The sequence below is a fragment of the Lucilia cuprina genome, chromosome 4 (genome assembly GCF_022045245.1).
Source record: "Lucilia cuprina isolate Lc7/37 chromosome 4, ASM2204524v1, whole genome shotgun sequence".
Lineage (NCBI taxonomy): Eukaryota > Metazoa > Arthropoda > Insecta > Diptera > Calliphoridae > Lucilia > Lucilia cuprina.
This window is the reverse complement of record NC_060952.1, coordinates 4645551-4717639: the sequence shown is the minus strand read 5'-3', so window position 1 is coordinate 4717639 and position 72089 is coordinate 4645551. Positions and strand designations below refer to the sequence as shown.

At 25.6% G+C, this 72089-nt stretch overlaps 1 protein-coding gene and 1 long non-coding RNA gene across 3 annotated transcripts; one reads left to right on the top strand and one right to left on the bottom strand.

The window, feature by feature from the left end:
* Window positions 1-16029: 16029 nt before the first annotated feature.
* Window positions 16030-19408, top strand: LOC124419606. Its single transcript, XR_006940727.1, has 2 exons — window positions 16030-18037; window positions 18122-19408. It is a non-coding gene; the product is annotated as an uncharacterized LOC124419606 (long non-coding RNA).
* A 10892-nt stretch (window positions 19409-30300) lies between these two features.
* Window positions 30301-68990, bottom strand: LOC111690903. Of its 2 annotated transcripts, none has more exons than XM_023453496.2 (12): window positions 68609-68990; window positions 33980-34102; window positions 33769-33906; window positions 33569-33706; window positions 33401-33504; window positions 33184-33311; window positions 32995-33114; window positions 32782-32927; window positions 32547-32721; window positions 32129-32469; window positions 30761-30958; window positions 30301-30678 (listed from the first exon to the last, which is right to left on the bottom strand). In XM_023453496.2, exons 1-12 carry the CDS (start codon window positions 68781-68783, stop codon window positions 30563-30565), a joined length of 1902 nt encoding a protein of 633 aa, XP_023309264.2. In that variant the 5' UTR covers window positions 68784-68990; the 3' UTR covers window positions 30301-30562. The 2 variants fall into 2 exon arrangements, with proteins under 2 accessions (XP_023309264.2, XP_046804165.1); XM_046948209.1 differs by having other exon boundaries at window positions 33980-34093.
* Window positions 68991-72089: the final 3099 nt, after the last annotated feature.

Here is a 72089-nt window from a genome sequence, read left to right as displayed (position 1 = left end):
AAAACTAATATCTCTTCTATAATGCTGTATAGTTTATCGAAAGTCATTTATACTTCCCATGAAAAAACTTCATTCTATGAATGTAATAAAATCTTTTGGATTTCCTACAATTTTAATTGAAAAACATATAGATTGTAATGTACGTATTTTAAGTCTTTAGCTAAGAGCTTATGAATCAAGTCTTTATACTAAAATATTAAATTTTAAGAATTTATCATTCTCATTCATTTTGATATATCAAATCTAATGTCGAGTTCTGAAAAGTATAAATTAAAATGCAAATTTTGTTAAAATGTAAAATTTTCTCTAGGTTCATTCAACTAAACTTCCCAAGTTTTTATGTATGCAACAATTTTAAAAAATCTGTCATTAGGTCATAACAAATTTTATGTATTTCACGATCATCCAAAAATATTTTACAACTTTTTAAACCCCTTAATATTCTAGAACTAAATTACTGGAAATTTATTAAAATATATGATTTGTAAAAAATATTCTAAAATATTTAACAAAAAAAGTTATAAAAACAATCTTCAAACCTGCTTCCTAAATGTACCAGAAAACTTTTTTATAATCTAATAAATATAACCGATCTGAAAGCCATTATTATAAATATATATAAAAATACTACAAATGTTTTTTAGAATGTTTAGTCCAGTTTTAATTTTTTTAGTTATAATTTAATTACAATAATACAATATGAAATTTATTAATCATTTAAAAAATTATATTTACATATAAATATTTTTTTCAAACCACCCTAGATTAGGTACTAATTTGTATTTTTTTCTTAAAATTCACCGAAATATTTTATAAAAATTCTTATTTAAAAATATATTTTACAATTTTTAAAAACTTATAACCAAACATAAATAAATTTATTATTTTTTTTAACAACACACATACTTATTTTTGTTGTTTTTTTATTTAAACAAAATATAAAATATTTTCATTAAACAAAAAATACTCTATACATATATTTTTGCAAAATTCCTAAAAAAAATGGGTTCGATACCAGGTCCTTAGAAATATAACTATCGATATGCTACGATGTTGTTAAAAATTAATAAACACGTTTGATAAGGAATCAAGAAATTTTTTATAAAAACTCAATATAACGAGTAAATTATGTAAGACCAAATGTCTATAATAGTGAAAAGGGATTACAATCTTTAAACAGAATGAAAACCACTCGTATTCAAATTAAAATAGCCTTTTTTTAATATCATTAAATTGATGTATTTTTATATAAAACTCATATCATGGAGTACATTATTAAAACAAAGTTTAAATGCAACAATTAAACTACGATTAACTCGAAAGTTTATAAAAAATTATCATTACTTCATATTTAGAGATTTAAGAAAAGCGTTAAAGCGTTTATATAAAAAGCATAACAAGGGTTCAAACTAAGCTTTTAATGCGAATGTTTAAACTACGATTAACTACGAGTTTATAATATAAAATATTAATCGCAATAAAAATGATTATTAAAACAAAAACTATAAATATATTAAAAGGGTTATAAAGGGTTTAAAACAATTAATGACTAACAAAAGCATTTTAAGAAATTTCGCAAAAAATTTATTAAAATTACCGTTAAACTACGATTAATCCAAATATTAAAGTATAATCTAACAATCCATATATTAACGAACACAAAATGTTTGAAAAGGTTTATTAAAAGGTTTATAAAGAGTAAAAAATAAAAAAATTTAAAACCGTTTAAAGAAATTCGATATTTTTACAGTCCCCTATTAAGCGATAAAAAAAATGTTTAAGTTATTTTAAATATAAACAACGGAAGCGTTAAAACTATAACTAAATAAGATCAGTAAAAGCTATATAAAACTCGATTATGAAAAAAAAAGGTCAATTTCAAAAATATTGCGTAATCTAAAGGCCTCAAAATATATGGGTTTAGCAATAAAAAATTTCGTCAAGAAAATTGAAATATTGAACTTAGTTCCTAAGCAAGATCTGCGTTTAATTGAAACTATGTAATTGCGTTAGTTAAAAAATTCACTCTGTTATTTAAAGAAATGTATGGGTTTTACAATTTTTAAATATTAAAAAAATATCGCCAAGATAATTGAAATATTAAATTAAGTTTCTAACCAACATCTACGTTTAATTGAAACAATCAATTTGCGTTAGTTTAAAGATGAAAATTCACTCTAAAAGAAAAAGTAATTTAAATAAATAAAACTTTAAATATTTAACAGATTTTCTAAGAAACGAATGCGTTTAACTAACAGATTCCACTGAGTATATTTAAAGATCTGAGAAAACTATAATAAATATTAATAAGTATATTAAATTACACTATATTGATGAACTAAGTCTCGAAATTGAAAAACAAGTCTCTACGATATAACAAATCAAATTTATTAAAAATTAAAAAAAAACAAAAAATTTTATTATAAAATTAAATGGCCCAATAAAGCAAATATTACATGTTTATTACAAAAATTCTCTAAAATATTAAGAAATCAATAAAATATAGTTTAAAATAAACTAGAAAATACAAAAAAATAGTTTATCTTTTATGAAAAATTAAAACCTAATTAAAATAAAATTTAATTAAGTATTACTCTCTGTATTAAAAACAATTAACTGAAAAATATTTATGTCTGATATCTTAAAATAGGAATTCCAACGTCTTTTTATATAAAACTTTCCACTTTAAATAAATTTTGCAAAAAAATCTTTATAACTCCATAAAATTTTAGAAAATATCTTCAATTCTGTTTCAACACTTCGATTCCTCAAATTTTCGCAAATCTTTTCAATCAATATATAACAACTTTAAATATCATCTTAGAACGAGCCTGATATATACATAAAAATTATAATAAAATCACTTTTTCCCATTAATATACTTTGAATAAATCTTAAAAAAAAAAAAAAACTTTATAACTCTATAAAATTACAGAAAATATCTTCAATTCTGTTTCAATACTTCGATTCATCAAATTCTCACAAATCTTCTCAATCAATAAATAACAACTTTAAAAATTATCCTCTTAGAACGAGTCTGTAATCTATAAATTATAATTAAAAACCATATACTAAAATATTGCAATAATGTCTAAATAATCTTAAATTAATTATGTGTCTTATTCTAATATCTGAAAAATATCTACAAAAAAAATTTACAAATCGAATATACTAAAATATATAAATACTTTATAACCAATCCTAGAAATTTAAACGAAATCTTAATCTAATGGATGAAGTCGTTATAATCCAAAAATTAACAAATTTATATACAGATTATAAATTGAAAAATTTAAAACGAAATTTCAATCTAAGTCTTTGTACTAAAACAAAATTCTTAAAAATATATCAAGTCTTCGTACTTAAATATTAAATCTTACGAATTTATCATTCATTATCATTATTGTAATAGTAATTTTCACTAGGTTTATTAAACAAAGCTGAAGTCTTTGTAGTAATATATTGAAATAATGTTTAAACAATTTCAAATTTTGTATATCTGAATATAATATCTGAAAAAATATCTGCAAAAAAATTTACAAATCGAATGTACTAAAATATATAAAACATCGTACCCGATCTTCTGGTTATATATACATTTTTTTTTAATTCTAATAATTCTAATTAATTTCTATATCATTAGAAATATAACTTACAAAATGGCCATGCTGCGATATTGTTTAAAAATTTATAAACAAGTTTGATAAAGAATTTAAAATATCAAGATTTTTTTTAATAACTTAATATAACGACTAAAATAACTAATTCTCTAATAGTGAAAAAGGTCTTTTTACGATCTTTAAACAGAATCAAAACCACTCGATTTAAAATAGAATGAGTACTGAAATGTTTAAAAGTTATCATGATAAATAAACTAAGCTCAAGTCTTTGTACCAAAATCTTGAAATAATTTTTTGAGAATCTTAAAATATTTATGTCTGAATCTAATATCTGAAAAAAAAAATTACAAATCGAATGTATTTAAATATATAAAAACTTCGTATCCGATCTTCTGATTAGAAATCGAAAATTTTTAAACAAAATCTTAATCTAATGGATTAAGTTGTTGTATCCTAAAATTAATGTAATCGAATAAGTAATGAAGTGTTTATATTAATACAATTTGAATTAAAAATTGTCACGATAAACGAGAAAAATCTTAAACTATTCCTTACGATATTAGTAAGAAGTTATATATTGCTAAAGAATGATTTACGATTAATAATTTCAAAATATATTGTGTATTAAACAAATTTGTTTATTAATCAATATCGAAAAATATGTTAAAAATTCTACGATTTAATTTTTAAATTTAAACGAAAATGTAATGAAAGTATATATCATCAGATAGATGAGAATCAAATCTACGATCCCCTTATAATAAAATCCAAATATTTACATTTCAAGCACCATGCATAATCCCTTTATGAGGTTATAGTTTTCAGTGCACTAAATAAAAAAAATATATAAATGGTTTTTATATTGAATATTATTTATATTTTGACACTCGACCTTAAACCTGATTTAAGTTAAACCAATCACATTGTAGCACGAATCGTACCGTACTGATAACTTTACTAATAGGTTACTGGGTCACTAAAAATTTCTGCGAATGTTTTTTATATTTCTTTTATTTTTTTTTTTTTTTTTTTTTTGAAAATCTATGATTATTTCAATACTCTTGATTATGCTACTATAAATTTCCAAAACTCTAGCCATTAGCAACACATAATTTCAACACAGCATTTGATATCCGCATAACTATAAAAAAATCTGCTGCATTTCAACCTGGAAAAACTGCTACACATCTTTGCAACTTATCACTTATATAAATTTATAAGAAGAAACGACACGAATTTCAATATTCCTAGCTTTAACAACACAACTCTAAAATCATCAATTTCCCACCCCAAGAAATTTACAACACCACAGCACATACCATGCAACAACTGCTCTCTTTCAAATCCCTCCCTCCAGAACTGGCTTTATTTCAGCACAAATTATCAAAAAAAAAAATCTACATTCAACATCAAAGGCATTTTCTATCTCTCCTAAAAAGTCTAATTCTATTACACCAATAATCCTTATAAAATTACATCACAACGTATTACTTTATTGCTACTACTATTATTACAACACTTTGAGCATTAATTTTTGTTTATAATTTCAACCAATTTTTAATTTTGTTTAAACAAAAACGTCCCGTTTTGAACAGCCTTTTTACATCAACTGCAAAAGATCCCAAAACCAACATAAACATCCCTGCAAAATATCTCTACTAATCTTAATTCTACACCACAAGACTACAACATTAAGAACAACATTTATTGAACTCACATCTCGAACTATTCATACTCAACGTAACCTTAAAATTTACTATTTTTTTATAATGAAATCGTCATGTCAAGCAACATTATCGAAAAATTTTCAAAACAAAGATCTACCTAACACCAAGTTAACAACACAACTCTAAGACAACGAAATCATCAGATATAGATAGCTACAGCTTTAAACATCTCGTAAATCGTAAATCTTATACAACAAAATGTCTTTACATCTTACAAAACAAACTAAACTAAGAATAAGCAAGTCATCAACAACAACAACGAAATGATCTCCATATCATCTACTACCCAACTCTAATCAACAAATATTTACAACTGCACCATTTAGTTATACATATGTCACCAAAATTTCCCGAAATTCTCATCACTTGAACAACTACTTCTGTAATAACCCTTACAACTTAATTATCTTTTTTTATAATTTCAAATTTTATATGCCATCTTTACTCAACAACCTGGACCCACCCGATTTCTACAAAATATCTTCACACTAACATAAACTCTACTTCACAACTTCAAAATCAACAAAAATAACATCACACAACTTTCTCAATAACATCTTTTTTTGAACTCAAGTCCAAAGATCCAAAGCTCTCCAAAATAAACTGTACCTTGTTATAGCATTATACTTCTTTAATTGTAACTTAAACTTCAATTGTATACAACTCTCAAAATAATGAATATGTACCGGAATATTCTCAAAAATTAAAAGTCTTCAAACTTCCTCAATTCAAACTCCAACTAAAAGTCTCTACATTTGCAACAAAATTTGCACTGCAAATTTGCACAGTCTTCAAACATCAATTGACATTGACATTTATAAGTTCTACATAATGTCTCAAAATTTCTCATTTAAATATCGTAACATTCGGAATATGTTCCGGAATTATACTCAAAAATGAAAACTCTTCAAACTTCCTTAATTTAAACTAGCAACTTAAAGTCTCTATATCTGCAACAAAATTTGCCCAACACTTGTTCCCGAAATGAGGAGTCTTCAAACATCATTTTGACATTTCAAAGCTCTTCATGTCTCACAACTTCTCATATAAATAAAGTTCTTTCAAATTTCCCATATTTAAAGACGTATACTAAAATTACGGAACCATGGACACATCATTTAAATTTTTTAAGCGATTTTCAACAAAACTCAAAACCCAAAGCATTTTCAATTACAAACAACTTTAAAAATGCTCTTAATAACAAAACTTTGGCAGAAATCATCGAATTTTGAAACTATTACGCTATAAACTACTACTAATACTCTTATAGCTGGCGTATAAGTTTAGATCCATAATCCCTTAATCATGGGCATCATGACAACTTTAAGAAGTTAACTACTCAAAAAGTAAAACTTTGCGCTACTAAGGCCTCTAGATCAACAAATTTCTTTATGATTCACATTCCTGCCAATCGCTTCAAATGTATTGTCTCCAAATACAAATAACATTTTAAAGTAAAACCTTAAAATATACAAAGAGAATCTGACAAATCATACATAAAAATGTTTTTAAATCGATTCTCAGCTACAAGAATCGTAAATTGCACTCCCTAAGATTACAACTATAGAACTAAATCCAAATATGATTTCAATAAATCCATGTATTAAATCTAGAAAAAGTTCTGCTATATGTGCCATAAATATAATAAAGTCCAAAGTATAGAAAAAATCAATAAAAATTTAATAGAAGTATAAAATCCCACAGTAAAAAGGTTACGATAATAATATCCATGTGAAATGAAATTAAAAAGTGTCCTAAGATCAAAGTTATGAAAGCAAATTCTGCTTAAAATCATAAATAAAAAGTAAATCCTTTATAGTTCTCAAAAATGAGTGTATTATTCTTTAAGAAAAATCTTGAAAATATGAAATATCTCTGATTTCAATGTGAATGAAAAAATCTAAATGCCTTAAGAAAAAAATCATTAAAAATTTTTTTGAAAAAATGTTCAGAAAGCAAATATTGCTTAAATTAATGAATGAAATAAAAATCTACTATAAATCTCAAAAATTTGATTATATTTGAGTATAAATGAAGAGAAAAATCTCAAAAAATATTATGAAATTCCCAAGTTAATGAAATATCCAAGCAAAGTGTAAATATTCTGAAAAAATCATCAAAATAATTCAATTATTCAATGCTAATGAAAAATTTCCAAAATTATAATTTTGATTAAAATTCATCAAGTGTACAAAAATAAGAAAAGTATTCTTAAATGAAATATTTCAAAAATACATAATAAATAAAATTTTTTTTAAAAAAGGTCCCGTTCTGAAAAAGCTTGCAAATTGTGAAATCTTAAAAGTTCAACAAAAAAGTTTTCTGATAATAATTACCCAAAATAAATGTATTATATAAAAGCATCCTAAAAGTGTCTGGAAAAGGTCTCAATGTCAAATATCTCACCATAAGTGTCTAAAATTCTGTTTATTCCTTTTAAAAAGTATTGAATACAAAATTATTCAAATAAGTGTCCTAAATCCACTACATTAAATGAAAGAAAGAAAAATCCAAAAAGTGTTATGAAAAAGTCCTTCAGTTTTCTGTGAAAAATAAAAAGAAAGAGTTCTCAAATCAATCCCGAAGTGTCCCGAAAAATATTAAAATTATCATAAGAAATTTACTACTTTTAGAAAATTTTACGAGAAAAATTATCTATTTAGACTCGTGTTTTTAGAATATGAAAAACTAAAGTCGATCCTAATCTAAATTCAGAAATATATATTACAAATCTCAAAATAAAAATCACGAATATACTTTCTACATTAAACACACACACTTATAATGATATGCAACATCTATGTCACCATTTATCTCAGAATAGGTTCAACAAAATATTCGTTCAACAATTCTTGCTAAAATTCAACAACTTTTAAAGTGCAACCTCTATTCAAATCTCAACAACATCTCAACATACCAATATATTTCAACTGAAACTACTGCAATTCAACAATCAACATAACGAACATTAAATCGAATCAGATCATAGAACAAAACTTACAATTATCCATCAAACATATATAAAAACATTCATCAAGTGTAAAACTTAATTCAAGTTATCAAACCTCTAATTACAAACAACAAATAGTGTATTTTTAAAAACACTTCTAAAATTTGATTATTTCAATAACAACAATGCGCCCTCTTTTATTAAGGATCAGTCGTACCTATCAATTTTTATATAAAGTACCCAAAGATTATGCGAAAACTCTAAACTTTTAAGAATATGCACCAGGTTTTTTTAAACTTCTGCATGATATAGGAACCTAAATAAGTCCAAATACAAGTATTTTTTACATATACATTACCGCTGATTCCACAGAGTTCTCTGTGTTGTCAATCATGCTTTATGAAGTTTTATATCTTTGTCGTTACTACTGGATCGTATTGGTGATATTCACTAAAACTCAGAGGAATCGTTTAAACGCAACACAAAACAAGCTTTTAAATTGAAGGTATCAATGATGCCAATACATGGATTCGATTAACAAATGGTTTAGACAATATTTTACTCAAGGCTCTTAAAAGTTTCTGAATTATATCAAGTTCTTTAAAATTGCCCACAAAAGAAATTGAATGGATTCATATAACAGCTGTGAGGTGTGGTCCATAAACATTGCAATGATGGCGTACGATTATATAAATGACAAAAATATCATTTGATGGAGACGAAATATAGATTTTATGTTTTAAAATTGCAACCACAAAGCGCAAATTGACAAAAATGCTATTACAAGATCATATTCTCTTATGATCGTAAGTGTAGTCCACAGCATACTCCATAAAGTCATAGCTGGTCCAAGATTTCTAGTGTTATGAAGATTATTATTTTCAAAAATAATTTCGTAACTTATTGAATGGATTCAAGATCATACTCTAAGTGATGTTCCAAGCGTTCTGCATGGTGATTATGAGTGATTTTTCAGGATTCTCTAACAAAGTTTTCAATAAATCCATACATGGATCAATGCTGCTTGCATAATATGAGTTTGCAATCTACCACAAGGTTATATAATCGAGCGGATTAATGATACTGACTTATTAGTCAAGCGTTTAAGTGGGAAAAAAGGCGAAGTCAATATTTTAATATGTAATACTAAAATACTTGCATTTGGACTTTTTTAGAACTTCAAAACGCCGATTCAAATGATTCTTTCAATTCGAATCCAAGATTCACATAGCACCAAAATGACAATTTAGATTATTTTAACAATCCAGGAAAATAAAGATTGTCCAACGATAGTTTTAGTCATTGCACAAAATCTATCACAAAACTCGAATCAAATCTACCAAAATGAACATACAAAGTCGAATATTTTTCTTTTCTTCAGTAGTATACTTTTCAACATTGTTTTACTAACATCAGAAAGTTCCTCATCAACCTACTTCAAGCAGACTTTCATATATCCTTAAATACGATATTAAGATTTTCCTTCACCTATAAAATTGTATTTTCCCCAGCAACCTCAAAACATCATACAACATTATCAACTTGTTTATTTTTCGATTTTATTTCAACATTCTCAATATAGCAACATCAAAATCTAGGATCTCTACTGTTCAGATAGCAATTACAACAAAAGATATAGGAGTTCAACAAACTGTACGTTTATTCTTATTTTATAAAACAATACAATCACACATGAAATTCCCGAGCAGGGCAACGATGTAAAATTGATTAGAGGGTTTGATGGAAATCGACCTCAAGACCGTTAGATTTATATAACTAACAAAATAAGCGAATAAAAAAATATGAATACTTATGTATTTTAGGCCGCAATGCCATTAAAGCTACAATTTATCAAACAGAGCTACTAAGACTCCAATCAAGCCCATTGTTCAAATATCAACCGATAGCCTAAACATCAATCAAGCCCACAGTTTGAATCGCAATCGATAAATAAAAACACCAAACAACCAGACTGATATATAACACACTACCAACTAATCTACCGAGTTATACAAATACGATTTAAATTTTATAAATCTTAATATTAACTTTTAAACAGATCAAAATAGTTTATATCTACAATATTATATAGGTCTCAACACAAATTCAAGACCGTTAACTAATAAAACTCAATTTACTCAACAGAGTTACATCTCAAACGATAATCTAATCGCCAAAAAAACCAGACTGAGAGTTAACACACTCTTAACTGATTTATCGAGACATATATATACTCTTAAATGATTATTTCACGTTTCCCATTTTAAAATGTAAACAAAATATCGTTTCAAGTCTTACCATTTGATAATGAACTAAAAGTATTTAAACTGAAATCAATTACGATGTAGGAAATACATTACTACAAAATCCACAAAATTAAAAAATAATTTTAATCATACTGAATCCACTATTAATTATAACTATGCTATGATTTATAATAAATTTAACTAATATTCTCTTTTACGAAAATTTAAATGCGTTTGCTTTAATTTTATGATATAAGTAATTACTAAATGTTATTACAATTACAAATTTATATATAAACTACATGATTTTACCGATCCTAAAAACCAATCCTATTTAAAGCAGAACATGTCAAATCCTTAGACAACTCAATTTTTTAATTATTTTATTATAATTTGAAATAATACATTTTCAACATTTAAATACAATTTAAAAATAACTCAACATTACAAATTCTTAACACCAACGACGAAATCTTCAAACTTCTAGAAAATTCAACTTTAACCTAGAACGATCAACAGAAATTCACTTATAAATTGCAATACAATTATAAATATATATTCTTAAATAATATAAAGTATACCAAAACCTAATCATAATTGCTATCATAAGTCTACTAAATTCTGAAATACTTTGAAATACTTTACGATTTTAATTAAATAATGCATCAAATTAAACAAAATATTACATCAATATAGCAAATACTATAATGAATGAAGTCTATTATAATACAATTTAAAATTATTATATAATATAATTAACTGAGTAGGGTAACGACGACCCGTTGTAGTGTAACAGACTAGAGTCTTAAAGAATCAAAACCATGAAACCCGATTTATAGAACTAGCACACACTACCAATAGAGTACTAACGGGATACCCGAAATTTAAAAACAAGAAATGTAATTAAATATCAAGAAACTTTTAATTCAATTTAAACATTCAGATTATATTTCCACACACTAGCTTCAGCTACAACAAAATCCAACAATTTTTATAATATGCATTTTACAAAAACATACGTAGCCTAACGGGGCACCCCAATTAAGAATATTTTATAAAAATATTTACAACAAATTGAATAATCTATGATAAAGAAATAATAATTTAAAGTTATTCACATAAAAATTACATTTACTCGCCAGTAAATTGCTATAACAAATTTTTGTTGATAATATTTCAAAATATGTTAACAATTGTAACAAGCCAAATATGAAAAGTTACCGTTTTACAAATACATCAAATTAAACAAAATTTTACATCAATATAGCAAAAATGTTTATAACTGAAATATATTAAATTACAATTTGAAATTATCTTAAGTAATTGTTTGAGAAGGTTAAATATGATCCTGGGTCGTGAAACAGACTAGAGATCTTTGTTTAAAAACAAACTACGACATCCACATTGAAAGAAGACTAGACTAACAATGATAAAAATAAAAAGTATTATCAAATTTAGATAATATTTATACAAACACACTAGCAAATAGCCTACTGTGACATTTATTTAATTACCATAAGTCTGTACTTAATGCGGAAAAGATCGAAAAAGAAATCTGACAATATTTACGTCATATTAAAGAATATCTTACATCAAATACTATAATAAATAATAGTTTAATAAACTAGAGTCTTTGTAGGAAATCGAACATACTACAATAAGACTGATAAAACTAGTACACTACCAACTAGTCTAACGTAATAGCCCAGTGATATAAATGACTAATCAAATATTAAAACTTCAGCAAATCAAACAAAATATTGCATCAGTATAGCAAAAACTGTAATCAATGAAGTATATTACATTTTAAAATTATATAAAATAATTAACTGAGCAGGTTAACTATGACTATATGCCCATTGTTGAGATACCGACTAGAGTCTCTAGAAGGGAAATGAACTCTGTGAATCTCTAGATCTAGTACACTACCAACAAGCTTAGTGTGGCATATTTGTAATAAATGTATCAAATTAAACAAAATATTACATTAATATAACAATTACAATACAAAATGAAACAATATTAAATTTACTCAATATAATTTAATGAGTTACTATGACTATATAGCCGTTGTAGTGAAACAGACTAGAGTCTTTGTAGGGAATCGTATCGATGACCCTTAGACTGATAGAACTAGCACACTACCAACAAGTCTAGCCAGGCAAACCAACAATAAATACTTATGTTATAATAAATTACAGTTGAATTGAAACTGAAGCCTTTGAAAATACAAAGAGTAAAATAACAAAACATAATTAAAATGTTAATTAAAATTATTAATTTAATCATGATCTTAAGAAAAGATTAATTATTCAGCTTATGTTTTATAACTGATTTAAATAATGAAATTTAATAAATTACAAGTCTACAATGAAAGTCATAAATATATATAAAATATTATTTAAAGGAAAAAAAATTTCCACTTACACTAATTCTATCTCTGATACAAAAATTCTATAAAAATTCTCTCAAATGAAATCAACAATTACATAAAAAAAAATTTCTTAAAATCTACGAAAACAATGAGTATAAGCAGCATTTATAAATGTAAAATATCAAAATCTTATAAGAAACTTCGTAATCTATATCAACACTAAATTTTCAACTTATTATAAAATCTCCCAAATATTTCCTGACATCTTATATAAAATATCTAACAAATATCTTTATTTTTTAAATAAAACAATATGCATATAAATTTTAAAAATTCTACAATATTTATTTAAATAATTATTACAACAAAATTACAAAATTTTCAGAAAGTCCTTACATAATACTTATTCTTAATATATTAATCGAAAAGTCCTTCTTATTCTCAATAAACCGCCGTTAAAATTAAAAAAGTCATGAATAAAAATTGAGTAAATTTTCAATTAAAAATTCTACAATTCCTTTAAAAACCATATAAATGAATACAACTTTTAAAATTTAAATTAAAAATTACATTGATTTTAATACATCTGATAGACACTACAACGCTACCACAAAACAAAATATTTAATTAAATATTTCATTATAACAAACAACATGAATTCACAAACAATTAAATAAATTAATTGGCTAATAATTTCAAAATTAAAACCAAACTAAATAATATAAACAATTATTAATATTGAAAAATAAATCTTTAACCAATATGTATTTGCTAAAATATAAAATCTTAAACCATCAAATGAAATTTTGAATTAAAAAAACTTCTATAATTTTGAAACCTAAATATGACAAAAAAAAATCTCAAAATAAAAATACTTAAATTCAAATAAATTTCAATAAAATTTAAATAATTACATTTTAAGTAAATACTTTATGAAAAATTCCTAAAAAAAATCAAACTGAAAATGTTATTTAAATAAATCTATAAAACTACATAATTTTTCTCAAAATATATAAATATTAAATTTAACAATTTGTTCATTTAATAATACCAAAAATCAAAAAATCAATATAAATATTAAGAAATTTTAATCTAAAATATATATAACCACTTGATTTGAAGATCTAGCATAACAATTTCAAATAATATTGATCACCTAATAAAAATTATTAAAGTTAAAAGTAAATATTGAGTAATTAGGGCCAATAATGAAAAAAAAAGTTTAAAATATAAAAAAGATTTTAAAAGCGTAATACATTTTACTCACAAAAATCATATATAAATTAATCAATTAATTAACAAATTATTTTAATTAAACTAATAATTACGGTTCTAAGTTCCTCGCAGTAGACTAGAGCTTAATAAAATTATGTTCCAAATTGTTTTAACGTATATATAGGTAAGAAAATCGACCAAAAATCTTAGGCAGGAATCGAACCAATAAATTATATATAATTTTTTATAAGAAATAAATTAAAAAACTAAAAATCAAATTATATAAAATATAAATAAAATTTGAAAAGAGAGAGCAAAATTAATGCCAATAAAACATATTTATAATAAACATAAACTAATTTAAAGAAAAAATCTATAAAAGTAACGATATACATTTAAAACCAATTATTGAAAATAATTTTCAGAATAGAAAAGAATAAAACTATAGCTATATCATTAGATATGAAAGGTTATCTATCAATATAAAAGCGAAATAGCTTTAAAAAGGAAAACCTGAATACAATACAATTACATTATATTTAAACTTAATTTACACAATCTCCGAAGTATGTAATAGAATAATAAAACAAATCTTTCGACATAAGTGTTATGAGATGAAGAGCTTTTAAAACTTCTGAATGATTTTCTTTTACAGAAAGGTGTTAAAGCGTTTAAATATTTCAAATATGAGTTAATATTTAAAATTTTTGATTATAAAATATATAATTTTGACAAAGAGTTTCAAAGTCGTAAAATTATTCCCACAGAGACAAAAATGCGTTTAAAGTAAAAAATAAAATATGTAAGTCTTTTTAAAATATTTTTTTATATAAATTTTTGAAATTGAGTAAAAACGTTTAAAATAAAATTTAAAACAGAGGTTTAAAAGCGTTAAAACAGATGTAAGAGAGAGCTTTACCTAGAGAATAAACTGCGTTAAAGTAAACAATTTTCGCTAAAGCAAGAAATGGTCCTTCGATAAAAGTTGTTTCAGAACAAAGAGTATTGAAAGTGCTATTAAAAGAAGAATGTTTTCAATTTAATATAAAAGTTTAAAAGCGTTTCGACTAACTTAGAGAGTAAAAATGCGTTAAAGTGGAAATATTTTTGATTTTAAGAAATGGTCCTTCGACAAAGACAAACACTGAAATTTGATTTATATTTGTTATAACAAATTAATTAAGAAAAAAACAATAAAAATGTTAAAAGGCATTAAAGGTTTTAATAAAGAGAACACGTATTAAGAATTTTTTAAGAAAAAAACTTAAAATTTATTAGAAAGCAGCGTTATAAATTCTAAATAAAAAGAGAAAAAATTATTTTATAAAAAATATATAGAGAGTAAAAAAATCTTAAAAATTTCTAAAATATCGCCAAAATAAGAGTGTATATATTATAACACAACTTAGAAAGCTTTTCAAAAAGCTTAAAAGCCAAAATGCTTGAATTTTTTTTCTAAACTTTCTTTTTTAGGACTTGAGTATATTTGAAAATAAAGCAAGTAATAAATATATATTATTTTTTCTTAAATGTAGAATGATTTCATAATATTTTTTTGTACTTGTATGCTAAAACTGCATTTCTTATTTTTTATTTATTTCTGTTAAATAATTTTATTTATTTTTAAAAACAATTTTTTGATTTTGGTGTTGGGTATTTATTTTGTTTGTTTTAAAGTAAACAATTTAAAAAATAAAAAATGGCGCCTAAGCAGCTGAGTAAATTATATAAAAAAATATAAATTTAAAATAACCATAAAACAAAAACATTACAAAAAATGTTTGTATGTAGCATGTGAACAAGTTCTATAAAAAGAGCACGTAATGATTAAAAAAAAAACCCTAAAAATAAACAAAAATATTTTATTTAACAATTCTTATCAAAAAAATATTTTATTATTTTTTCTTAATAACAATTTATTTCTTTTTTTTTTAATATAAAATAATATTATTAAATGTTAAAGGCGTGTTTAGTATTCCATCAAAAAAAAAAAACTAATAACAAATATATTTATTATAAACTAAAGGAGTCAAAAACATCTTGTACAAGTATGTGTTTTAGCTAAAATTTAACCCTTAAACGGCTTTTTTGTACATCATCATCAACATGTTTATATAAAGGTTCCCCCTGTGTTTTAGCTAAATAGTCATTATTTCTCTATCTGCTGTTTTATTATTATTAATTTATAATTACTGTACTTTGACGTTAAACTTAAAAATAAAAAAAAATTCTTAAAATTTTTAATAACACCGAACACCATCTTTCTTTTCTAGACCTATTTTCTTTCCACTTTGTTGCTTTTAAAATCTGTTTTATTGTATTATTTTGAATTTAAAACTCATATTATTCTAAGCGTTACATTAAATTGTTAAACACCAACACGCCCTCACCGCCCATTTGGTTTCAGAAATGTTTGTTTTGTTATAACTGTGTGTTTTTTTCTATTGACCATAACTATACTTTTCAGCCCCTTTTTGTCACAACTAAATATTTATGTTTAATGCATTAAACTTTTAGTTTTCAAGGGTGAGGTTTGCCTTTTATGTAGGCTTTAAAAGAAATAAAAATAAAATAATAAAAAGATTGGTCTTTGTAAAAAGTACCACCAATAAAAAACCTCACCCGCCAAATATTTTTAAAAAGAGATCGAATAATTGTTTCAAACTAAAAAAAAGAGAAAATAAAATCAAAATCTTTAAGAGAGATTTTGATTAGCAGCAGCAAATCCAAGGAAGCAGTATGGAAGCAACTGAAATTAAAGGAATGTTAAATCTTTAAGAGAGACTTTTTGGGTAGCAGCAGCAAATTCAATGAAGCAGCTTGGGCGTTACTGGAATAAAATGGAAAGTTCGGTGAATTTAAAGCAGTCAGGTCTGTTAAACTTAACATCCGAAAATGGAACCTGGATTCCCTTATTACCGACTGAATTAAGAAGGATGGTATTCGAAGTAAATTGGACTGATTGGTAATTGGTATGAATACATTTAATTGCTTTATTTTGCAGCATGGGTGAGGTTTTGACTTTTGTAGGATTTCCAAATAAAAATTGCTTTAAACAATTGTTTAGTTTTTACAAAAACCTCACCCACCAAATGTTTTAAAAAAAGAGATCTATAGATACATATGTTTTTGCAATCTCAAAGACGAGATTGGAACATGTTTTCAACAATATGTTAAAAAAATGACGGTGAACTTTAACCGATCACTGCACTCAACATTGAAAAAATCAAGATTAATAAGAAATAATTGTTTTTATTTTGCAGTAAGCTTTAAGGTAAGGTTTTCAAGAACCTTACCCGCCAAATTTTTTTTTAAAAGAGATCGAGTATTGCTTTTAAACTAAAAAGAAAATATATAATCAAAATCATTAAGAGACCAGCAAATCCAAGGAAATAGAAAAATCGGCGAAGAAAGTTTATCACTGGTCGATGAAGATTTTGTACTCCGGTGAATGGTAAACAACATTATTGAGAATAAACTTAATTACTTTAAAGGGTGAGGTTTAACGTTTGTAAGAATTTAAAATAAAAATTAAAAAAAAATGTTCAGTATTTATAAAAACCTCACCCACCAAATGTTTTAAAAGAGAGATCGATAAATTTGTTTCAAACTAAAATTTAACGACGATATGCGAAGAAAATGATAAATATCAGAAAAAGTAAAAATTGATAGAAAAAAAGGCGCTTTTTTGCAGTTAATTTCAATTTATCACCCGATAACTGAACTCTCAAGGAATAAAAAAATCGAGACTTGAAACTTCAAACTTTTGCTATAATCAATTGGCGAACTTCATGTAGAAAGAATAGCCAAAATCATTAACTACTTATCTCTTCACGTGACATGGAAGAAAACCTCCATTAAAGCGTAGAATAGTGATGTCGAGTAACCAGTTTAAAGGATTGAAGGTAATATATGTAATTGATATTAATAATATTAAATACAAATAAACAAAAAACCAGAAATTAATTATATTATTCTTTTTTAACTAGTTCTTAACTGTGAAATTAAGAAAGAACCTTTTCCAGCGAATTATTTTCCAGCACGATTTTGAGACAATTAAATGCCGACTTTTGGTGAATAAGAATTTGGAAATTAAAGTTTAAAATCACATCCATAAAAAAAATGTTTATAAATATCTTAGCTAATAAATTATTTGTATTATAATGTATTGATAATGAAATCGAACAGTTTTGAAAATCATGTTCTTAACAGTTATAAAAAAAAAATTACTTACACATTGATGAGACTGCTTTCATCAGCCGATTCTGATTAGATTATTAACAACTTTCCTCCTTTTTTAATTGAAATTATTTCCACAATTTTTAAATTAATTTTTTATATAACATATAAAATTTTTATATATTTTTTTCTATTTAAAAATATCGAATTTTTTTATAGTATTTTAACTTTTTCTTTTTTTTCAATTACACATGACATACACATTATTTTATAACACTTTCTGACTATATTTCATTTATTATTTACTTACTTTCCTACCAATAGCTTCATCTTTAAGTAAATTATAACAATTTATTCCTATTTTCTTAAGACTTTTTCTTCCCCTACTAAACTTTCATAAATCAAATCAACCAAACAACAACACACGCACTCTTTATAATTTTGAGGAACACACAACGAACGGTCCGAGCAAAAGAAAATTAACGACCGGCCACGAAATTTAACTTTAAATGCCATTTTTCCTCATTTCTATATAACTTTTTAAGGAAAATTTTATTGACATATCTTTAATAACACTTAATTTAATATTTTATAACAAAATATTGAATTATATTTAATTATTTTTTTAAAATATTTAATTTATTCCAACACTTTACCGAAAAAAACAAACAAACCGAGCAAAATTTCCGTCTGAACTAAAAAACGAAATATATGAACAAGAGAAGCTAAAACAAATAAATAAGTATGTTTTTGTTGTTACTACTACTACTCTTATTTAGAAATAGAAATTTGCAAGAGTACATGTAAGTTGTTATTGTAATGCTCCTACATTACTACATTAGTAGTAATTTCTAATAAGTGTTGCCATTTTATGTTTTTTGTTTTAAGTTCTTCCATAAGAAAATAATATTATTGTGGCAACACTACTTTAATAAAGCAAAACAATAACAACAACTACACTGCACTCTTATTCATTAATTTTTGTTTTGTTTACATTTCTTGTATTTGTGTGTCAGTTTATGCAAATTTTTGCAACGTTTCACTTAATGTGTTATTAGTTCTAAAGAAAATTATAAATTTAATAAAGAAATTCGAAAGTTATTTAAAATATTTTTGCATAATAATATAAAAAAAGTGTTATTTAATATTTTTTTATTAAAATTCATATCAAAAAGTGTAGTAGAAATATAGTAAAATGTGTTTAAAGTTGAGGAAATTGTTAGTGAAGGCAGCCGGTTAGTGATTTTCTTTTCTTGGAGCCGTTCGTTAATTGTTTTTTTTTTTTAAGTTATGCCAAGAAAATAAGTAATTGTAAGAAAAATAAAATAATGTTCAAAATGCAATTAAATTATTTAAAAAAGTAATAAAATAATGTAAATTATTAAATACTGAAGGAAATCAAAATATCGTAAATGTGTATGAATTATTGTTACAAAGTAAGTATGTAAAAAATTTTCATGTAATATTTTAAGTCCCAATGTAAAATTAACCAGATTCTTTAATTTTGAACAAAATAAAATCTAGTTAATAGATTATTCTTAGAATAATAGATTATTAGGCGTGTCACAGAATTCCATTCCGATCGAAAGTGGAATTATCTTTCCTAATTTTCTTCTTCAAACATGAAAAATTACAACATTTCAAAATGAAATCACTTCAGATTTTCAATATGAAATTGACAATAGTTTAAAGTTATTATTTCTATAAGTTTTTATCGATTTATTTACAAGTCATAATTCCACTTTCGATCGGAATGGAATTTTGTGACAGGGTTGTATATTAGAAACCCTTTTAAGATAAAGGTTTATCTCACCTACGATCTAGTATGTAGATCCGTTTATAATCTAGTTAAGTCTATGTAAAATTTGTATATGCTGTTCGTAGGAAATATATTGATCTAGTCTATGATCTAATTTGAAGTAGTTTATTATATTGTTTGCAAAATTGCCTTTGATTTAGTTTATAGAATAGTCTATAATCTAAACTAGTTTATATGATAATCCTATAGACATTAGTCTAGTCCATACTATGATACTATTAACTAGTGTTTTATCTAGTCGATATACATACTATCCCATTGGATCGTCTATTGTCCACTCAATAAAATAGGGTCTAATCTATGGAGTAGTTAATGATTTGGTTTGTAGTCTATTATATAGTCTATAAATTAAACTGTAGTATGGACTACCATGATATAAACTATAGCCTAGATTATAATTTAGTTTACAGAATTTAATGACTTTGTAATGTGATTAATTTATGGCTTTTGATCCAGTCTATGTTTACGTCAATATGATCAAGTCTCTACTCTATAGACTTTTTTAGTCTAGCCAAGTTATTATCTATATAGTCTATAAAATGGTTTATTATCTAGTCTATATAAGTACAAGTATAAGTATAGAATATCTATTGTCTAACCTATAAAAAAAGTTGGTGATCTAGTCCACAAAATAGTCTAGTATCTAGAATAATCTATGATCTAGTCCCTAAACTAGTCTATATATAATTTATGATCTATATATACAGTCTATGATCTAGTCCATAGAATAGTCTTTGAACTAATCTGTTGTCTAGTTTATAATCATTGTCATTTAATTTACAGATCTACCTTACATATCTATCGTCTTATCTGATCCAAGCTGTGTATTTTTCAAGTCTTTTATGTACTCTATAGTTTCTAACTAGTCTAATCTACCTTCTTGCCAACAAGCAAGTAAATGATCAAGTCTTCAGATATATTATAGGCTATAGTCTAGTTTAGTTATATATTCTATATTAGTACTAGATCGTTGTATGTACTAAGGATTATTCAGTTATCTACTCCAACAACTAGCATATTGTTTTTTATAGACTAGTTTTTGTCAAGCATATAGTATAGAATTATATATAATGTCTAATGTTTAGGCAATGATTTAGTCCACAAAATAATCAATAATCCAGTCCCTAGAAATGTGTATGATCAAGTTCCTAAAATAGTCTACTCATAAAATAGTCTATGATCTAGTTCATTGAATACCCCATGATCTAGACCATATACCGGCGGATAGAGAGGCAGATAAAAAAATCACCACTACACACACAATATTGGCATTTTTTCATTGAAATTGCACTGAAAAACATATTTGGTTATTTTTAATTTTGAAGATTAAATTGCATTACTGTAAAATGCGAATATTTATAAACAATGTGTAATCAATGTACTTAGGAATGATAATTTCTTTACATAGAAACAACATTTCTAATTAAAATGTACAAAAAAAGTATGAAACAAGACTAACTTATTTACTTTCATTGTTATGCATTCTAGAAAATTATTTAGAGTGTACGTTGGTTTTTTAAATTATGCTCTTGCTTTTGCAAGTTGTTTTTGTTTTTTCAAGTTGTGTTTGCAATTTCTTTAACAAGGCGACATCAACCTGCTTTGTTGAATGCTGTCAAGCAACTAAATAAAATATTTGTATTTTTTATTCTCTTGTTTAGGGGTTCGTATGCGATCGTGTTGTGTACATGTAATTTGCCGAAAATCTTCGTTGTCAGAACAATACTAGCGCCGACGTCTGATCTAGGCCATACTACAGGCTATGAAGAAAGCTTATGATTTAGTCTATAAACTAGTTTATTATCTAGTAAATATTGCATAGGGATATTTTTAAATAAAATTTCACCGTCAAAATATATTGAATTAAAATTTCACCTAATTTTTACAAATAATCTTTATAAACTAACACAAACAAAGTATAATATTTAAATTTTTAATTTCCATAATTTTATTACATTTGCAATATAATTATAATAAAAAAAATATTTTAAATAAACAATTTAAAGCAATAAGATGAGGATGATAATGAGTTTAATATAAAAATTGAATTCAATTAAAAAATATACATCAATTTGTTTATAAGTATTGGTTTTAGTACATAAATAATTTGTTTTAATTGCTGTATACATCAATAAATAAATCGTAATTATAATTATGAATAAAAATAAATTATGCCATTTATTTTATTTAGTTGTCCTTAATTAAATTACATTTGATTTTTTATAAAAAAAACACACACACAGATACAAAAAAATCAAAATTCGATTAAAATATTAGTTTTTTTTTAATTAAATTTATGTCTAAATATTTAAAAGCAGTTGTTTATTACATTATTTTATATACAAAATGAAATAAATAAAATTATAGATGATTATTGTTTTTAAACGAAAAAACGTTTTTTAATTTATTTAGAATTTAAAAGATTTTTTCTGTAAAGCTTTAGAAATGTTTCGTTGGTAGTGTTTTAATTTAATAATAAATTCACAATTTGTTGCATTTATTGGAAAAATTAAAAATTGCTTTTAACTTACCATAGAGATTAGTTTATTGATACTGATTTTCAAAATTATAAGAATTTACCAAAATAGTTGCCTACACAATATTACGAAGTGATCATTATAAAATCACAAGCAAAGACCTTTATTAAATCAAAACTTTATAATTAAAATTAAATTGTCAATTGACAACAAAAATCTAATTAAAAGTTGTATACAAATTCTCTAATCTTCAAATCTATTGCCTAAAAGTCACATTTAATCCTTAAAATTTGTATCAAATCTTCTAGAACCTGCAAAAGGAATGAATATGTTTACATACCTCAAAACTAATAGATTTCCAGTTTAATTAAGAACAAACATTAATAAATCCTTTTTTACATTACACAATTTTGCAAGTTTATTTTTTTATTCATACTATTTACACAGGATTCAAATAAGAAACGTTAATTGTGTTTCTCATAATATTTTCTTATAAAAGACAGAATTTTTATGAAAACTTTAGTGATATTAATGGAAATTATGCATAAATATGAATAAGAATGAATGATTGTGAAGATAATAATATTAATGGCATAAGTAAAGGCAGTAGAGATCAATAAAATAGGGAAAGCAAAATATAGAAATCGAAAGTTCACTTCAGAATATTTGATTTACATTTTGTCTGAGAATAAACTCTCCAGTATTCAATTTGCCACTTAATAAGGTTGCGATCCCTTCTATTTACCCTGAGAAAATGTGAGATCACGCTTATATACAGTCCTATAATATGTGATAATTAGCCCACTGTATAGTCTATGAACTAGTTTATTGTCTAGTATAGACCAGTAACTAGTATCATAAGGAGTGCATATATTCTAGTCTATAAAATAGTTGATGATTAAGTCCACAAAATGGTCAATAATTATCTAGAATATTCTCTAATCTAGTCTCTAGACTATATTATAATGTAGTCCATATAATGGTCTATGATATAGCCTGTAATCATCTTTTTAGTTCATTATATAAACTATAGGCAATCTTTTAATCTGGCCTAGGCTATGTACTTGTCAAAAGACAAGACTTTGATCAAGTCTCTAGACTAGTCTATAAACTAGTTTATTATATAGTAAGTATTCCAAGGGGCAAAATCCTATAATATGTTATCACTCATATTTTCCACCAAAAATTAAAAGTCCAACCTAGATCCTATAAAAAATCTATTTTTATATCGATAACTGAAAATCGGTATTAGATCTTTAAATAGCTAAGATACGTGATTGTTCAATACTTCAATCAAAAATTTTTGTATGGGGGCTAGGCGAAATAATGGACCGATCTTATCCATTTTCAATTCGTCTTTGGGCCAAAAAAAGAGTGTGTGCCAAATTTCATCCAATTATCTCGAAAATTGCGACCTGTACCTTGCGCACAAGGTTTACATGGACGGACATAACTTAATCGACTCAGAAAACGATTCTAAGCCGAAAGGTATACTTTCAGGTTGGTATAGGACAAATATTTTTATATGTTACAAACATAAGCATAAACCCAATATGCCCTCCCCACTAAAGTGGTGTAGTGTAGCTTGCATAATAAAGTGCAACTTCACTTGATTGTGGTTCATTGTGATTCTTTTTAACAGGAGTAGATTATAGTTTCAACTGAAAATAAAAAATAGAGGAGAAAGGAACAGAACAATACTGAGGACATGTTACTATGCTTGGTTGCTAAATTATTTTAACTCAGATTTCGAAAGGAATGGGCCTTATACTATATATATTATAAAATCTCTAACTGAACAATGTCCCGTTTATGTCAGAGTCCTTAAACTGTATCTTTACAGTCAAATTAGTGTTTCGGTTACTTCTACATAATGTCCGGGAATTTTGTCAGATATCTTCTGGTATGGTACTTTCCTATTTTCTAAATGCTATAAATGAACGATGTCCCGTTAACACACCTGCCGGTGTCCTTAAACTGTATTTCGGTTACTTCAGTGTAATTTAGCGGAATCTCTAAATGCTCTAAATGAACTGTATCTGTAAAGTAAAATTAGTACAAATTACTAGGTTTGGTTGCTAAATTATTTTAACTCAGATTCTGAAAGGAATGGCCCTGAAGCTATATAAATACCCCGTTTATGTCAGAGTCCTTAAACTGTATCTATGCAGTCAAATTAGTGTTTCGGTTACTTATGCATAATGTCTGGGAATTTGTCAGATATCTTCTGGTATGGTACTTTCCTATTTCCTAAATGCTCTGAATGATCGATGTCCCGTTAACACAACTGTCCTTAAACTGTATTTCGATTACTTCAGTGTAATGTAGCGGAATCAGCCAGACAGTAAGTATTTCGGTTATTTCTGCATAATGAATCGGAATCTGTCAGATATCTTTCGGAATGGTTTTGACCTATTTTTACTTTAAAAGGCCTAAAAGAACAAAGTCCCGTAAAAACGCCTGTTAAAGTCCTTAAATTGTTTTTTTTACAGTCCAATTAGTATTGCTGTTACTTCTGCATAATATCTCTGAAACTGTCAGATATCTTTTGGTATCGTTTTGTCCTATTTACTATAAAGGACCTAAATGAACAATGCCCCGTTCACACGCCTGTCTTAGTCCTTAAACTGTATCTATACAGTCCAATAAGTATCTCGTTTGGTTTTGCATATTGTCCCGGAATCTCTCAGATATCGTTCTATAATAGTGAAAACTGGGCGCTTTTAGGTCAAAGGCCGAGTCATGTTCTCTTCATTTCTCTGTACATTGCAATATCAGTGGAAAGAAAAACTTTGCTGTCCCCATTTAATGGCTCTCTACTGTACTTCATTATATGCTATTCGAAAGCTGAATGCAAAAACTGCACTACTTGACCTTAATTTTTTTGTGAGGCGTTTTCTCGAAAGTATAAGCAATATAAAAGAAAAATCTTCAACACAAATGGGGTTTTTGTGACTATGAGGTGATGCCAAAATGAGGGGAGTTGTTGGTTTTTTTTTCTTCTTTTCAAAGAGTTCATTCTCAAGAGTTTTTTTATTTGGTTTTCTTCTCTGCTTTATTTTTCATTAAATTTAAGTATATTTTTTTCATCATCGTCATCTATATAAATATCATTAAATAATTTCAATAATTAATGCATTCATAAGCGTTTAATGTGGTATGAAATATGATGAGGATTTTCTATAGTTTTCTTTTTCATTTTATAGGCTTAAGGAGCTGGGCAGGGGAATGTAATATGTATAAGGAGTAATGGTTGTATGTATATGTATAAATGTTTTATCTGTAGATTTGTGTACGATTAAGTTGTGATTTATAATTTAAACAAGTTTCTCTAGATCTATATCACCTCTTAATTGCCTTAAACATTCTAAAAAAACATTTAAATAATTTTTTTGTTTTTGTTTTTCTTCTTTAGAATTTTTCTTTATTTTGTTTGTTTAAACTATTTTTTTTTTTATAATTTTGTTTAAACAACTTGTTTTTTCTTAATGTTGTCTGTTTGTCTATGGAATTTTTAAGTTTTTGTTTAATTTTTATTTTTAATTCAATTTCTATTTTTGTGGTAATTGAAAAAATGTCAATGAGTTGTTGTTGTTTTTTTTTTGTATTTTTCTTGCTTTTATTTATATTTATTATATAATTAAAAAAATTGTTTATAATGATACCTTTTTGTTGTTTTTTTTTTATTTTAATTAATTTTTTATTATTTATTAATGTTTTTGTTTTATTTAAGTGCTACTTAATTAGGGTTTTTATATTTATTATTATATATAGATTTATTTATTAGTTTATTTTATGTTTATAAATACATTTATTTCTATAATTAATTAGATTAATTATAACTACATTAAGTTGTTTTTTCTTACTTTTTCTGTTTGTCTTTATTTTTATTTACTTTTCAAGTTAATTTTTAATTTATTAAATTACTAGTTCTTTTTTTTGTATTTTAATTTATACTTAATATTTTTTGTTTGTTTTAATTTGTTGTGTTTTTATGTTGTTGTTGTTTTTTTTTTTGTTATATGAAACCAATGAATGCAATTTTTCTATGCAAAATATTATTTATTTATTATTTTATGTTTAATTTTGTTTAAATTTTTAAACTTATTTGTTGTCTTGTTTTTTGTACATTTAATTATAAAAAAGTGTTTATTTTTTAATGATTTCTTTTTTTTCAATTTATTAATATTTTTAAACTTATTTTATAAACATTTTCAAAATAATTACATAATTTTTTGTTTAGTGCCATTCTTTTTTTTAAATATATATTTTTGTTGCAATTCAATTAAAGTGCTGTTTTGTTTTTTTTTTTATTAAAAATTAGGGAGAAAAAAAAACATAAATATATTTGTAAAAAAATATTTATTTTATATTCTTAATTATAAAAACTAAATGCATACATACTAATATCGTGTTGTTAGTATTTGTTAGAAACTCAATTGTAATTGTAAAGTAACTTTTAATTTTACATATTTCTATTTTTAATTATTTGTTTTTCTTTATTTGTTTAGTATTGTCTTTGCATTTAAATTTTGTAAAATGCCAAATGTTGTGAAATTGAATTGGAAATTAAATGAAATAATTGTAACTTAATTTTCAATACTTTAAAATTGTTAATCCAGAATTAGAAAACGAACTTCTCTTCAAACGAATATTCTAAATCAGCTATTGGCAAAGATCACACTTAGCTCTCACTCTCTCTTGTTGTTATTTGCCGTTACCTGATTTAAATATTAAAACTGTAAATGTCATTCCTTATGTTATTTTTGAACTATATTCTGTGTTAGAACTGGTTATTGAAGTAATTATGATATTGATTCAGAAGAGATAGTTTGGTGACTAGTCCAAAAGCTTAAATCTCACATTTACCTTTTTAGCTACCTAACTGGTTACCTAATTAGCATTTTAACTTACTATTTTGATTCCTATGAGTTCTATCCCCGATAATTGGATCATTGCTCCATAACGAACCTAGTCTAAAGAACCTAGCAAAAGAATGTCAATTCAGCCATCGAAAAACATTATTGGAGTACATGATCCGTTTTGTAGTCCTATGTAAACACCATCCTGCATTACATGGAACCATGTTGCGGATCACGTAACCCCATAATTTAAACAAGGAAATAGTATTAGCTTTACGTCGTAGTCCTCACCTAGGACTTCACAAGATTAAATAGAGTATGTTTTTTCCATATATTTGGATAAGTTTTTAATCAGACCTAGTCTTTTGAGAAGTACTATTATCACGCTAGTGCAGAGTAGTCTCGATTTTTGTAGGCAAAACTGATTACACATTTGTTAACATGGGGACACTAAATTCACTTTTAAAACCACCTTGAATTCTGTGGAATGTGAAAAGTATCCTTATATTTTTTTTCTTTTTTTACAATAAATATATCAATGTTAAATTATTAAAAAGTAAATGAAATTGAGTTGGAAAGTCATTAACTTTAAATAACTGAATAATATGGTCGGAATAATAAGTTATGGGATTCTTGTTATTCCAAAATTGATAGGATGTGTGTCTGGCCATAATATATTTTAAGATCTGTAAATGCTTTTTAAAAGTATAGCAGTACCTAATTTAATTTTAAAATACTTATTGAAAAGTTGGATTTCTTGAACTATAGAAATCAAGTCAAAGATATAATAACAAAAAATTTAAAAGACCGAGGGCTTTTTTTGAAAATATAAAGAAATACCATTCAGCTTAAGATTTATTGCTTAAGTAAGTTAGAGAATTTACTCGGAGACCTTGTGGCCCATTGTAATACCCTTAGAATCGCCACAACCTTAGTTGAAATGTTTCCCAAACTTCTTTGTCTACTTGGTTCTTGAGTTCTCCGTAAAAACCAGCCGGTAAGTAAAGTTTAGAACGTTAGTATCCCAAAATCATCGATTGAAGTGAAGTTAAATATTACAGAATACAAACTTTAGACTGATTCACACAATTTGGAGAAAAACTTATGAAAATTTCTGAGAAATATTAATCAAAATAATAAAGTAATAGAGAAAAAGTTAGAATGATATAAATAGCAACATTAATCTTCTTCTGATTGGAATTTAAGATTTGCAAAACTAGAAACGTAAAACCTATGGCGAGGCAAATCGCCATAGGTTTTGAGCCAGTGCTAATTGGTTTAAGGAATACACAACTACAAAAATGAGTTATAAATTTGAAGGACCATAAGAAGTACGTAGTGTTTAAAAGTTTAGTTACAAAGTTTGAAGGACCATATTTTTGAAAATATATTTCTATAGTATTTTGAAAAAAAAAACTAAGAGTCGGAAAAATACAGCGATTCGTTATGAATTCTACTTTTGTATTATTCCAAAGATCGAAATCTAAGGTATAGTCTGGCTTACACTCGATTGATTGTTGTCAAGGTTAGAACTCGATTATTCGAATTGTTTCTATCTTTATCTGTGTGAAATTCTATAAAAATAAAAAATAACTACAACTTACAGGGACCATTTTTAATAAATGTTTTACAAACTTTAAGAAAAATTCAGAATTAAATTAATCAAAGAATTGAGAACAGCTTTATACTTAATAAAGGAAAATTGTGCCAAAAATAGTGGAAGAAAGTTGTATTTGTGTAAAATTGTGACCATTTTTAATGAAGGTTTTACAAACTTAAAGAAAAATTTAGAACTCAAATGGTCCTTCGAACCAAAGTGGGAAAAACTTTTAGATAAACAATTAATAAAAAAAAAGTAAAAACAAGCAACTTGCTAAAACCTTATAAATTCAATTTCAACTCTTTTCATCTCTTTCGTTTTTTTAATTTAAATAGACATTAATAAGCTTAAAGCTTCTTACAAATCGTATAACAATGCAATGTAGTTTGTGTTTTTTTTTTGTTTTATTTATTTTGTTTTTAATTAAATATTTGTTTTTTTATGTTTCCATTGAAATAATAATGTAATAATAGAAAATAATTTGTTATGTTAATAATTAGTAATAGAAAAGAAATTAAATAAGTTTAGCATACAGTTTTGTGTTATTTTAATAATTTTTCTGTTTTTAATATATATATATAAAGCTTATGAATATATATAAAAAATGTTAGTTACATAATTTTTCTTTTATAAAAAAATTAAACAAAAAATTTATAATTATAATCTTATAAATATTTTTTTATATATGTATATAAAAAACAAACTTAAAACCGAAATTATAATAATGGTAATACACACAGCAAAGTTTTTTATTTATTTTTTATTTTTTTTTTATAATTTTTAATTAAATTTATTTTAATGTTTTGTGCAAAACCATTTTGTTTTTTTTTTCTGTTTCTTTATTTTTAGTTTATTTAACAAAAACACACAATTTATTTACAAAATAGCAGAAATTGTTTATTTTTTTTATTAATTATTTAATATTTACAATTACTTGGTTTTTAAGGGGCAAAGGAGTATACAACATTTAGTTTGGTTTTAAATTTATAATTAATTTTTATAATTATTGACATTTATTATTTATAAAAAAATCATAAATCAGTGTTTTTTTAACTTAATTTTATTTTTTTAATTAATAACACAATTTTTTGTTGTTTTATTTTTTAATGCAAAATTTTTTTTTTTAGTTATTTACATTTATTTAACTGTTTTTTATTATTAATATTTCTTTTTTTTTAATTATTTAGTCTCATTTTAAAATTTTAAATTTTTTAAATTTTAATTTCTTTAAATTTTATTTTTTTATTAAAAAAACATTTTGGAGGTGCATTTTCTGTTTTAGAATACTTAAATTAAAAGAAAATTATTTTTTCTGGTTTGTTGTGTTTTTAACATGTGAGTTCTTTTTTATTTGCAATTACATAATTTTTTTCGGTTTTTATTTAATTTTGTAAAGAATGAAAATTTTTTTCTTTCTTTTCTATATATCAGCTTATTTCGTTAAATGCTTAGTTCTAGTTTCTGTTGAAGCTTAGAGTTTCTTAGTTACGAAATCATCTTTGTATGGGCAATTGACTGAATAATGTTATTAATATGGTGGCCAGTAGTAAATTAAACCAACTGATAATGGGCATGGTGGGAGAGTTGGAACCGGTTTCACCGCATTTACCTTGAGAATTAGAAATATTAAAATAAATTAGTATTTTTAATGTTTATTTAAAAAAGAGGATAAATTATGTTGCACTACTTACCAAATATAGATAAATTGGCCACCAAATGATGTTCCGGTGGTTTTTGTGTACCTCGATAGCAGGCATCTCCTACTACTAGTTTCGCTGAAGTGCCCTCTGTCGGTCGGTAGCTGATACAAACACCATGTTTAGTACCTTTATGTCTGGCAATTATATAGACAGTACCATTCTCGGACCAAGAACCATGACAGGAATATTCTGTGTAGTGAAATAAGAAAGATAACTATTAGAAAACAGATTAAATATAAAGTTCAACTATTCGAAGGACCATTTTTTCGGCAACTGCATGAATTAATCTTCTAAATTGTTAAAAAACACGAGTTATTTATAATTAACGTTATATGGTTCGTAAGACCATATACCGAAAGAACGATAAATAAAATCTTTATATTGAGCGACCTGATCTATACAGAATCCAACTGAAACTCTTCGTAATATTGTCCAAAGATTAAGATTTTAGTTATTATTCATAAATAAGGTCAGAAAACATAGGAAACTTTAAAAAATAATAATTTTGATAGGTTCGAAGGACCAAATTGATTATAAGAAAACTATTTACACTTTTGATGAGTAGACCACATAGAATTCAATAGACCATTCTCTATTGTACTTAGTTTTAAGTATATTCTAAAGTCTAACCTATAGCCTAGTCTTCAAAACTTTTAGCTATAGTCTAATCTTTATCTTAGTCTATTCTAATGTCTTGTTTAGTCTATACTATTTTCTATAGTGTGGACTATAGGCTAGTCTATATTATAATCTATTTTATATTCTTAAGTCTACACTCTACTCTAGTGGCAAGTGCATAGTTCTGTTTATAGTCAAGTTTATAGTCTTGTCTAGTATATAGTCTACTCTATAGTAAGTATAGACTAGACTTTCATCTGGAGTCTATTCTATTGAACAGACTTTTATCCGTAGACTATTCTTTAGTCTAGTATTTAGTCTATTCTTTAGTCTAGTATTTAGTCTATACTTTAGTCTAGTATTTAGTCTATATTCATGCTAATGTCTGTAGTCTATAGTCAGGTCTATAATCTTATCTATCGCTTTGCTTATATATTCTGCAGTCGTTGTTACAGTCAATTGTAGATTGTAGCCTATACACTAGTCTGCAGTATAGTATTTAGTCTGGTCTATACTCTAGTCAATAGTCTAAAGCACAGTATAGTATATGGTCTAATTTAATAATATAAATCATAAAAAATATTGGTTCAAACTTGTCCATGACTGGTTAAGATAGAGTCAGTCAAAGTAAACGCATCGAAGAGCCAAGGACTATTTAAATTTTAAAAGTAGAGCCATAAAACTGGATATAAATTTTTTTTCATAACCTTAATATAACTACTATTAAATTCCTCTACATACCTTCATCACCCTCATCATTACACAACGGTCGTACATCAATAACATTTGCCTCCGTACAGCCCACCCACAATTGACGTTGAGCCTTATAGTTTGTAACACATTCAGGAACATTACGTCTACTCCTAAGGCGAGTATCACTAATAGGATTCTGAACGAAACCAACATTTGTATTATTGCCCACCACCAAAATTTTTTGGGTAGTTTGATTCGTGTTTAAGGTGGCCAAAGGGGTAACTGTGCTAGAAGCATCACGGCGAGAACGTATAGGAAGACCACGAGTATTTGAATGCCAGGCATTCTTTTCATCATGCTGAGAATTGCGGAAACTAAGGGAACTGTGTCTGTAGATGGGGGGAGTTAAAAAGAAAAAAGAAATTACTAAACACAACAAAAAGAATAATTAATTAAAAATTCTTACCTTTTATGTAAATATTCCCTGCCGTTATTGCCTTCATACTGATGATGATGATTGTGTAGGCCATGTACCTTGTTGTGATTACGTTTGTGTCTGGTGGCCAAGTAAGGGGGTCCTATGGCACCTCTTAAAGTATATAAACCTTCCATGGGACAAATTTGAGGATCTGGATTGGAGGCTGTTAAAAAAAGAAAAATTAATTTTAAATGTAATTGTAACAAGCTTAATAAAAACCTACCCAGTAATGTAATATAGGGAGTTTTATTGATATCAAAATGATCTGGAGCACAAGCATCTTCTAATCTAGAGGCTGGTTTACCCGTTTGTATTTCAATGACATGAGTATCACGACGATAGAACATCATGCACATAAAACCAGATTGACTGAAACAAATTTGAAGAAAATTAATAATTTGTTTTGAAATTTATTTTTGCGAGTAAAATAACTCACCAGCCTGTGGTATAATGTACTACCGACATCATTTCCGTTGAGGTTTGCTTATTGATTTGTTCACACAATGCTCGAGTTTCCATATAGCCATTGGGTTTGATTATATGAATGGAACCATCACTATTTGTTTTGGAAATTTTTAGAAATTATTAAGTGAATCAAGATAAATTTTGTAATTTAAAAACTTACTTTGTATGGTAATTATAGACCGCATTTCCCATTAATACATGCCAATGTCGGGGACCTTTAAACCACACGGGAAAATCACATCTTTCGGTGATCGGCGGTTTACGCAAAGACATTATACGAGAACCGACCTGAAATGTTAAAAAATTCGTAGAAACTTTACTCCATTTTGGACTTTTTTGGAATAAGTTCCATGATATTGTTGAATTTTTCAACTTACCTCTGCACTATCCAGTCCATTACATGTAGCATCTCCCGATTGTGCCAATTTGTATTCGGCATCTTTTGACGTCGATACACTGGGTCCAGCATAGTGCCCTAGATCTATTATACAAACATTTTATTAGAATAAACAGAGCTTTTGGTATAAACATTTTTTATTACTAACCCATTAAGGAGGATATTTTCTCATAGACAAAGCAACGATAACGCTCCTCATTTGATATGGCATGATGGTGAGATACTAAACCCACCAGATAACGTGAATTACCATCTTTCCAAGTGGCCAGACAAGTGAGTTCCTCCACTAGAAAACAATAAAAAAATTATAAATTTTTGGAACTTAATATAAAAAAGGTCTTAACCTACCTGTACTTTCTGTCCCCACCACATCTGGACAGGCCTGAAAACTTAATAACAAACGACTGTCTTCGGTGCAGCTTTCAATATTAGAAACAGGACTTTTACATTCGCCATTGCCTCGATTATAAGTGAAGATAAAGGGACCTAAAATTTGAACATAAGAAAATTTGTTGAAAACTTTATTTCAAGGCGAAGTCAATGAAAGATTAATGTTTACCTTTGAGAGGACATTTAACTGGTTCAGCACTTTCTCTAAATAAAGAGTAAAGTAAAGCATCTCCCGGTATTTGATCACACAGATTCTGTAACGTTTCACGACCCTTGCAAAAGTCTGGGGGACATAAAGATTTTTAAGCAAACACGAAGAAATAAATGAAAATAGATTAATGCACATTTTTCAAAGTAAGATTTTATTTGAATAAATTCAAATTAATAATAAAAAACTAATAAAAAAATAACGATTTTTCATTTATTTTTATATAATTATTTTATGATTCACTTCCTTTCTAGTTATTAAAGAGTTCATTGAAATTTAATATTAAAAAAAACTTCCCCTTTTTTTTCTTTTCATTGATTGATGGTTAAAACTAAATAGTTTTTTTTCAACTTTTATCAAAAAGGGCAACAAACTTCAGTTTTCTTCTTGTTTAATTAAGATAAGGAAACTAGAAACTCTTTCACTTTTACTTTGAATCATAAATATCTGATAAATATTTATATAAATGAAAAATAGTTGAGAAAAAAAAACATTAAAATAATAAAGAACTAATAACTAAAACAAATAAACAGAAATATAATAATAAAAAAATGTTATTAAAAATAGAAACTAATAAATAAATCAAACAACAATTTCTGTTTATTATTTATTTTTCTGTAAAAAGTTTTGTAGTAAAAATGAAATTATGTATATTTTTGAAATTTATACTTTTGTGTTCTCGCATAACGAGTATTGAACGAAAAAAAATTTAAATAAATACATAAGTTACAACAGAAATAAATATAACAATTTTGTTTTTTTTTATATTTTACTTTTACATATTTTGTTTAATCAAAATATAATTTAAATAAACAATAAATGAATGAACTGGATTGAACTGAAGCCAAACACGATTTTGTTTAGTTTGAGTGATGGAGTAAGGGGGTTACATAGAGTTTTTAATAAGGGAAGGCTGCCTAAGGAACGTATTTAAAGATTTTTGAATTTGCTTGGAGAATGAGAGAGTAATATATAGAACTGAAGTAGAACTAAACTAGAACTGAACTAGAACTGAACTAGAACTGAACTAGAACTGAACTAGAACTGAACTAGAACTGAACTAGAACTGAACTAGAACTGAACTAGAACTGAACTAGAACTGAACTAGAACTGAACTAGAACTGAACTAGAACTGAACTAGAACTGAACTAGAACTGAACTAGAACTGAACTAGAACTGAACTAGAACTAAACTAGATCTGAACTAGAACTGAACTAGAACTAAACTAGAACTGAACTAGAACGGAACTAGAACTGAACTAGAAAAAAAAACTATAACTGAAGTAGTTATATTATGACTTCTCAGGGCATTCATGCAATCTCCAGAAACTCCTAAGCGGATACTTCCTCCAATGTAAAATATCTTTCAACATGAATAAACACGAATTTTTAAAATAAATACACCAACAACCAACAAAACAAAACCAAGCGACCGACTAAACCGTCCGACCACGCATTTTGTAAAACGAGCGTATAAAATCATTATTGAACATAAAATCCAATAATCGTATCAAATTTATCGATATTTATCACTGTGTTGAACGCTGGCTACTCAACTCATGACGCCAAATGTCATTGGCATTTTATTTACACTATTGATTTAGATTTGTTTTTCTGTACATTTTTAATTATTTTTATTTTATATTATTTTACAACGACAAGTACCAAAAACTTACGCCATAAAAATGTAAAACATTTAAATAATTTGTTTAAAGCTGAAAGATATTGTTTGCTTTGAAGTGTTATAAACAATTTATTTGTTAAATTTTTTTATGGTTGTGGCTAATTTTTTTTTCATTTTTATTATTGTTTTCATTTGTCTTTGATTCATATTTCATTCGTTTATTGTTTGATTTAATTAATTTGTAGAAATTTTTGTCATGAAATTCTACAGATTTATTTATGTTTTTGTTTTTAATTTCAATATAAATTTTTAATTAATTTTAAAATGAAAATAAAAAAAAAACTTAAAAAACACGTTCATTTTCTAAATAAAATTTATTGGTTTTTTGATAAGTATTTGTTTTTGTGTTAAATATTTAAACAACAATAAAAGAATTAAAGTAATTAATTAATTGTTATTTTAATGCAAAATTTTGTATAAATTATAGAAATTCTAAAGCTAAAAAATGCAGTTAAAATTTAAAATAAAAAAATAATAACAAAATGGAAAATTACTTGAAATTTAGAAGATAAAAATGTTTGTAGAGTTGTAGGGTATTATAACAAATAAATTAGGAAATAATTTATTAATAAATTGTTTTATTCATGTTTCTTAATAGAAAAAGCTTTCTTAAAAGCTTCAGTGTTACATTCAGTTTAAAAAAGTTTTAGGCGAAAGCTTTTAATATGAAAAAGCTTAAAATTTAAGTCGTAATATAATTTAGTTTCAGTAGTTTTTGCAGTCTTTTTTAAACTTGAATCTAATATTAAAAATATTCTTCAAATTTAAATTTAATTTAATGTTGAAATTTTACAGTTTTCGAATGCTTAAACATTAACAGCTTTTTCAAAAAGCTTAGCAAACTTGTTATTTCTTTAACTGTAATAGATTTTGTAAGCTGTTTATATTTAAAGGTTTAAATAGCAGTTTTTAAATGCATAAACATAACTTTCGTTGAATGCTTTTTTAAAGCTCCCTTTAGCTGCAAAATATTTCGGAAGGTATTTATATGTAAAGCTTTAAATTGCAGCATTTTTAAAGCTCTCTTTAGCTGTAATATATTTTATAAATTGCAGCTTTTAAATTTTTTGAAATTTTTTTACAAAAAAGTTAAACAAATTTGTTCTTTTTTAGCTGTAATAGATTATGAAAGCTTTTTCATATTTATAGCTTTAAATTGCAGTTTTTCATTGAATGCTTTTTTCCGCATTAAATTGTAGTTTTGAAATGCTTAAACATAATTTTCATTGAAAGTTAAAAACAGATATTTTTAATTTCTTAACTTGAAATAGATTAGTAAAATATGTATTATACAAAAAGCCAAATTAAGCTTTTTATGGGATACTAAAAAATTTTGCCATTGAAAGCTTTAAAATAGATTAACAAAACTTTATATAATGACAATTTTTAATTAAAATAATTATTGCTAATGGAGTCTTTCTTGTATATGAGTTTTGAAAAGCTTTGTTGTATTGAAAAATTTGTTGTATTGAAAGCTTTTATTAAAGGAATCTTTCAATATTGATTATTTCTTTAAATTAACTAGCTGTTTTTTTAAAAGCTAAATTAAAGCTGTTAATAAAGATAGTAACGTATTTTTTGTAATAAAAGCTTTTTTTTAAGAATTTTTACATACAAATATTGTAAACTTTTTTATATTAAATGTTAAATCTTCCAATATATAGCAAGCTTTTTGTATTTTTTTCGTCTTCAACATTTTATAGTTTTAAAAATTATTTTAATTAAATTTAATATAAAAATTTTAATTAACTACAAACATTTTTACGTTTTCCTTTTTTTTGACAATAAAATAGAAATTATAAAATTGCATTATTTGTTCCACAAAAGAAATGACAATAACAACGTTGAAATTAAAACATTTTTATGACAAAAAGGGTCCTCTCCTTTTTTGAAGAAATAAATTTAGCATTTTTTTCTTTGTCATTAGAAAATATAAATCTTAAATATATTTAATGATAAAAATTTATTACATTTTCATTTAATAAAGTTAGAGAAAATTAAAACACATTGAATTTAATTACACAACACTGCAAGCATTCTTAGAGAGAGAGAAAGAAGAAAACGAAAATAAAAATTACAACATTAAATGATAAGATTTTTTGTATTTCAAATAAAATACAATATGTTTTTCCCCAAAAAAGGCTTTTATTAATATAAATATACAAGAAAACATATAAACACTAAATAAAATACACACACAGAGACACAAATGTAAAAAAAAGAAGTAGAAAATAAAACGGAAACTTCAAGGTATGCTCAAGCTCATTTGTAAATTGAAAAATTTTCTTTTATTTACGGCGAAAATGAAAGGAATATTTACTCTTTCAAACACACACATACACACACAAACATAAACACTTAGGCACTCAGAAGGAGTAAGTTAGAGTTAGTGGTGTATAGAAAGAGATAGAAAAGAAAAGAGTAGGAAAACAAATGTAAAAAAGTAACTACTAAATTAAGCAATGAATTTACAATACCAACAACAAATATACAAACAAACAAAAAAACTAGAAGATGAAAAAATATAACAGTATTAATATGTGTATGTATGTGTATAAATGTAAAGGACTACGTGTGTGAGCATAAATATTCACATTCTTTATTCTAAGCCAAAACACCATCTCTCCACCAACCACCCAGTTTTTTTATTCTTATAGGAAACACATAAAAAGCAAATAAAAGTCTCAAGTAAAAAATAGTGCTGAGTCGAACAAAAAAAAAAAAAAAATAGAAAGAACAAAATAATTTAACAAACTAAATGAAAAATGATGAAGGATTCTGTTGTTGTATACACTTACAACAACAAACAAAAAAGCACAACACAAACAGCCTGAACTGAAGACGAACAATAATTTAGTAAAATAGAATGGCACAAAAATGAATTACAACACAGAGAAATAGAAATAATATAGAAAATAAAAAATGATTATAATGAAAATGTTTTTCATTTTTTGCTATTAAAGCAACACTATGCCAACAACAGCAGAAGCAGCAACAGCGACAGGAACAACACAACAAAAAAAGGCAACTCGTCAAAAGGTTAAAAGCAATAACAATAATAACAACAACATCACTAGCAGAAAAAAGACATTAACATTAAAAAGGAATTTTTAAAAGAATGTCATCAATAATGCTGCAAGGTTTTCAAAACTATACAGAAATAATTTACTATTTTTTTAAAGAAATTACGTTTTGAAAAGAATATTCTACGTTTTATGAAATCAGACTAAAACTTTTAATTTTTATTTTTTTAAATTGCAGCTTTTAATTAATCAAAATTTTAATTTAAATGGTTTCCAATTTATAACGATTATCACATTCGTTATAAATCGATAACTTCGTTATTGGTCGATTGATTTAAGCTATTTTTTAAACGATTTATGATTTATTTAGCTTTAACTGAGGACTTGATTTAAAACTAAAAATTATGTTTTTCTTGAAAAATTTTAAATCATCTCGGAATTGTATGTAATACGTTATAAATTTTTATTCAGCGGACATTGAAAACTAGGTCTTTTATATAAACATATAAGAATTTGTTTTTTCTTGATCTAACATTTCGGATTTAATTTATCTACTTCCCATTCATTGAAGTTTAAAGTTGTAGTGTATTCTCAGATTAGATATTCTGACAATGTCATAAGATAACGAGATTAAAACTAAAATAAGCTTCAGGATTGATTCAAAACCAATCCAAATATATATTTGAGAAAATAAAAACGACGCGATATCTTAAGTGAGAATCATGTTATCTACACATACATTACATTTAACTAATTCCAAAACTACTCCTTTGCCAAAAAATAAGGCTCTATATGATCCATCATGGTTCCTTGATGAATGCCCCACATCTTGGTGTATTGCGATCCCGAGGTAAAGAAGTGCTACCAATACCTCTGGTATTCCGGGTCTAAAAACTAATAATGTCAAATGTATCCTCGGTCTTAAATTGGAATGATTTGACATGGGGTCGAACCTCCTATTCTGGTACTACGTGTGACCATTTGTTTAAGGTGCCTTCGGGAACCACGTAGTGGCTTATGTTTAAACCTTAATTCGCAGGAAGGCCGTGCTTCGTTCAATGATTGATGGACGGTGAAATATACATTTTCGGAATAAGTTTCTTCAAGGGGCGGTACAGGGCAGGGCTGTAAATTAATATAATGTTGGCATTGAGCTGATAATGCAAAGATTGGGTATGTGTTGGTTATCGGATACTAGTGTCTGATTGATGGACGAACGGGATCGGAAGCATTGAGGAGTCATTTTGCATTAATCTTAATCTTATGTTGCCGAAACAACAAAAGCCATCTCAGTAGTGTGATTGGACAATAGGTCCAGTGGATCTAGACTAGTGATTACCTTATCCTTTGTTGGGATTAGATTGAGCTTGTCTCATGACGCCTGTTATTGTAAAACGGGGCTACAATGGCAATAGCATAGATAGCTCGAGCTAAGTATACGTTTACTGGACCGAAAATAGACGTTAAGTATTTGGTCCTAAGTAATGCAAAATATGGAACATGTTGTTACACAACAAATTATCATAATCCATGCTTTCATTAGACAAAACTACTAAACGGATCATGTACTTTAATAATGTTTTCCGGGAGTAGATTTTTGTTTACCTAAGAAGAATAATTTTTAACTTTTCAAGAAACTCTTTGATTTTAACGAGATATAAAAACTTCGTTAACCCGAAAATTTTACAGGAACCTGAGACAGATTGAGGCAAGTTTATGTACTAACTAGTCTATATATATTTTGGTCTATTGAACATTTAATTAGTGTATGGCCTAGACTATGAACTTATCTATGGTTCAGTCTATAATTTTTGGACTAGGCTATGTACTAGCTTACTGATAAGCCTATTGACAATTACAGCGACTAGTCTATTAACTATGAAATAGTATATTGACTAGTACATAGACTAAACTATTAACCAGTCAGAGTAAGTGTTTAATGATTAGTTTATAAACTAATCTGTGCCCTAGTTTATGGACTTGACTTGTCTATTGTGTAGTTCTTTGACTAGTGTAAAATAAAAGTTTAAATTCCAAAACTATAACATTTTTAAATAAAATTTTAAGTGAGTTAAATGAACCCATTCTTTTAAACTTCTGTTACAAATACAAATCTTTGATTTTACTTTAAAAATCTATAATTATGTTCCGGGAAAAAAATATTTCCCAAAACTTAAAATGTATTCTCCCAAGAGCTGTAACGTAACGCAAAAAAGTGTTTAGTTTTTTCTCTCTATAAATTAAACAAAATTAATGGAAATGGGCAAAAAAGTAGGAACCCATACAGGGAAGAGGAGCGTAGTGCTTTCGATAAAAACGGAAGAAAGTATTTTAAATATAAAATAAATTCTTAAAATAATAGTGAAAAATATTTTTATGAGAAAAAAAAAAATAAAATAAAAAACATTAACTAAAGGGAATAAAATAAGTGACAAGGGAGAGTAAAACATGAGAAGGGAAATGCTCTTATTAAAGTGCTTAATGTTACTACTCATGATGAACATGTTGATGATGATGACGGTGATGTTGATGATGATGTTGATGGAGATGAAGAGCAGTTATAGTGATGTTTTTTCATATATTTATATGTATATCTAAGTGTAATTGTGTGTATGTATAAAAAGGTGGGGGTTCTATATATGTATGTGTGTAAATGTGTGTGTTTGGTTTGTTTGTGTTTTTAAGAGTAAAGTTGAGCTTTAAATGGGGTTTGGTTGGGTGGGTGGTTGAGCTGTCTGGTTGTTGGCAGGGCTTGAATGTTGTTTAGGTTTTGTTAGAAGATTATTGTGGCTGCTGATGTTGTTGTAAAAGGATTTTTTGCTGGCTTTCCATTTTACATTGAGAATGAAAAAAAAAAACAACAAGAAAATGAGGAAAAACTACATTTCAATCAGTAGAAATAATATAAATATATACAAATACATATATTTACTAGATGTTGTTTTTATTTCAATGAATAGCAGCAGCAGCAACAACAGCAACAACATTAAAATAAAATATATAGAAATAAAAATACAATTGAAATGAAAATATAATATAAAAAAAGAATATCGTATGATTGCTAAATGAAAGTTTTCTCAAGTATAAAACACTACTAATACACTAATACACACACACACAGCAAACTACTACAACGATAAAGCTTTTACAGGATAAAAAATAAAACAACAAAACCAGGAGGAAAACAACAACATTTAATGTAAAACATTTTACATCAAACCACAACGCATTGAGAATTAGAAGAGTAAAAATAATAAACAATTGTAACAAAAAAAGTTTTTAAAAGATTTTTTTATAAAAAGAAAATAAATAATTTAAATTTGTGTTTTATTTTTAATTTTAACGCACACACATAAAGACACACTTTAATTAAACAATAACTACCACATTTACATTACAAGTATAAGAATCAAAGAGAGAAAGTTAAAGAGAGTTAAAGTAAACAATTGGAATAAACTACAAAAAAATAAATAAATTACAGAAATTGTTGTTTCACACATCAATAATAATGATTAACAAAATAATTAATTAACTAAAAAAATAAAACAAAAACATATTTAGACAACACAATAAGTGAAAAAAATAAAATAAAATAAAACATAAATTTTGTTAATACATTTAAAAATGGTTACAAAAATGAGACAAATATTAATAATTAATTAATTAATTTTTTTTTGGTTTTTTAATATTTTATACAATACTAGCGGTCACCGGGCAGCCCATCCCAACATTTCGTGTTCTTTTTTTTATAGATTTATTTAAAACTTGAATTGTTACTGGATTTTTCGGGTTTTTCTTGCTAGAAAACGCCTTTTTAGGTTTAAAACGTTTTTTCTGCATTTTTTTGGGTTAAGTTTTTTTTTTACTTAAAAAAAACGTCTATATTTTTTATAAAAAGTTTAAGGTTTAGTTTTAGTTTTAAATAATATTTATATATTAAAATTTAATAAAAAGAAAAATAAACAATTATTAGAAAATTATAACTCAAAAATTTATTTTTCAATATAAATATATTTACAATAAATAATTAAAGAAAAAGAAAAGCATTTTTATTTTATTTATAATTATTTGCAGTGTATTTTCAAACATAAAAATATATATTTTTTAAAATATTTACAAAAATTAAATTTAATTAAAAAAGTAGAAAAAACAAATCAACAATTTTTTTTAAAAAACCAAATAAAATTTTGTACAATTACTTTGTTTATTATATTACAAGTGAGTGAGAGTTTTGTTGTTTTATTTAAGAGTATAATTAAATGAGTAGAAATGGTTTATAATCCCCTCCGAATTGGTATCAAAGATTGAAATTTAAATTCTAAAATTTCCTTCCAAGTTACCTTAACAGAGGATTATTTTATTTTTTTCTTTATTTAAAAACTACTTTAAGAATTTAATAATTAATAATGAAAACAACAACATAAATATTTAACAAAAAAGAAATTACCAACTAATAAATGCAATTTTTTTAAATTTACCTTTAAAGTTATAGGACAGTTTTTTGCTTAAAAGTATAATGAGTTTTTTTTAAAAAAAGGACATTTACAGTTACAAAGTGCTTTAATAATGAAATCTAAAGGTGAGATTTATTTTAATTTAACTACTTCTCCACCAACATTTCTTAAGAGCTAAAGTTGTAAAGGATATTTAGAGATAGTTTTAGAGCAGCAAACCAAACGGTTTTAATAATCAACTAAATTTTTAATATTTATTTTGCAAATTCAGTTTATATTAAAAAAGATTTTTAGATAAAAAATTTGACAATTATATTTATTATCATAAATTGAGCGAGTCCTAACCTAAAGGAATTATTTCCCTTTTCTTTTTAGTATAGGAAAGCCACAACCATGGAACTAGTTAGCATCAGCTTCTTTTCGTCTAATTTAGTCTAAAGTACAGTCTATACTCCTTTCTATAGTGTAGCCTACAGTCTAATCGAATGTCTAAACTACAGTCTAGTCTATAGATTAGACTATCAATACTCTAGTCTAAAGTCTAGTTTATCCTGTAGGCTATTTTATAGTCTACATAGTCAACAGTAATTCAGAAAAACTCTATTGTAAATGAGATTTTCCACTTGAAATTTAGAAAATTCCAATTAAAAATGGGATTTTTCATTTAACATTTAGAAAGGATCAATTGAAAATGAGAATTTTCATTTAAAATTTAGAAAATATCAATTGAAATTGAGATATTCCTTTTGAAATTCTAGTGTATAGTCTGGTCTATAGTCTAGTCTATAGTCTAGTCTGTAGTCTAGTCTATAGTCTAGTCTATAGTCTGGTCTATAGTCTAGTCTATAGTCTAGTCTATAGTCTAGTATATAGTCTAGTTTATAGTGCAGTCTATAGTCTAGTCTATAGTCTAGTCTATAGTCTAGTCTATAGTCTAGTCTATAGTCTAGTCTATAGTCTAATCTATAGTCTAGTCTATAGTCTAGTCTATAGTCTAGTCTATAGTCTAGTCTATCCTATAATCTATTATGTAGTCTATATTCTAGTCTATAGTCTAGTCTTCAATCGTGTATATAGTCTAGTCTATAGCCCAGTTTTTAATCATGTCTATAGTCTAGTCTATAGCCCAGTCTATAGTCTAGTTCATAGTCTAATCTATAGTCTATCCTATAATCTATTATGTAGTCTATAGTCTAGTCTATTGTATGTTCTATAGTCCAGTCTGTAGTCTAGTCCGCAGTCTAGTCGATAGTCTATCCTATAATATATTATGTAGTCTATGGTCTAGTCTATTGCCTTGTCCATTGCCTAGCCTATAGTGTAGTCTATAGTCTAGTCCATAGTCAACTATAGTTTAGTTTAAAGTCTGGTCTACAGTCTAGTACATAGTCTAGTTTATAGAATAGTCTATAATCTAGTATTAATCTAATTTGTAATGTTGGGTTTAAACAAGACGATAATATTATTAAACCAAGACGATAATATTCTTAAATATTAGTTTAATAGTTCTGTGTAAAGTAGTCTAAACTATAGTTCAATCTGTAGTATCTAGTATTCTGTCTTTTACATTTTATATTTCCCATAAAATATATAATTAAGTAATTATTTCCAAAAAAAATTAAAGCTATTATTTCATTTTGAAATTGTATATAAAATTAAAGTTAAATATAAAAAATGTTTCACTCATTTAAATATTCTCTCATCATTAAACAAAAATAAAAAAAAAAATTGTGTGTACTCCTTTATATTCCTCTAATAATCAAAAATCAAAAACCCTTAAAACAAAAGAAATCATAAAATTCCAAAGAAATTACCACCAGTCATCATCATTCTAAACACAAATCAACATAATTATATAATAAACAAAATAAACATCATAATGTAATGTAATAATAATTACATAATTATACAATAACAAAGATAATATAGATTAAAATGAATAGATGACAAAATGAGAAGGAAAAAACAAAAATAACAACAACAAGAAATAACCAAAAGAGATTAAAATAATTAAATTGTATTTATTAACAGAGATTTTTTTTGCTCAAAAGTAAATGAAATGAAATCGAAAGTAAAATAATGTCATAAAAACGATATATGTTTCAATATATACACTGAAAGAAAAATATATTTAATACAACTGATAAATTTTCCATTAACCTGTGTGTTGTATTTACAATGTATATTTGTTTTCGCTTTTTTTATATTTTATTAAAAAACACTGTACATTTTTTTACAATATATTTTGCATAAAAAATAAATAAACAATAAATAATTAATTAATAAAAAAAGACTGTAGGTTATAATAAAAACCAAAAACAATATGAAAAACTACAATTATTTACAAAGTGAATGAAATTGTTGAATAAATAAACAAATAAAAATATTTATGAAAAAAAACGTTTTTAATAAATTAAATATTTTTTTTTTTTTGGTATTTTTGTTTATTTACATTTCGTTTTTTAATGAATTTCGTTATAAATATTGTATTTTTGCCATAAATAATTTATTTATTAACTCAAAAAGTTAAAAAAAATTAAGAATTTAAATATGTATGTAAAGTTCTCAATATGGTTTTGAAACAGATATTATTTTACTAATAAAACGACACAAAATATATGTGTTTTCCAAAAAATATGTTGAAAAGTATTAAACTGTTATTAAGTTTTAATATTTTTCTATTTCTAATGACGACAATACAACGTTTATCAAGCAGATCTCAAAAACTCTCAATGTTAAAAGATCTCAACACATAAATATAAATTGTGTAACAACCACCTTTATGTCAAAAAATATACATTTTGTATTTATTTAATAGAATATGTGATTTTATTCATCATATTTATGTTTAATTTTTTCCATAAATACATAAATATATGTATAGATACATATACATAGATATAAATTCAAACAAACACTTGTAAATATTATCGCAATAAATCGCCTTGACTCTCCTCTACATCAAATATTATGAAAAAGTAACGCTTCGCCTTCTTATCATCATAAAAATTCACATACTCCTTGTTACTACCCACCCGGCCATTATGTCCTTAAACCACCCCACCCCTGACTCTCTATCGAACTGTCAGCTAAATCAAATATATATGTATATGAGTAGCCTGAGTCAAGTGTATTGTTGCAAGGGGTTGGGGGATGGTTGTTGCAGGAAGTTGTATGAATATTATTTTTATGATTTTTATTATACTTTTACAATTTTTTTTTTTTTGGTTTTTGCAAAATTGTAGTTTTTTTTTTGGTTATTGTACTATTTGTATATCTTTAGAATTTAATACTATAAATATGTAAAAACTTTATTTTATTATCTAATGTTGTTGTTATTTTATTCTCACTCACTCCGGGTTTTTGTTTCGGTTATATTTATCGATTTTCTGTTTAGTGTCTTAAGAGAACTAGCAGTTAGATAAAAAGGATTTTAAAATAATGTTTTCATTAAATAAACTATTCTACGGTCTGTTAGTTTGTAGGAAGGATGTATGTGACAGCAAATACGAGGAAATGTTAATAGGCCTTTGTCGGATCTTCTATAGCCTATATATTGTAATAGAATTCAGTAGTAGTTCTGACAGTTTTTATTCCGATTAATGTCTTGGTTATAGTATATATATAGTTATAATTTTGACTGTATTTTAGTCGAGAGTCTAGATAATTTTCTCATTTTTAGTTTTGACTATAAACTAGTCTAAAGTATTGCCCGGCGTCGAGTCATAGTACTGAGTATCCGTCTGCTTTATAGTCCATAACTTCAACAATATTCCATAGTTTTGACTATTGTCTAGGTTATAGTACATATACTTGAATAAAGTTCATAGTCCATAGTCTTGACTACAATTAAGTCCATAGTCAAGACAACTGTCAAGTCTTGATATATAGTCTATTGTCATGACAAGTGTTTTAGTTTCATTGTGTTTTTTGCGGTTTTTAAATCTAAACTATAGCCTATAGCCTTAACTAAAGTTGAGTCTTGAGTAAAGTCTGATCCATTGTCTAGACTATAGCTATGTTTGTAGTCTGGACCATTATCGTATCTATAGTTTTGATTATAATCTAAAAGTATTGACTATCGTCCAGTAATAGTATTTTTTATACTTTAGTCATTAAACTTGGCTTTAGTCTATAACTTTGAATATATTCTATAGACTTCACCAATATTTAGTTTATAGTACATAGTATGGACTAAAGTCAAGGCTATATTCTTGACTTTAGTCTAGTCCATTGTCAAAACAACTATCAAGTCTTGATTACTTTCTATGTTCTTCCCTATACTTTGTAGTCTCTGTAGTTTTAATTAAACTTTAGTCTATAGTTTAAACTATAGTGTAGACCATTGCCTAAACTAAAGTTTAACCTTGACTAAGTTTAGTCCATAGTCAAGGCAAATATCAGATCTTGATTATTTTCTTTTTTATTGACTATATTTCATAGTCTCTGTAGTTTTGACTACGTATAGTCTGTAGTCTAAAGTATAGTTTTATAGTCTTGACTATAGTTTAGCTTAAAATCTAGTCAAAAGTTTTGACTATATCATCATATTGACTATTTTTCATAGTCTCTATAGTTTTGAGTAAACTTATAGTCTTTAGTATAAAGTATAGTTTTATAGTCTTGACCATAATTTAGCCTAAAGACTATATCATGGTATTGACTAGCCTAGTCCATTATAACTAATAGTGTGGCTTATAGTCTTGTCCAATATGATCTTACTATAATCTTGAATAATGTTTTTGTTATAAACTGTATTCTTTACGAAATTATTTTGGTCTAGTTTATTGGCTATAGTTTAGTTCATCTTGACTAAAGTCAAGTATATAGTTGTGACGAAAGTAGTTGTAGTATATTTTATTCATAATTAAAGTCTAGTTCATATTATTGACTATAGTCAAAGCTTTAGCCTTTGTCTAGTTTTTAGTCTTGACTATAAGTCATGTATTAGTTTTTTCGTCGATAGTCTAGTCCAGTTTCTGGTTTATAGTCTAAACTATAATCTTTACTATATACTTGACTAAAGTAATGATAATAGTTTTATCTTAAGTAATTTTTGATAATTCAAGTAAAAGAATGATTTGAAATCCTCAATGCTCTGTTTAGTTCTCCATTTTGTTTAAATATATACATTTATTTATACTTAATACTCCCATATTTGTATAAAAATATTATAAAACCAACAGCAAAATACAAAAAAAAAAAAACTAACTTTAGCTTCTATTATTATTTATACACGTCCTTATAGTATTTGTTTGTTATTTTACTATCTCCACCATTTTGTTAAAGATCTATATTTTATTGACAAGAATACAAAAGTTTATTTTGTTTACTAACCAAAAAAAAAAAAAAAAAACAAAATATGAAACCTAAATTATGAATTTATTTTTTGGTTTTGGCTGTTTGTCTATTTGTTTGTTTATTTCGACTGGCTGTCGTAATAATGATTGTTATTTTCACTAAAATAGTTATTTGTATTTATGTCTATAAAAGTGTATATGTATGTGAATAGAACTACTATAAATGTAAATATATTAATGTTGGCTAAATAATGTAAATAGGAATATGTATTAATGTGTATGTGTGTTTGTGTGCATTTAAAGAAATAACGTACAATAAATAAATATAAAAAGTTTGCTCTCACTTGATAAACAAGTTTAATAACAATAATAAATAGTTATGACATGTTCCCAAAAAACCACACACACACACACAATACCACACTCATATGGAAACACACCCACATTTACTTGAATATTTTGTTTTGAAGTAACATTCACATACCTATTTAGAAAAGTTCATAGTATTTTTCCTAAATTTAACCCTACAAGGATAAAGCCACTGTGTGAATGTGTGGGTGAGAGTGGGTTGTACGATGTGTTAGTTCGGTTTGGTTTGGTTTGGTTTTTCTATTAGGGGGTGGTATTTTAACTATTTTGGTTTATTGTTTACAAGTCCTTGTAAAGATTAAGACTCTTATCAGTTTGAAAAAATAAAAATAGAAATAAAACACAAACACTTAAACACACTCTACTCACACCACGACGCATAACTACTAACCGAACAAACCATCCAACCAACACTTTTGCTTTTAGTTTCTGAACTTTCAATTATTAGAAGCAATAATAATAATTTTAAGCAGCACTTTAGATTATGTGGGGTAATTTGTTATATGTAGACTTTAGCTTTTGAGTTTGCCCAAAAAAAGGGTCTTCTACAAGGATTTTTTCATTGTGTTGTTAAGCGAGTGCAAGTTTTTCGAAAAGAAAACACAAAAACAAAGTAATTTTTTTTTAACAAAAATGTCCTTCAGTATAAAAGTGTAGGTTTTAAATTGAGTTTTTGAAATTCTCACTTTTAAAAAATTCACAAATATTTGTGTTGCCTAGGAATTTTATTTCTTTTATTTTTAAGGAGATTTAATGATGATTAAGGTTGTCATAACTTTTGATTTAACTCAACTAAAATAGACTTAGTGTTATGTTTGTCAAAAAAGTGGGGGATTGTATGCACAGGTTACTGTTAAGGTTTCAAGTTTAAAAGTTTTCGAAGTTCTTTTAAGTAGTTTAAAACTAAAACAAAATATTTTTTAATAAACAGTTTCTAATTGTTAGAGAGTTTTAAGTTAATAATTTAATCTTTGACATTTGATATCTTTCAAATACTAAGGACAGAAATTTTAATATTTTATAAAGCGTTTCCGCCTTAAATATGTAAATGAGTTAAATTCTTTAGTCGAATGTTTAGTAAATTTATTACTAAGTCTCTCAATGCGATGACGAGACATTCAACAATTAACCCTGTTTGGGTCAAAGGAAACAAGGCAATAAACGTCAACAACATTGTTGATACTTTGGCGACAGCTGGGTGAAGAATGGCTACATATACCAATTCTGTGATGTTCCTCTATCGGTCATTAAGAAATACTAATATGCTATATGTTATTTAATAGCTCAAGATCGTTAGTCCATTAGATTACTTACTCAATTACAAAGACGCTGTGGTCTCTTCTGGATGCTTATACACCATCCATTCTAATAGGACTCAATACAACGCATGTGAGCACTCTTTTATTGGTTATTACTGGTTACTGTTAATTTGGAAATCATTCAAGAAGCATGGATTTTCCATATAATGACTTCGGTAGAAGTTACCAGAATGAAGAGGAGAAAAAGGAAACAATTACTTATCTTCTGTGTAAGTGTTCGGCCCTAGAAACGATTCGCTTTCAAACGTTGGGTTCATCACACTTCTCTGACCTATCTGATCATCAACATGGGTGTGAACATAGTCTATAGTCCGGTCGATAGTCTGGTCTATAGTCTAGTCTATAGTCCGGTCGATAGTCTGGTCTATAGTCTAGTCTATAGTCCGTCTATAGTCCGGTCTATAGTCCGGTCTATAGTCTGGTTTATAGTCTAGTCTATAGTCTAGTCTGTAGTCTAGTCTGCTCTCTAGTCTATAGTTTATAATGTAGTCTATAGTTCAGTTTATATTCTGGTCTATAGTCTAGTAAATAGTCTAGTTAATAGTCTAGTCTCTTGTCTAGTCTATTGTCTAGTCTATAGTCTAGTGAACAGTCTAGTCTTTAATATATTCTATAGTATAATCTATAGTTTATAATGTTGTCTATAGTATAGTCAATAGCCTAGCCTATAGTCTAGTATGTAGTCTAGTCTACAGTTTTGCCTTTAGCAATAGTTTAGGGTATAGTATAGTCTGTGGTCTAGTCTTGAGTTTTTGTTATAGTCTTGTTTAGTTTATAGTCTTATCCGAAATTCAGTCTAAAATCTTGTGTATAGGCCTCAATGTTGTAGTTTAATTTTTTTAATACTAAATTTTCATAATTATTTTTTTTATAATTTAACAGCTGTCAAATTCCAGACACTATTGTTTTTACAACACCCTATTAAAAAAAAATTCTACATAAATTGTACATAAAGTGATTCGTATTTTTGTTTTTGTCCCACACTTGTGGTTTGAAAACACTCTAAGGACGAAATTAACACAAAAACAGACGAAATAAACATACAATTTAATTGTTTTCATAATAACCCAAACGCATTTACAGCAAAACACATACATACATATAAACAATGAATTAACCTTAATTTTTATTTTTTTATTTTACAAAATGTATGACACTATTTTATATATAAAATAATTTTTATTATATAAACATATGAATACATACATATTAATATGTATGTTTTCAAATCAATAAGTTTGTATTATATACAACATTTCTGAAAAAACAGAATTTAATCCTGCTGTTCTGAGTATATGGCCCGATTTGCATATTTAATTACTTGAACCTATTCTCTGCCTATGAAAGTGAAAAAGTGACAGAACTACAAAGTTTAATAGTTCTACAATTCGCAAAAGTATTATTCATCAAGGATACACTGACTCCTTTTTTAAACTGCTGGGCTATTTGAAAAAAATAAACCTAATTTACTTGTGGTATGAGTACTTCTTTAAAATAATAACAACAGTCAGAACTCTTTAAAATCCTTCAATTCAATTTAAAAATGTTTAAATGTTGTTTTGTTTTATTATATACAAAACATTTATATAGAAATTATTTATAATATATGCAATTTATATATAACACTCTTCTTTCTACCCATCTCAAAAAACAACTACAACAGCAACAAAAAATATTATTATAAAACTATATTTGAATTGTATAAAGTTCATTTTTATATTTTTATTGCTTTTTATTGTATTGTAGTGTAAAGTTTTGTTTAGTTGTTTAAATTGTATAAATAAATTGTGAATGTGAATTTGCAGGGAGTCGTAGTGAATATAATAAAGTTGGTTGGTTGTTTTTTGTATAAATAGAGAGCTAAATAAAGTACAGAGCTTTTAAGGTAATAAGTCTTAAGAATGAATTTCATCTTTTGTTGATTTTTTTTAAAAAGTTAGATTTATAATTAAAAAAATGTCAGATTTTTTAAAATAATTCCAATTTAATTTAAAATGATCTTGAACTTTATCTTGAAAAAATAAGTACTTCTTGGAAAAGCACTAAATTTTAATAAAGTACCAAATCATATATTGATGAAAACATAAAATAAGTTAGTTAAGTTACAAAATCTAAGATCAGTCTAGCCTATAAAATAGTCTATAGTCTAGCCTACAGTCTCGTCTATAGTCTAGTATATAGTCTTGTCTATAGTCTAGTCTATAGTCTAGTCTATAGTCTAGTCAATAGTCTATAGTCTAGTCTATACTCTAGTCTATAGTCTTGTATATAGTCTAGTCTATAGTCTAGTCTATAGTCTAGTCTATAGTCTTGTCTATAGTCTAGTCTATAGTCTAGTCTATAGTCTAGTATATAGTCTAGTATATAGTCTAGTATATAGTCTAGTATAAAGTCTAGTCTATAGTCTAGTCTATAGTCAAGTATATAGTCTAGTCTATAGTCTAGTCTATAGTCTAGTCTATAGTCTAGTCTATAGTCTAGTCTATAGTCTAGTCTATAGTCTAGTCTATAGTCTAGTATATAGACAAGTATATAGTCTAGTATATAGTCTAGTCTATAGTCTAGTCTATAGCCTAGTCTATAGTCTAGTCTATAGTCTAGTCTATAGTCTAGTCTATAGTCTAGTCTATAGTCTAGTCTATAGTCTAGTCTATAGTCTAGTCTATAGTCTAGTCTATAGTCTAGTCTATAGTCTAGACTATAGTCTAGTCTATAGTCTAGTCTATAGTCTAGACTATAGTCTAGTCTATAGTCTAGACTATAGTCTAGTCTATTAAAAATATTTTTGATTTCCTGTTTTTGCTTTTCTTTTTGTTGATCAATTCAAAAAAAATTTAAATATTTTTTATAACCAAAAAATGAATACATTCCTTAGCACAACTGACTGAAAGTTTAGAAGAAGAATATTGTTGTATTGTCGTCATCAACATGAATTTTTAGCTTTTAATGTTGTTTTTGTTGTCGTTGTTTTATATTATTCTGTTTTTTGTATACTTTTTGCATAGAAATTTTATTTTTTACATCCTTTTCCGTTTCAAAACCACTGACTGTGAGAGTGTGTTAGTATGTGTGTGTATGTGTTTGCCAGAGTATGAGAGTTTTTTTTGGTACTTTTCCTGATTTCAATAGATGATGTGTTATGAAGTGAACTCCTGGTTTTTTGTATATATAAAAAAGTATATAAATTTTTATAAAACCTTGTGAGTAAGTGTATGTGTTAATGTTTATTTGTTTTTTTTTTCTTGTATGTGTATAAGTTTTAGTGAAATTGCGCGCGCATTTTGCTTGTTTAAGTAAAGGTTTTTTTTAAACAGATTTTCTAAAATACACATAGGTACCAAAAAAAAACCCGTTAATATTAAATAATATTAAACTATTAATTTGAAATTTTTGTTTTAATTTTTTTTGAAAATTCTTTAATGATTTTATATTGAGTGTATAGTGTGTGGTTGGATGTAAGTTCAACAATAACTTTAAGCTTGAGTTCATTTTTTAACCTGTTTTAGCTGACTTTTTGCCTAATTATTTATTTAAAAGTACATACATATATATATATTTATTTTTTGGCACAAAATTTGTTTAATATTTTCTATGAAAATTAATGTTTAACTTAAAATAGGGTGTAATTATGTATGTATGTATATTTGTAGATGTATGTGGGTGGAGTGTGTAAAGTGTAAGAGTTTTGTGTTGTGTGAGTTTGTTTGTTCTCATTTTTATATTAAAAAATTATTTTCATATACACATATATATATTTGAGTTATATAAAAAAATTTGTTTTTGTAGAAGGAGTAAAAAGGAGGGAAGCAAATTTAACCCGTCTCAATTTGTTATTAGATTTTAATAAAAAAAAAAATAAATTAATTAAATAAAATATGAAAATTATTTAATAATGAAATTATATGGAAAAAATTTAATAAAATATCATTTTGAAAAAAAAAACTAATTACTGTAAGTAATTAAATTAAACCTATATATAAAAATAATTTAATTAAAAAGAAATTAAATTGTTTAGTAAAATTCCTTTGAAATAGAAATTGTTTTACCATATTTTCATAAAATATTTTTGAAATTAAACTAAAATCTTTATAAAAACCATAGCAACAGCAGGAATTTAAAATTTGTTCGCAGAATCAAAAGCCTATTAAAAAAAATTACTCAAACTGGTAATAAAGTTTATTTTTTAAGTCCCAAAAAGACATTTTTGTATTAAAATTATAAACAATGTTTTGTTTAAAACTTTTGTATAAAAAGTACTTTTTTTCTGAAAAGTAATTTTTAAATATATTTTTAAATAAAATAGAGTAATAAATTTGTTTAAAAAAATACTTCTTTCTATAAGTTTTATAAAAATGTAGTAAATTTTTCAAAAGTATCATTTCAAAAATTTAGTAATTTTTAAAACAATTTACATTAAAATTTAACAATTTTAGGGAATTTAAGTTTTTATCTAATCGTAACTAATAAAGTAACAATTTAATAAAAGTACTTTTTAACAGTTTAGTGCCAAAATACATAACTTTACTTTTCACTTTAATAATTAATCTAGGATTTTTTAAGAATTTATAATAAAAGTACCAAATAAAAAAATACTTTTTTACAGTTAAGTACAAAACTTTAGTACCAAAATGCATAAATTTACTTTTACGCTTATATGCTTTATTAATAACTTAATTTAAAGCAATTTAGGAATTTTTGGTTGAAAAAATAGTTACTTTAAGAAATCTACAATAAAAGTACTAAATAAAAAAGTACTTTGTTTACTATTTGTTGCTAACAAGTGTAAAAATTTTACTTAACTTATTATTTTACCTTAATTCCGAAGTATTCAAGTATGGACATTCGAATGGACAGCCGGACGGACGACGGACATGTCTTAATTGACTCAGCAAGTGATTCTGATTTAATCGAATGCAGGACCAGTATTTTTGTGCCTTACAAACATCAACACAAACGTATAATACCCTCTCCCATATATTAGTGTAATGTATAAAAAGTACTTTTTTACTCTTTAGTAAAAAAAGTGCAAAGGCTTTTCTTTATGTTATTTCTCAATATTTTACTTTAAAACTAAATTAACTTAATACTCGTAAAAGGGTACTAAAATAAAAAAAGTCATATTTTCATAAAAAGTAGTAACTTTTTGGATACTATACTTTTTAATGAAGAAAAATATCTTGTTAATCTCAATATGATGAAATTAAGCATTTTTAACTAATTTAAATAAAAAATTTTTTGTAAAAAGTTCCATATTAAAAAAGTACCATTTTTTAAAATTTTTCAATTTAAAATTAAAAATATAGATTGTAAAATAGTATTTAGTATGCAAAATTATTTTCTTCTTTCTTTAAACAAATTTTGTACATTTTTTAAAGTACTTTAAAGAACTTTCTTTAAAATACTTTAGTACTTTCTTGACAATAAATTTAAAATGAATACATTTTCAAGAAATTGATAATATAAGAAAAGTACTTAAGTACTTTTTTTAAAAAACTATTCGTCAATAAAAATAATTCCTAATAAAAACTCCTATTATTTCTTAATATTTGCCATAAAACTTCAGCAAAAACCAACATTTAAATAAACAACCTTTTAAATTTTTACCTGCTAACTTTCTTTTATTTTAAAAAACAAAAACTAAAATAAAGACCACAAAGTTACCAATCTAGATTAAGTCATCAAATTTGAAAAAAATGAAAAATAAAAACTTTTTTCCTTTATAAAAACCATTTTAAAGTTTTAACCAGGAAAAAGGAGAAAAAATATTAAAATTATTACATACTTATTTATATATTTTTAATAATAATAACGAGTATCATTTGTCCTAAATATAAAAAGTATGGAGAAAGGGATACTAAAATCCTTTTGTTCAAGAGAAAGAGAGAAAAAAAAACACATTGTTCATTCATTAGCGTGAATGTTTTGTGTTGTTCCCCTGCTTCTTCAACGTCATTCTTTAATTAATTATTACATTGTTTTACTTTCTTTACTCTGAACGTAATAGAAAAAAACTTGTAATATAAAATATAGAAAATTATAGAAAAAAAAAGAATTGAATGGAAAAAATCTCTTTCGCTCTGGCAGGTCTCATAATAAAATATTTCTTTTTTTTTTTGTTATAAAAAAATATATCTAAAGTCTTAAGTAGCATATGATGCTTTTCATTTTAATGCAAAAATAAAATGTAGAAATTATTATATAGAAAACAGAATAAGAGAGAAAATTTAAAAAGTATATAGAAGAAAAGAAAAAAAAACGTTGCTATTCATTATACGTTTAAAGGATTTAAAGAAATTATATAGAAAGTTAGGAAACAGTGACAAGTGGATGATGAGAGTCGCTTGAAAATGTTTAAACATTTTTTTTTCGAAAAATAGACAAAAGTACTTTTAAGAAAGTGTCAAAGTGCTTTTAAGAAATTAAGAATGAATTGTCAGGGATAAAACTGAAGAAAGCATGAAAGTACTTTTGAAGAAAGCAATAAAGTACATTGAGAAAAGTACCAAAGTACTTTTTGGCATCAAAATATGTTTATACAAAGTATTAAAGTACTTTTATTGTTCTTTTGAAGAGAACAAACCAAATTACCAAAAAAGGTATTCAAAACAATTTAAAAAAGTACCGAATTTCCTTCAAGAAAGTACCAAATCATTGTACTTTTATCAAATAACCAGGTATTGTTCTTTTAAAGAAGATCTTTTTGTAATGTATCAAAATACTAAAATGAAGTACTTTCATTGGTCCAACATTATTTTTAGAAAGTTCCAAAGTACTTTTAAAAAAGAACCAAAGTACTTTCAATAATGTAACAAAGTCAGTTTATGAGAGGAATAAAGTAGTTCAGAGGAATGAAAGTAAAACAGTACTTTTAAGAGTAAACTTTTAATAGAGTCCAAAACAATTTTAAGAAAGTATCAAATTAATTATAAAAATGTACCACAGTACTTTTAATAAACTACCAAAGTTAATTACAAAAAAATTAATTTACTTTAAAGGATTTACGAAAGTACTTTTAAGATGGTACCAAAGTACGGAAATACTTTTAAGAAAAGTACCTTTAAAACAATATAATAGTACCTTTAAGAAACACCTAAAGTACTTTTTAGAAATTTCGCAGGTACTTTTAAGAGAGTCCTAAAGTACTTTAAAAAGAGAAAGAAAGAGACAGTTCTAAAGTACTTTTATGAAATTACGAAGGTACTTTTAAGACAATCCTAAAGCGCTATTAAAAAAATATCAGAGAACTTTTAAGAAATTACTCTAGTACTTTTTAAGAAGAACGAAAGTAAAAAAGGACCAGAAAGGATATACGAAAGAAAGTCCTAAAGTACTTTTGAAACGTAAGAGAAAGTTTTTAAGTAAATCCTATAGCGTTATAAAAAAGTACCAGAGAACTTTTAAAAAAGTACCAAACAACTTTTTAGAAATTACTCTAGTACTTTTTAAGAAGAACGAAATTAAAAAAGGACAATAAATTTTTTTTATAAAATATCAATGTATTTAAAGTGTTAAAGTACTTTTATGAAAATGATAAAGTATTTTAAAAAAGTACCAGATAACTTAAGAAAAATACTATTATGTAAGTACCAAAGACTAAAAAAAGTAAAGTGCTTTTTAAAAAGTACCAAAGAACTTTTAACAGAACATTCATGAAGGTGCCAAAGTACTTTTAAAAAAGTAGTTTTAAAAAGTAATAATGTTTGAGTATACATAAGTAAGAATGTTACAATTTTGAAAAGGAAAACAGGATACAAGTGGTATGAGTAATATTTTGGTAGTCTTTCAAAAAAATAACGATTCACGTAGATAAATTGCTAATAATTTTATCTTGTCAAACTTTCAATTGGAAAACAATTATTGAAATGTTAGCTAAATCCTAAAAAAATCAATCTAAATTAAACCCGTCAATTTTATAAATAAAATTTACTTTCTTACCATAACATTTAAAAAGGTATTTTTTTATCCCCCTCAAACCACTGTGCATTAGACCTTAAGCTTCTTCATTACATTCTGTTGCTTCTTGTATAAAAACGAACTGTTTTCTCTACTTCTTTCAACGTCTTCTACTTTGTGTATTTGTTGCTGTTGTTTAATTTTTATACCTTTTTCTCAACATTGTTGTTGTTGTAATAAAAGCTTCTTTCTATTTAGTCCTTTCATATGAAAATAAAACAAAACAACAGCAGCAATAACAAAAAAAGTAGAATAATAACAGTGTATAGTACAACAAAAAAAAAACGATGTATAAAAAGGGGTTATCCTGTCACTTGAAAAATGTTGACATGTTCAAAAGAAATTAGGGGTAATTGACTTGTTTAAAATTATTTGGGTTTTTTATTTCTTTTCTGATTTCTTTTTATTTTCTATAAATAAAACCCAAAGTTTAATATTGTTTTCAATAGAAATATTTCGTTTTTTTAACATGAAATACTGTAACACAAAAAAAAGAATAAGAATCCGTGACACAAAGAAATGAAATCTTGATAAAACCTCTATGACCTGGACTAAGTAGCACACCAAAACAACAACAACACCACCAACAACAAAATAACATTATCACAACAACAAATAAACAAAAAAAGTCTTATTATTGTCCTTCTTCTTGTTGACTAACAACAACATTTACTCACTCATTTGCTCACTGAAGCCATTTTACACGTTTATTAAACCGAGTAAAAGAAATATGTAATAAAAATCAAGATTCTTGTCTCATTTTACGCTCTTCACTCTGTCCACCCACGTTCTATTGCTATTCACCCATTTTTAATTTTGTTTTTGTTTTTCTTGGTGTTGGTTTGTTTGTTTACCTTTGTGAAAAAGGGTTCACAAACATGGTGGGTGGTTGGCAGTAGATGTTTGTTTTATTGTTTTTGTAATAAAACGGTTGTTTTGTTTCTGCAAAAAGTGGCTTCTTCCTACGTGTTGGTTTTGTTATATTTTGCCATGTGTTTCTGTTTGTCTCCTTTAAAAGTCACTGCTTTATTTTTTTTATTTATTAAAGTTAACACCGGTTGGGGGAGGAAGTTGGAGTAAAGAAAATCATTCATTTTGTTAAGGCTTATCAAAAAATATGTTACAATCTTTTGTTGTTGCCTTTTGTAAACATTCATTCATTCGTTCGTTCATTCATTCTCCTTCATATCAAATTGTTTTTAATATGTTGTATGTGTATTAATTTATTAATTAACAACAACAGCAGCAGCTGCTGCTGTAGATAAAGTCTGAACAAAATTGTAAGAAAATGGCAAGTGTAAGGAATTAATTCTAGCCAGTTAAAGGGATATATTATCTTTAATGTTAAAGGAGAGGTTTAGAGAGTAACAGTATAAAGGAGTCTGTTTGACTCCTGTGTTTGTAAGGATTACAAGCGATTTTAATCTAAATGGTCATTATTATATGAGTTACAAAGTTTTTGTTGTTTTCGAAATTGATTTTAACCTGCTCACATTTGTTATCAGCAGTTGGAATCAGATGTTAATGAAAACAACAAGAAGAAGGTGTAATTTGTTAAATTGTTTGCTAAGAGTAAATGTTAAGGATCTAGTGAGATTATGAAAAGAAGACTTCAAAGGATTTATGGTGTCAAAAATAAAGAAAAATTTTTTAGTTAAGAAAATATAAACTTGATTAAATTTGATTAACAGTTTATGTGACTAGAGCTTAGGAAGAGATTTTTGAAAGCTTTAGCTAAAAAAAGCTTTAAAATAGGCTTTAACAATTATACAGGCTAATTCGGTTCTCATGGATGTAGATCTTACAAAGACTTGGAATATTCCACTAAAATCCTATAAGGACATCCTTACGAAAGCAGAACCAGAATAAATAAGTCAGAATAAATATGTCTGAAAATAACAATAATGGAACGATTCCTAGTGAATACAAAGGATTGCGTTCGCAACTACAGAACTACAGTTACGCTTGCTGTGAAACTAGATTAGAATAACTGTTAATCGAGATAATACGTTCCTTAGGAACAAAATTCTGAGAAACTTTGTTCAGGAGGGTCAGATAGATCGCTATATAAGCTTTTTTACTCCAACACAGGAATCTTACGAAAACTTGGTATAATGAAACTTTGCTGAAATAATATGAGGATATTCTAACACAAAGAATGACAAAAAGCCACCTCAGAATAAATAAGTCCGAAAATGGCAATAATGGAAAACACAGGTTTGCGGGCGCAACTAATCTACAAAATTATATTTCAATAACTTGGAACACGGTCCTCAGGAAACATTCTGAGGAACTAAGTTCAATAAACTGAATTAATTAATTTACCAAAATTCTCTATGAAAAGAAATCCGAATCAAGCACTTCAACGTTCCATTTAAAGTTTCTCGGATCTGGTATAGTATACGTACTGCCTTCCTGACAGTATTGATTACTCTAGGTCATCGGAAGAACTAAGTTCAAAAGACTGAGTTTCTTAATTCCAACATTTTCCATTAAAAGGTATCCAAATCAAGCATTTTAGCGATCCATTTGAAGTTTTCGTATCTGATATACATATATTATATCAGATCTTTGGTTCCTGACAGTAACTCTAAAAATCCTATTGATTAGATCGCAGGCGTGATTATCGCACAAAATTTTAATTAGTTTTTATTGTTGTTCGACTGTGGCCTCAGGGAACGTTTTCGGTTGATACAACTGTCGTTGGTTTGACAATTATTGTTCGAGTATGACCAGATCGTTGCGGAACCAATTGTAGTGGGAATATTTTAGTTTTTGTTTCGACAATTCAATTTAACTAATTCAGCAGACATATGAATTACAATATTGATCAGATCTCTTAGTTTAGGTGTTCGTTAATTTACAAACAATCAAGTAGAATCAAAGGAACTTCATTACAAGATCATTAACCTCATTGTTATTATTAAAATGACAGTGTTTGAGATATAAAAAGAATTGCATTTGTATTGAAAATTTTTCTCCCAACTTACTCTTAAATAGTGTCATTAAATAATCTATTTTAATTAAATAATTAACTGTAAATTAAAATCTCTACTTAATAATTACAATGCTCTTTGATCCCAAACAAAATAGCTGCCTTATTAAGCATTTCAAAGCGGAAAACAGGGTGTGTACATGGAAATATATGGAATTAAAAAAAACTAATAAAGTCCCACCACCAACTTTAATAGACTCAAACTAAGTAAATAACTATAAAATATTTTAATAAACTTAATTTAAACTTTATTAAGTGCAAGTGAATGAACGTTTTAAAATTCACCAACTGCCTGTTCGACGACTACTTAAATGCTTATATAGTTTGTCCACTAAAAGTAGTAACCTTGTGGTCTTTAGACTAAATAAAAGCAACGTTTTAAGGGCAATTATAAATTAATTTTAGTACCAGTCAATTTTCTTATAATGAAATTTAAGAACATAAAAACATACACAACAGAACAAAAAGGGGGTGCATGGTTACAGAAAATGTTAACCCAGCAATCTTTTTTAAAAAGAAATTTCAAAAGATTATTGCTGGGTTTGTCTTCAGTAAAAATAAAACGAAGTACTTCCAAAGGAATTGCATTTATCACTACTTTAAAAGTAGCACTAAATGAGTTTGTTTAGCCACTGTGTAAGTGATGTTTTATTTACTTCTAAAGAAGCGAAAACAATTGATTTTTACATCCCTACATGCCTGTGTTAAAAAATCTACTTCTTGTTCGCTTCTATAGAAATTCTTTTTTTGTGGGGTCTCACTGATTACAACGGCTCTCAGTTTTTCACACTTTAGCAATAAAATCGGTTTCTGAATGTATTCAAAAATTGGTCCTTCGATTCAGTCAGAACGTAAAATGCTTAAAAGAATATTTAAAAGCGATTAAGATCATATTAGAAAAATTGGTCCTTCGGTTTGTTCTGCTTTAGCTTTGAGAACATAGAATATTTAAATCTTCCAAGCGTAAGAAAGACATTTTCATATCATCATATTAAGAAAAAGGGTCTTTCGATCTGGTTCTTTCTCTCTCAATAAGAGCTCTCAGAACATCAAAGCCATATTAGGCAAAATGGTCCTTCGGTCTGGTTCTATCTCTATCTCTCTCAACAAGAGATTTCAGAACAGAAGACATTTTGCTGGGTTAAATATTTCATAAAACTGCACTAAATGTCAACCAAGTCAAAGTTGATTTAACATTAATTGAAAATACAAAAAAGAAAAAAATTAAAAAAAAACACACACACACAGTGTAATTGTTCAAAATAAGACTGTCGAGGAATAAAATTAAAAAATAAAATGAAGAAAAAAAAACAAACATATAAATACAACTAAATAAACTGAAAATGAAAATAAGAAGAATTAACTTCACATGTCATCCAATTATCATTTGGTTTTTATTATTTTCTTTATTTTTGCTCTCGTTCGTATTTTTTTTTTTTAGTTTAACTCTTGATTGGATTTTAAATGCACTCTGGAGCATTATATGTCTAGTAGGACTGCAAGTTGGAAAAATTAAAATGAAAATTAAATATATGAACAACAAAAAAAAAACAACAAATTGAAATTTTTAAATCTAAATAATGTTGAGGTTTAGTTTGAATTTATTTTATTTTTTCTTTTTTGTTGGTTATGTCTAACTGCTGCCAACAAATAATATTATTTTTTTTTTTTCAAACACTATTATTACTTTATTTTCAATATTAAATAGAATGAGAATGAGTGAGTAAAGTGAATGATGATGTTGATGGGGTGCCTGCCCTAAATTTAATTCTTTGCATTAAATAGACTTAGATATGAAGAAGAAAAAAAAAACAACAAATAAACAGAAAATCATTTCTCTCTTTCTTTTGTAGAAGGGTTTGTTTTTTTTTTGTAATATTATTTAGCATTTTAAATTAAATGAAAATATATATTTACAACGTTTTTGTTGTGGAGTTTATTTAGTAAATTAGAAAAAGATTTTTTTCTTAATTTTTAAGAAATTTTGTGGTTTTGTTGTTTAGAATTTTATAAAATTAAGTTTAAAATTGTTTCTTTTTTTATGTTATTTAAAAAGAAATATTTAAAATTTTAACAGCGGGCGGTTTATTGTATTAAAAGATTTAAAGATTGACTTGCCTTAAATCTTATAATTATTCCACAAACATTTCTCTAATTACAAGAAAATATTTCTATACATTTTTAGGCTCGTAGGACCATTATTTTTCGCATAAATAAATCCGTACTTGACTCTTTACTATAAATCTCAGAAAATATTTTTTTTTTATATAGGAAATCAAATTTGGAAATTTTCAGTTTTGTTTTGAAATTATTATTCAAATTTTAAATTTCCGTTTCGAAGGACCATTTAAAAGCGAATTATAAAGAAAAATAATTATGATAAAACTCTCAAAGCTAAAGATAAGCAATATTTAACTTGAAAATACAAAGATTTGTCTCTTTAAAGTTAGGAGTTTCTTGTTAAGTATTTTTGATCCTAGACAGTTTTTGATAAAATTAAAATGGTATAGCTCCTGCATATTAACTGGCAGATGTTTCAAGTTTGTAACCAACATTATCAGCATTACGAGAGACAAATTTATACTGAGTGTTGGTTGAAATAAAAAGGAGAAAACTTCCTTATTATAACAAAGTTCGGTTAAATTAACAAAAAAATGGTATACTAGCCCTCCGTGGGCATGTCTTCTTCATGAAAGACCCCATCTTAGGGTAATTACAAATCCTGAGAAAAGAGGTGCTATCAGCACCTCTAGTCTACCGATACTATAAACTGGTGATGTCACTTTAGTACTCGAACATTCCTTAGAATGCTTTGAAATGGGGTCATAGCAGAGAACTAGGCAGGTCGGTTGTAGTTGCTAAGTTTTAAATCAAAATTCTCGGGAAAAAGTTAATTGTGGTTATAAGACTTATGTACGATAAAGCCTATATTTCGGGATAAGTTCGGTGCCGATAACAACAGATAGGACTTAGCATTGTAAATCAGTTGTATTAAATATATATGAGATAGGATGAATAAGGTATAAGGGTTTGCCAACTCGTAAATCTAGAATGTGAGTGTCGGATCAATGAAAAGTTCAGAGAAAACTCTGTACATACCAGGTTTACCGCAGTTGCTCATTGATGGATTCGTATTTCGGACTATCGGTTACATTCCCAGGTGCTATTGCCGACTTAACAAAAGCCATCCTATCTTGTGCAAAGTGCCAGTATACTCGACCGGAAGTTCTATATACGTAAATTACCACCGGCGTATAAGAAACACAATGGGGCGGTGGAGAGTCGTCACAGAAACTCACCCCGTGGTGGAAAAAGACCACCGTGAAATAAGATCAGCGCAGCAGATGTTAACATAAATCACTTCGACATTCAAAACGTAATTGAATGAACGAATTCAGACAAATGTAAACATGAAACTCCCAAAACAAAAATTTTGATACAAATAGTTAGCTTTTGTAATATATTACATTAAGGACCTTTAGAGTAGATGGTGAATTTATGATGAATTTAAAAATTAAGCTTAACAATTTCCCTGTGGTCACGTGGAATATTATTACAATCGAAAAACCGTCAAAGACTAGCACTAACTAATGTTATAAAATTTAACGGTTCGAAGGACCATATATTTTTCACTTCAGGGTATTTACAACAACAAAAAACACAATAATAACAATGTAATCGATATGAGTACATTAATTTAATTTAATAAATTGAATTAATTACAATTTTCCAAAAAAAAAATGTTTTTTTTTAATACAAATTAATTTATGTTTGTGGAATATATTCATAATGGTTTTTTTCTACACTGTTTATTTTTATTTGGAATTTTTTGCAATTAACATATTATTTTAATATTTAAAACATAAATTTTCATTTTAATAATAATTAAAATACAAAAAAAATATAAAAAATGAAAAAAAATAAAAATCGAACACAACAACGAAAAGAAAGAAAAAAACAACTGAAACGAGGGTAATTGGGATTTAGAGACTGGGTTAAACAGCACACACAAGGACACACACATTGAATTTAATGTTGATTTATTTTTTTATTTTGCACGAAAAAAAAATTATAAAATTTCTTTTTTTTTTTTAAATAATAATATAATGATAAAATCATAATATTAAATCATAATTAAGAGAGTAATAACCAACAAAAAAACACAAAACTGGACATGTACCATAAATCAGGGAAAATGAAATCATTTAAAAACAGGATTTAATGAAAAAAAAAATCATTGAAATCATTATAAATTTTTAAAAAATAAAATTATTTCAAAATAAAACACAACTTTCAATTTTTAATTAAAAACAAGTTGGCTTTAGGCGTGCAAATAAATTAAATAAAAATTAATAATGTTTAGTTGTTTGTTTCATTTTTTTTACAGATTTAAATCAACGAAATTAAATGTAGATTTATATTTTAATTTTATTCGATTTTTTTTTCATCTTTGCAGAAAATAACAATTTCAAGTATAAAGATTAAAAACGAAATGTTTAAAAAAAAAAACAACAACTTTTGTTAACAGAATCTATAATTTATAATAATTAATTATTTATTATAACATTTGTATAATGAATATTAATTTTTATAAATTTATAAATATGTTTTAAAAGAAATTAACTCAGTTTAATGATTGGTTGGTTGGTTTCTCATTTTTTCCATAATATTCCGTTTTAATCTTTTGTTTAAAAACTAATTTTCTGCAGTTTTCATAGTTTTTGTTTTTTAAGGGAATTAAGGTGTTTTTTTTTATAAAAAAATTAAATATATTTATATATATAAAATGGCTATTTACAGATGAGTAGAAATGTTTTTTTTTTTTTTTAATAAAAAACCTAGTAATTTGTGGTGGAAATTATTTATAATGAAAAGCATAAAAGTATTTGAAAAAAACTTTCATTAACAACAAAAACACCTAAAGAAAATAAATTAAATATTTATAAGATTGTTTTAAGTTGCATGTTCTTTAGAACGAAAGCTTAATAACTGTGATAGTATGCTTGAAAGTTAAAGATTAAAAGCTTCAAAAAAGTTTTAACATTTATTTGGTTAAAAAGCTTATAAAACATGTTTTATAAAATTGGGAGCTTTTGAAAGCTTTTTAGAGCAACTTAAGCTTTCCTCTAAAACTTTAAACTTTATCAAAACAATGTCTTGTATCGAAAGCTAAATGTCATTTTAGTAAAATTTGATTTATTTTAAAGCTTAAGCCGGCAAAAGTTTTTTTTTTAAATGAAAGGCTTTAAATTTTTTTTCTTAAAGCCTAATTATTTATTTAAAAAATATGATAAAAGCTTTTACAGTTCAAGTTTAAAGCTAAGTTTTAGTATTAAAAGCTTTTGAGTTATTTAACCATATAGTTGTAACATATTCAAGTTTAAAAGATTCATTTGAAATTTGTTAAAGATTTATTTATTTATTTAATTTTTCTAAGAATTTTGCTTACTAAAAGCTTAAAATACATATAATTGGTTCAAAAGGCCTTTAGAAAATTTAAGATTTGGGTTAAATCTACATCTTTTAGTTAAAAGCTTTTGGGTTATTTAAACATATACTTCAATAGATTTACTTAAAAGCTGAGCTAGCAAACTTATAGCATATGTTTGTCGTAAAGCTTTTGAAAATAATTTTGTTTACTAAACTTTGACATGCTTTAAAAGCTCAGCATGAAATAAGAAATGCTTGATTTATTTAAAAGCTTAGATTATATGAGGCAATTACTAAGCTTTTAGCAATATTCTAGCAGTAGTTTGTGTTAAAGTTGTTGAAAACATTGTTAAGCTTTAACAACTTTTGCATTAAAGCTATTAATACTATAATCATAATTGGTTGAATTTTTCAAGCTTTTTTTTTACTTAACTTTGACAAACTTAACATTAAAGAAAAGCTTTTAAATTAAAGTTAAGTTTAAAATTATTGAAATTTGTAATAATTTTTTTATTAAAAGCTTTTAATATATTTTTTTTTTTGTAATTTATCAATTAAAGCTTTTAAATTTTTACTAAAAATACAATTAAATTAGATATTTTAGATATTTTCATAAATATATCAATTTAAGCTTTTAGATATATAATAAAGCTATGCCGCAATTAAAGCTTTTGGTAATCATTAGTTTTTGTTAAAGGTTTAAATTTAGTTTAAATTAATATAATTCTTTAGTAAAATATTTAATTTTAGCTTTTTTTGTCATTTTAAGGTTCAAGGTTTTGTTATATCTGCCACATTTCAATTTAAAGCTTTTAAATCTTTAAGCCATCACAATTTTGCAAACTTTCTTTGAACTTTCAAACTTTAACGCTTTTTTTTAATAACAGTTTCAATATTATAAATATTAAATTTAATATAAAGACAAATGTCAAAAAGGAAAATAAGAAAGAAAGAATGAATGAAAGAATATACAAACAAATATTTATAATAATAATCATAAATATATAAACAAACAAATTTTAGTTGGTTTTAGTTGTTTTTGGTTTTATAATAAATATTTACAAAAATCTTTTTTTTTTAATTATTTACAGTTAAATTAACTAAAGAGAAAATTATATTATTTTAACAGAAAGGGGTTTTTTATAAAGAAAACAAAAAATATTTGTTTCAAATTATACGTTAAATGTTTAGTGAAAACTTAAAATTGTTGTTGTTTGTTTTTTTACATTTTAATGAAAATTAATGAACTTTTTTTGTTAAATATTTTGTTTTCATTTTTTTAAAGGGAATTATTTTTTTGTATTTTTTTTTTTTATATTTCAAAAAATGTAAGACAAAAGTTGGGACGGGTTAATCTGCTATTCCGCTAATACGCTTTAGTTTTGATTTTTTTTTTAATTTTTCATACAAAAGTTTGTGAACGAAAAGTTTTTTATTCAAAAATTTTAATTTTTGAAAAATAGTTTTAAAAAAGTTTTGTTGGAGTTAAAGGAGAGAGGACCCTTTATTTTTATAAAATTTCCCTGGTTAAAAAGGAAATTTTGAAAAAATATATATTTTTTTAAAACGCTTTTCGTTGATTTTTTTTTTAAAGATAAAGCTATTTACAAAGTTTGTGAATTTATTTTTTACAAAAATAAAAAAACTAAAATTGTTTTAAGTAAAAATTTAAAATAAACTAAAAATTCTTTTAAGAAAAAGTGTAATTTTGTAGAAAAGATTTTCTTAATAATTTTTTTTTAAAAAATCGAGAGTCATAAAATTTTAAACCTAATGAACGTGTTTTTATGTTTTTCTTTAAATAATTAATGAATTTAAATTTTTCTAAACAAAAAAATAAAACCTCAATTTTAAAAAGAAAATAAAAGTAAAAAATACTTTAAAAAAATAACAAAATTACAGAAAAATAAAAAAAATAATAAAATTAATAAAAAATATTAATTATTTTATTTTTTTCTTGTACTTTCTTGTTTTAAGAAATAATTTATAAAAACTAAATAAATAAATTAAATAAATAATTGAAAAATTGTTTAAGAATTTGTAGAATTGAAAAAAAATGCTTACAATCATTCATATCATCATTGGATCTCATTATATATTGATCCGATGAGGATAGTCTTGAATGCCCGTTCAAATTGGGATGAGCTCCCCCCCTATGATCACCACCATTATTGTTGGTTTTTTGATTTAAAACGCTACGCATCGCCATTGCAGATGGATTTGTTTGATGCATATACATACTATCACCTTCGCACTCACTTTCTTTATACTGCAACACATTGTTGTGTTTCTCATAAATGACCAGGCACCGATGACATCCTTTCCTAAAATTTTTTGTATAACATATTTTTTTTGGTTTGTTTTTGAATCATTCGTTTTATGGTTAAATTGTTGATATTTTTTTTAATTTGCGTTTTTCGGTTTTAATTATTTTTTTAAATGGTGTTTAGTTTTTGTTTAATGGATTTTTTTTTTTTTTGATAAATTGTTTTTTTTTTAATTTAAGAGAGGAAAAAATATAAGTAAATTTGTTTAATTAACAAAATTTGTTAAAAACATAATAATGAAAAAAGTTGAAACAGAAAATATATGTATATTATATAAACGTGTTTTCTACACGTTTTAAAGGGGGATTAATTAAATTATTAATTTTTGGTTAGTTTGTGGGGGTCATTAAAGTATTAAGATTTGATTTGTTTTCGTTTTAGTATATAAAATGATTTAATTGTTATTTTTGATGATTTTTTTTAATATTTGGATTTTTTGCAAAATATTTTGGTTAATGAAAAAGTTGTTTTAAAATGTTTAAAATATATTTTAGTGTTTTGATGTTTGTAAATCAATGATTTTAGCAATTTCTGAAAGATTGACCTTCAGCTTTTTATTGCTGCGAAGCATCAGCTTTAATTTCAGGTTTTCGAATCCTAAATATCGAGATCGAATTTTCCATTAATTACTTGCAATCCAATTTAATATAATTCTTAACATTTTACGATCAAAAAATACTCAGAAATTCCATAGTGTGCTTAGTTTCTTGGATCTTATATGGAGTTATATGTATGAATATAAAAGAACTAAATGCAGATCTATTAACAGAACAAATTATACTCGTTCGAGCAGCAGTTATAAGTTTTTACGTGGCCTTTCGGCTCGATAGACTTAGGTGGCTACATGTCACCACTTGTAGAATAACGAGACAACTCTGACAACGTATAGTACTAAGACTTTCGTGTCTCTTATTAAGAACTCGATTAGGCTTCTAACTGGTATAATTACTGAGCACTGTAAGATTGGACATATGTCGGAACTTATGGGCCACCTATGTCATAACTACTGTAGAAGCTACTGAAGATCTGGAATCGGTACAATATCTTCTATTTGACTGCCCAGCCATACAAGGACACAAACTACTCTATCTTGGTAGATCTCTATTCCAAGATCTGAACTGTCTTAGAACTGTCACTAGTAAACATTATCAGCTTATAGGAAGACCTCAAGTACCAAGCAGTCAACGATATCGGGGAGTGAAACCATTCACAATGGCCGCAAGGCCTTTGAGTGAAGTAGCTAACTAGCGTACAACCCTTGTAACCTAAACCTTACACCTAATAAGATATCGAGACATTTCGGAATGTGATTCATACCTTACTAATGAAATTTTAAAAGAACAGTTTAAAAGTTATAGATAAGACATGGGATCAACGAACTAACCGATTTGTTTAAAACTGATAACGCATCAAAAATATGATTGATCTTTACTTCCAATTAGGTGCAGAAGTAGAGACATCTCGGTTCGCAGTTATAAAACACATATAACCACAATGTGGAGTATTCGATTATGGAAGATTTTACTTAATGTGATTAACCTTTACTCCCAATTAAGTCACATTTTCAACAAAACAATCTATGTGCTGGTAGAGACAATGAGATATGAAGAAGTAAAAGTCTTAAGTGAGACGTCTTGGTTCGAAGTTAGAAAACACATATAACCACGATGTGGATTAAAGATTTCTGGAGGTCGGAAGTCGAAGTTATTTAAAATCGAAATTGTCATTATTCGAATATAAACTTGTTAAATCATGGCAAATTTATAAATTTTATCATATTATAAACTTACTGAGGAAAGGAAATCTTAACTGTCTAAGATATCTTGAGTATCTTACAATATCTATTCAATTCTTAGTTGGTAACTTTTAAGAACAACTTCTTAACCAAAATATTTCGCTAAAATCTTTAAATTTTCTTTATAGTTAACCTAATTATAAAATGAATGAATGATTTAGTATAAATAATTATTTGGTTTGAAGTATGATTTTTAAACAAAATATTTATATCCCTTAAAAGAAATACAATTAAAACATTTAATTAAATTATTAAAAATAAATAATAAAAAATATATATCTTTAACAAACAGAAAAACTAAACTCAAAAAATAAACGACAGCTAAATATAAAGGAACCAGTCATTTTTTGTTTTGATAGAACTTATATGGGAAATAAATATTATTTCCACAAATTTTAAACAAAAAAAAATTGTACTTTTTTATATTTATAAATGATTTACAACAAATAGTATATAGAAACAAAATTTAGTTAGTTTTGTAGTTATAAATATAAAAACAAAAAAACACATTTCAGCTACAACTTAGAAGTTTTTTTTTTAATTTGATGATTTTTAAAATAAAAAAATATAATAATAAATTCATTTTAATACTTAATAAAAAAGCTGAGAGTTTAATAACATAAACTTTTATTTTATATAAAACATTCATTAAACAAATTATAAATAAAATAATAAACAAAATATTTTATTAAATACTATTTATTTAAAGGACATTTTTGGTTTTAAATAGATATATTCCCATAAATTTGTGTTTTTTTTTCACATAAAAATTTATGTTTTATAAGTCAGAATAAAAGTAGTTTAAGTAAAGTGGTTAATTCATTGAATCTTAAATGAATGAAAAGAAAAAAACCAAACTAAACTAAATGAGTTTAAAAAAAATAAAACACGAATGAACAAAATACTTTAAAAAAATACTCAAAACTAAAAAAAAGTTTTATTTCATTTTTTTCCAACATTTCATTAAGAACCTACAAAAAAATCGTTGAAGTATTAACGAAATGAAATGAGTGAAATTGTAGGAAAAATATTTATAAAAAAATAAGTTAAACTGAAAAATTAAATTTCATTTTTTTATATTTTTTTCAGTTTTTTTAATGGTAAGCACAGAAAAACACGCAAACTCTTAAGATTTTTACTTGGAATTTTAATTTTTCTTTTTTTTTTCAGTATTTCTTCCTTTTATATATATTATTATATATGTGTATGTAGTAGTATATTTATATAAAAAAATACAACATACGTTTATACACATAAAAAACAAGAAGTTAAACTGAGAAATGAAAATCAAGTAGTAGAAGAAGAAGAAGAAAAAAACTAAAATATATATTAAAAAAAAATATGTGTATTAAACCATCATTAAATACATATTGTTGTTGTTGTAGTTAGTGGAGGTAAAGAGTCATCATCATTAAATAAAAAA

Bases quoted from the DNA above. Each gene is read 5' to 3' on its own strand.
- LOC111690903 (XM_023453496.2), bottom strand. From the start codon at position 68,783: ATGTATATGCATCAAACAAATCCATCTGCAATGGCGATGCGTAGCGTT. The intron at 34,103-68,608 runs GTAAGCATTTTT...AAAAATCTTTAT, and splicing joins CAATGATGATATGAATGATT to GTCCCCCAGACTTTTGCAAG. The intron at 32,928-32,994 runs GTGAGTTATTTT...AATTTGTTTCAG, and splicing joins GTACATTATACCACAGGCTG to TCAATCTGGTTTTATGTGCA.